Genomic DNA, 72,089 nt, shown 5'->3' with positions numbered 1-72,089 from the left:
TACTTCTAGCTATTGGATTTCACTCAAAACTCACCAAATGAATCCTCCCACCATATTATGATGTTGCCCAACTTTGGGGCTCGATCCGAAATCAATAGGTGTGAGAAATTGGACAATTCAAGTTCAACGGCAGTTCGTTCCTAATTGGAGTGGTTGGTGTATTCCATACATCTAGCGATTGGATTTCACTCAAAACTCGCCAAATGACTCCTCCCACCTTATTATGATGTTTTGTTGCGTCGATTCAGCGGCACCAAAATAGATTCAGCTGCATCCTCAACTTGTGATACTCGCAAGTGCACGAGCCGTTTGGTAGTATAGCATATGTAAGTGCGAGGTTGATCCCACGAGGATTGGTGATTGAATGATCCAATTCATTTCCCCTACATAAAACAGAAATGAAAAAGATTATAAATAAAACAAGAAAAAAGGAAATAACTCAAGCAGATAAGTTCCCAAGTTCAATTAGATTAACGGATTGATTCTAGCTAAAGTATGATTAAGCCATGGTGTTTGGTCATAACCTTGTGTTCCTAATTCCCTAATTTGATCATTTGTTGTCTAACCTAAAACTAAGCATTAGGAACCCATTAAGCATAGAAGAACAATTTAAACAACCAAGCATGTATCTAATCCCTGTTGTCGAATGTCCATACATACTCTTCTTATTCATAGTTCAATTCGAATTAAAGCATGGTGTCTACTCTTAATTCAAACCAAGATAGCTAACATGCAAGCCTAAATGGTGATCAATCATTCAAACTAGCCTATTAACTTATAAGCATAATGAATAAGAACAAAAACCATAATTGAAACTTGGAAACTAATTAAACTTGAAACTTAAGAAAGAATGTACATTACAATGAAAAGTAAAGTGAAACTAAGAAAAACTTAATCATAATTTCAGAATTTCATTACAACAATTGAAAACTTAGAAAGAGAAACTAAGAGAATTTGAGGGAGAGAAGGGAAGGGAGCTCTAGAGAAGTGTTTGAGAGCTCCCCCCCTTGGGGTGTGATTTGAAGCTTGAAGGCTTCTCTATTTATAGGGCTAAGAGGGAGGAACATCATGATGGATTCCCACACCATCCTTCATCTTTTGCTGCTGCACCTCAAGCATCTTCACATGGGTTCAAAGGTGATCAGTTGTGGCTGCCTTTGCTGCCAACCCATGTGGTTGCCTTTTGGTTGCCAACCCATGTGGTTGTCTTTTGGTTGCTGAAAAACGAGTTTTCTGAACCAGTCTTGGTGTAGGAAGGCCAGAGGTTTCAAAACGTATCCAATGGTGCTCAAATTTGGATATGTTATACTACACACCCATTGGAACAACTTCTAGGAAGAAAGTATTCCCATCGGAGCAGTAGAAGTGTGCGTTTTGGGCCTTGCAAGTTGGCAGCCGAACAGAGACTGGAATTGACTTCATTTCATTTCTTTGCTTTACATGCATGCACATGCTTTCTCTATAATAACTCCAGCATGTACCAACTTGCTCCTTTAGAATTTCATAGCTGGAATGCCTCCCCACTTCACTCATTATGTTGGATCCAAAGTCAGTTGCAGCATGGGTGAGGCACATGGCTTAAAGGAGGAGACAAGGCTCAAAGCTGGCAGCTGCAAATCCTCCTGAGCATGGTTCAGTGTTGGACGGGCTAAGGACTCCACATATGTTAAATTGGGCTGCATTTTGGATATGTTATACTAGACACCCAATTGAACAACTTCTGTGAAGAATGTCTCCTCATTCGAATTGTGCAGATTGCTGAAATGAGACCTGCAAGGTGACTTACGAAACTGGACTGACAAGAAGTGTGGCCCAACTTTGGTTTTGTCTTTAAGCTCTTGCTCTTTGCCAATCAGCCCTTAACATGCATGGATTGCATCAAATGTGATCTCTTGCTATCTTAACCTACAAAACACACAAATAGAGGTAAGTGACTCAAAATAAAGAGAAACTAAGCAAAATCACTAAGTAAAGAAAGCAAGCAAGTGTATGAAATTATGGACTTATCAAAACAGAAAATGGATTAAAAGCACAAGTTTAACTTAATAACATAACCAAATCATAAGCTAGAAGGGTACAAAATGATATACAATTATGAACCGATCATGTTGCCCAAGTTTTGGGCTCGATCTGAAATCAATAGGTGTTCCAAATTGGACAATTCAAGTCCAACGGCAGTTCGTTCCTAATTCGAGTGGTTGGTGTATTCCATACTTCTAGCGATTGGATTTCATTCAAAACTAACCAAATGACTCCTCCCACCATATTATGATGTTGCCCAAGTTTTGGGCTCGATCCGAAATCAATAGGTGTGAGAAATTGGACAATTCAAGTTCAACGGCGGTTCGTTCCTAATTGGAGTGGTTAGTGTATTCCATACTTATAGCGATTGGATTTCACTCAAAACTCACCTAATGACTCCTCCCACCGTATTATGATGTTACCCAAGTTTTGGGCTCGATCCGAAATCAATAGGTGTTCCAAATTGGACAATTCAAGTTCAACGGCAGTTCGTTCCTAATTGGAGTGATTGGTGTATTCCATACTTCTAGAGATTGGATTTCACTCAAAACTAACCAAATGACTCCTCCCACCATATTATGATGTTGCCCAAGTTTTGGGCTCGATCCGAAATCAATAGGCGTGAGAAATTGGACAATTCAAGTTCAACGGCAGTTCGTTCCTAATTGGAGTGGTTAGTGTATTCCATACTTCTAGTGATTGGATTTCACTCAAAACTCACCAAACGAATCCTCCCACCTTATTATGATGTTGCCCAAGATTTGGGCTCGATCCGAAATCAATAGGTGTTCCAAATTGGACAATTCAAGTTCAACGGCAGTTCGTTCCTAATTGGAGTGGTTGGTGTTTTCCATACTTCTAACGATTGGATGTCACTCATAACTCACCAAATGACTCCTCCCACCGTATTATGATGTTGCCCAAGTTTTGGGCTCAATCCGAAATCAATAGGTGTTCCAAATTGGACAATTCAAGTTCAACGGCAGTTCGTTCCTAATTGGAGTGGTTGGTGTATTCCATACTTCTAGCGATTGGATTTCACTCAAAACTAACCAAATGACTCCTTCCACCATATTATGATGTTGCCCAAGTTTTGGGCTCGATCCGAAATCAATAGGTGTGAGAAATTGGACAATTCAAGTTCAACGGCAGTTCGTTCCTAATTGGAGTGGTTAGTGTAGTCCATACTTCTAGCGATTGGATTTCACTCAAAACTCTCCAAATGACTCCTCCCACCATATTATGATGTTACCCTAGTTTTGGGCTCGATCCGAAATCAATAGGTGTTCCAAATTGGACAATTCAAGTTCAACGGCAGTTCGTTCCTAATTGGAGTGGTTGGTTTATTCCATACCTCTAGCGATTGGATTTCACTCAAAACTAACCAAATGACCCCTCCCACCATATTATGATGTTGCCCAAGTTTTGGGCTCGATCCGAAATCAATAGGTGTGAGAAATTGGACAATTCAAGTTCAACGGCAGTTCGTTCCTAATTGGAGTGGTTAGTGTAGTCCATACTTCTAGCGATTAGATTTCACTCAAAACTCTCCAAATGACTCCTCCCACCATATTATGATGTTGCCCAAGTTTTGGGCTCGATCCGAAATCAATAGGTGTTCCAAATTGGACAATTCAAGTTCAACGGCAGTTCGTTCCTAATTGGAGTGGTTGGTGTATTCCATACCTCTAGCGATTGGATTTCACTCAAAACTAACGAAATGACCCCTCCCACCATGTTATGATGTTGCCCAAGTTTTGGGCTCGATCCGAAATCAATAGGTGTGAGAAATTGGACAATTCAAGTTAACGGCAGTTCGTTCCTAATTGGAGTGGTTAGTGTAGTCCATACTTCTAGCGATTAGATTTCACTCAAAACTCTCCAAATGACTCCTCCCACTATATTATGATGTTGCCCAAGTTTTGGGCTCGATCCGAAATCAATAGGTGTTCCAAATTGGACAATTCAAGTTCAACGGCAGTTCGTTCCTAATTGGAGTGGTTGGTGTATTCCATACCTCTAGCGATTGGATTTCACTCAAAACTAACCAAATGACCCCTCCCACCATGTTATGATGTTGCCCAGGTTTTGGGCTCGATCCGAAATCAATAGGTGTGAGAAATTGGACAATTCAAGTTCAACGGCAGTTCGTTCCTAATTGGAGTGGTTGGTGTATTCCATACTTCTAGCGATTGGATTTCACTCAAAACTCACCAAATGACTCCTCCCACCGTATTATGATGTTGCCCAAGTTTTGGGCTCGATCCGAAATCAATAGGTGTTCCAAATTGGACAATTCAAGTTCAACGGCAGTTCGTTCCTAATTGGAGTGGTTGGTGTATTCCATACTTCTAGCGATTGGATTTCACTCAAAACTCACCAAATGACTCCTCCCACCATATTATGATGTTGCCCAAGTTTTGGGCTCGATCCGAAATCATTGGGTGTTCGAAATTGGACAATTCAAGTTCCACGGCAGTTCGTTTCTAATTGGAGTGGTTGGTGTATTCCATACTTCTAGCGATTGGATTTCATTCAAAACTCACCAAATGACTCCTCCCACCATATTATTTTGTTGCCCAAGTTTTGGGCTCGATCCGAAATCAATAGGTGTTCCAAATTGGACAATTCAAGTTCAACGGCAGTTCGTTCCTAATTGGAGTTGTTGGTGTTTTCCATACTTCTATCGATTGGATTTCATTCAAAACTAACGAAATGACTCCTTCCACCATATTATGATGTTGCCCAAGTTTTGGGCTCGATCCGAAGTCAATAGGTGTGAGAAATTGGACAATTCAAGTTCAACGGCAGTTCGTTCCTAATTGGAGTGGTTAGTGTATTCCATACTTACAGCGATTGGATTTCACTCAAAACTCACCTAATGACTCCTCCCACCGTATTATGATGTTACCCAAGTTTTGGGCTCGATCCGAAATCAATAGGTGTTCCAAATTGGACAATTCAAGTTCAACGGCAGTTCGTTCCTAATTGGAGTACTTGGTGTATGCCATACTTCTAGCGATTGGATTTCACTCAAAACTCACCAAATGACTCCTCCCACCACATTATGATGTTGCCCAAGTTTTGGGCTCGATCCGAAATCAATAGTTGTTCGAAATTGGACAATTCAAGTTCAACGGCAGTTCGTTCCTAATTGGAGTGGTTGGTGTATTCCATACTTCTAGCGATTGGATTTCACTCAAAACTCACCAAATGACTCCTCCCACCATATTACGATGTTGCCCAAGTTTTGGGCTCGATCCGAAATCCATAGGGGTGAGAAATTCGACAATTCAAGTTCAACGGCAGTTCGTTCCTAATTGGAGTGGTTGGTGTATTCCATACTTCTAGCGATTGGATTTCACTCAAAACTCACCAAATGACTCCTCCCACCATATTATGATGTTGCCCAGGTTTTGGGCTCGATCAGAAATCATTACGTGTGAGAAATTGGACAATTCAATTTCAACGGCAGTTCGTTCCTAATTGAAGTGGTTGGTGTATTCCATACTTCTATCGATTGGATTTCACTCAAAACTCACCAAATGATTTCTCCCACCATATTATGATGTTGCCCTAGTTTTGGGCTCGATCCGAAATCAATTGGTGTGAGAAATTGGACAATTCAAGTTCAACCGCAGTTCGTTCCTAATTGGAGTGGTTGGTGTATTCCATACTTCTAGCGATTGGATTTCACTCAAAACTCACCAAATGACTCCCACCATATTATGATGTGGCCCAAGTTTTGGGCTCGATCCGAAATCAATAGGTGTTCCAAATTGGACAATTCAAGTTCAACGGCAGTTCGTTCCTAATTGGAGTATTTGGTGTATGCCACACTTCTAGCGATTGGATTTCACTCAAAACTCACCAAATGACTCCTCCCACCATATTATGGTGTTGCAAAAGTTTTGGGCTCGATCCGAAATCAGTAGGTGTTCCAAATTGGACAATTCAAGTTCAACGGCAGTTCGTTCCCAATTGGAGTGGTTGGTGTATTCCATACTTCTAGCGATTGGATTTCACTCAAAACTCACCAAATGACTCCTCCCACCATATTATGATGTTGCCCAGGTTTTGGGCTCGATCAGAAATCAATACGTGTGAGAAATTGGACAATTCAATTTCAACGGCAGTTCGTTCCTAATTGAAGTGGTTGGTGTATTCCATACTTCTATCGATTGGATTTCACTCAAAACTCACCAAATGATTTCTCCCACCATATTATGATGTTGCCCTAGTTTTGGGCTCGATCCGAAACCAATTGGTGTGAGAAATTGGACAATTCAAGTTCAACGGCAGTTCGTTCCTAATTGGAGTGGTTGGTGTATTCCATACTTCTAGCGATTGGATTTCACTCAAAACTCACCAAATGACTCCCACCATATTATGATGTGGCCCAAGTTTTGGGCTCGATCCGAAATCAATAGGTGTTCCAAATTGGACAATTCAAGTTCAACGGCAGTTCGTTCCTAATTGGAGTATTTGGTGTATGCCATACTTCTAGCGATTGGATTTCACTCAAAACTCACCAAATGACTCCTCCCACCATATTATGGTGTTGCAAAAGTTTTGGGCTCGATCCGAAATCAATAGGTGTTCCAAATTGGACAATTCAAGTTCAACGGCAGTTCGTTCCCAATTGGAGTGGTTGGTGTATTCCATACTTCTAGCGATTGGATTTCACTCAAAACTCACCAAATGACTCCTCCCACCCTATTATGATGTTGCCCAAGTTTTGGGCTCGATCCGAAATCAATAGGCGTTCCAAATTGGACAATTCAAGTTCAACAGCAGTTCGTTCGTAATTGGAGTGGTTGGTGTATTCCATACTTCTAGCGATTGGATTTTACTCAAAACTCACCAAATGACTCCTCCCACCATATTATGATGTTGCCCTAGTTTTGGGCTCGATCGAAATCAATTGGTGTGAGAAATTGGACAATTCAAGTTCAACGGCAGTTCGTTCCTAATTGGAGTGGTTGGTGTATTCCATACTTCTAGCGATTGGATTTCACTCAAAACTCACCAAATGACTCCCACCATATTATGATGTGGCCCAAGGTTTGGGCTCGATCCGAAATCAATAGGTGTTCCAAATTGGACAATTCAAGTTCAACGACAGTTCGTTCCTAATTGGAGTGGTTGGTGTATTCCGTACTTCTAGCGATTGGATTTCAACCAAAACTCACCAAATGACTACTCCCACCATATTATGATGTTGCCCAAGTTTTGGGATCGATCCGAAATCAATTGGTGTTCGAAATTGGACAATTCAAGTTCAACGGCAGTTCGTTCCTAATTGGAGTGGTTGGTGTATTCCATACTTCTAGCGATTGGATTTCACTCAAAACTCACCAAATGACTCCTCCCACCATATTATGATGTTGCCCAAGTTTTGGGCTCGATCCGAAATCAATAGGTGTTCCAAATTGGACAATTCAAGTTCAACGGCAGTTCGTTCCTAATTGGAGTGGTTGGTGTATTCCATACTTCTAGCGATTGGATTTCACTCAAAACTCACCAAATGACTCCTCCCACCATATTACGATGTTGCCCAAGTTTTGGGCTCGATCCGAAATCCATAGGTGTGAGAAATTCGACAATTCAAGTTCAACGGCAGTTCGTTCCTAATTGGAGTGGTTGGTGTATTCCATACTTCTAGCGATTGGATTTCACTCAAAACTCACCAAATGACTCCTCCCACCATATTATGATGTTGCACTAGTTTTGGGCTCGATCCGAAATCAATTGGTGTGAGAAATTGGACAATTCAAGTTCAACGGCAGTTCGTTCCTAATTGGAGTGGTTGGTGTATTCCATACTTCTAGCGATTGGATTTCACTCAAAACTCACCAAATGACTCCCACCATATTATGATGTGGCCCAAGTTTTGGGCTCGATCCGAAATCAATAGGTGTTCCAAATTGGACAATTCAAGTTCAACGGCAGTTCGTTCCTAATTGGAGTATTTGGTGTATGCCATACTTCTAGCGATTGGATTTCACTCAAAACTCACCAAATGACTCCTCCCACCATATTACGATGTTGCCCAAGTTATGGGCTCGATCCGAAATCCATAGGTGTGAGAAATTCGACAATTCAAGTTCAACGGCAGTTCGTTCCTAATTGGAGTTGTTGGTGTATTCCATACTTCTAGCGATTGGATTTCACTCAAAACTCACCAAATGACTCCTCCCACCATATTACGATGTTGCCCAAGTTTTGGGCTCGATCCGAAATCCATAGGTGTGACAAATTCGACAATTCAAGTTCAACGGCAGTTCGTTCCTAATTGGAGTGGTTGGTGTATTCCATACTTCTAGCGATTGGATTTCACTCAAAACTCACCAAATGACTCCTCCCACCATATTATGATGTTGCCCTAGTTTTGGGCTCGATCCAAAATCAATTGGTGTGAGAAATTGGACAATTCAAGTTCAACGGCAGTTCGTTCCTAATTGGAGTGGTTGGTGTATTCCGTACTTCTAGCGATTGGATTTCACTCAAAACTCACCAAATGACTCCCACCATAATATGATGTGGCCCAAGTTTTGGGCTCGATCCGAAATCAATATGTGTTCCAAATTGGACAATTCAAGTTCAACGGCAGTTCGTTCCTAATTGGAGTGGTTGGTGTATTCCATACTTCTAGCGATTGGATTTCACTCAAAACTCAACAAATGACTACTCCCACCATATTATGATGTTGCCCAAGTTTTGGGCTCGATCCGAAATCAATAGGTGTGGGAAATTGGACAATTCAAGTTCAACGGCAGTTCGTTCCTAATTGGAGTGGTTGGTGTATTCCATTCTTCTAGGGATTGGATTTCACTCAAAACTCACCAAATGACTCCTCCCACCATATTATGATGGTGCCCAAGTTTTGGGATCGATCCGAAATCAATAGGTGTGAGAAATTGGTCAATTCAAGTTCAACGGCAGTTCATTCCTAATTGGAGTGGTTGTTGTATTCCATACTTCTAGGGATTGGATTTCACTCAAAACTCACCAAATGACTCCTCCCACCATATTATGATGTTGCCCAAGTTTTGGGCTCGATCCGGAATCAATAGGTGTTCGAAATTGGACAATTCAAGTTCAACGGCAGTTCATTCCTAATTGGTGTGGTTGGTGTATTCCATACTTCTAGCGATTGGATTTCACTCAAAACTCACCAAATGACTCCTCCCACCATATTATGATGTTGCCCTAGTTTTGGGCTCGATCCGAAATCAATAGGTGTGAGAAATTGGTCAATTCAATTTCAACGGCATTTCGTTCCTAATTGGAGTGGTTGGTGTATTCCATACTTCTAGCGATTGGATTTCACTCAAAACTCACCAAATGACTCCTCCCACCATATTATGATGTTGCCCAAGTTTGGGGCTCGATCCGAAATCAATAGGTGTGGGAAATTCGACAATTCAAGTTCAACGGCAGTTCGTTCCTAATTGGAGTGGTGGTGTATTCCATACTTCAAGCGATTGGATTTCACTCAAAACTCACCAAATGACTCCTCCCACCATGTTATGATGTTGCCCAAGTTTTGGGCTCGATCCGTAATCAATAGGTGTTCCAAATTGGACAATTCAAGTTCAACGGCAGTTCGTTCCTAATTGGAGTGGTTGGTGTATTCCATACTTCTAGCGATTGGATTTCACTCAAAACTCACCAAATGACTCCTCCCACCATATTATGATGTTGCCCAAGTTTTGGGCTCGATCCGAAATCAATAGGTGTGAGAATTTGGACAATGAGTTCAACGGCAGTTCGTTCCTAATTGGAGTGGTTAGTGTATTCCATACTTATAGCGATTGGATTTCACTCAAAACTAAACAAATGACTCCTCCCACCATATTATAATGTTGCCCTTGTTTTGGGCTCAATCCGAAATCAATTGGTGTGGGAAATTGGACAATTCAAGTTCAACGGCAGTTCGTTCCTAATTGGAGTGGTTGGTGTATTCCATACTTCTAGCGATTGGATTTCACTCAAAACTCACCAAATGACTCCTCCCACCATATTATGTTGTTGCCCAAGTTTTGGGCTTGATCCGAAATCAATAGGTGTGAGAATTTGGACAATGAGTTCAACGGCAGTTCGTTCCTAATTGGAGTGGTTAGTGTATTCCATACTTATAGCGATTGGATTTCAATCAAAACTAAACAAATGACTCCTCCCACCATATTATAATGTTGCCCTTGTTTTGGGCTCGATCCGAAATCAATAGGTGTGGGAAATTGGACAATTCAAGTTCAACGGCAGTTCGTTCCTAATTGGAGTGGTTGGTGTATTCCATACTTCTAGCGATTGGATTTCTCTCAAAACTAACCAAATGACTCCTCCCACTATATTATGATGTTGCCCAAGTTTTGGGCTCGATCCGAAATCAATAGGTGTTCCAAATTGGACAATTCAAGTTCAACGGCAGTTCGTTCCCAATTGGAGTGGTTGGTGTATTCCATACTTCTAGCGATTGGATTTCACTCAAAACTCACCAAATGACTCCTCCCACCATATTATGATGTTGCCCAAGTTTTGGGCTCGATCCGAAATCAATAGGTGTTCCAAATTGGACAATTCAAGTTCAACGGCGGTTCGTTCCTAATTGGAGTGGTTGGTGTATTCCATACTTCTAGCGATTGGATTTCACTCAAAACTCACCAAATGACTCCTCCCACGATATTATGATGTTGCCCTAGTTTTGGGCTCGATCCGAAATCAATTGGTGTGAGAAATTGGACAATTCAAGTTCAACGGCAGTTCGTTCCTAATTGGAGTGGTTGGTGTATGTTGTGTAGATACAGCTGCACCAAAATGGATTAAGCTGCATCCTCAACTTGTGATACTCGCAAGTGCACGAGCCGTTCGGTAGTGTAGCATATGTAAGTGCGAGGTCGATCCCTCGAGGATTGGTGATTGAATGATCCAATTCATTTCCCTACACAACATAGAAATGAAAAAGAAAGGAAATAAATACAACAAGAAAGAAAGAAAATAACTAACTCAAGCAGATAAGTTCCCAAGTTCAATTAGATTAATGGATTGATTCTAGCTAAAGTATGATTAAGCCAATGTGTGTGGTCATAACCTTGTGTTTCTAATTCCCTAATTTGATCATTTGTTGTCTAACCTAAAATTAAGCATTAGGAACCCATTGAGAATAGAAGAACAATTTAAACAACCAAGCATGTATCTAATCCCTGTTGTCGAATGTCCATACATACTCTTCCTATTCATAGTTCAATTCGAATTAAAGCATGGTGTATACTCTTAATTCAAACCAAGATAGCTAACATGCAAGCCTAAATGGTGATCTCAAAACTAGCATATTAACTTATAAGCATAATGAATAAGAACATGAACCATAATTGAAACTTGGAAACTAATCAAACTTGAAACTAAAGAAAAGAATTTACATAATGAAAAATAAATTACAACTAAGAAGCAAAAGGAAAGCTAGAATTGAAAACTAGAAAGCAAAATTAAGAGAATTTGAGGGAGAGAAGGGAAGGGAGCTCTAGAGAAGTGTTTGAGAGCTCCCCCCCTTGGGGTGTGTTTACAAGCTTAGAGAACCTCCCTATTTATAGGCCTAAGGAAGTGAAAAATCTGAATTCAATATGGCTAATGCATACAACACTTGTTTTGATAAAATCTGAAATGGTTGATGCACTTGTATTAGAAAATTTGAATTGGTTGATGCACTTCACCAATAAATCCCACCAGCAGCCCTAGCTCATCTTCATGTCACCATGACCAAGCTTCCAATCAGCTCAATAGCTCATGCCTAGCTCACCATGACCAAGCTTCCAACCAGAAACAATAGCTCATCCTGAGGTCAGCATGACCAGCAACTTCAAGGGCTTACGAATTGGGCTTCCCTTAAGAAAATTAAGACTTTAAGCACTCAAAATTGAAGTTCAGAATGTCTTCTTTCCATCCATATATCATTTGGGCCAATCCAAGGTCGGAGGAGGAAGTTAAGGCCAACACAAATTGCTAACTCATTTTGCGCGCTGATAAAATCCATCCTGAGCATGGCTCTGTGTTTGCTAGGTAACAGACTCCATATTTATCCAATGGGGCTGAATTTTGGATATGTTATAGTACACACCCATTGGAACAACTGTCATGAAGAATGCTGCCTCATCCGAGCTGTGTAGGTTGCTGAAACAAAGCTTGCAATATGACCTACGGAACTGGAATGGCAGGGGGCTGTAGCCAAAATGAGTTTGTCTTTTAAGCTCTTCATCCATTCATCCAAATTAGGCCTTAACATGCTTGAATTGCATGAATTATGCTCTCTTGCTCTATTTGCCTACAAAACACACAAAGGGAGGCAAATAACTTAGAAATCTAAGAAACTAAGCAAAAGAAGTAAGTAAATAGGGCATGTATATGTATGAAATTATGAGCTTAACAGTGTATTCCATACTTCTAGCGATTGGATTTCACTCAAAACTCACCAAATGACTCCCACCATATTATGATGTTGCCCAAGTTTTGGGCTCGATCCGAAATCAATAGGTGTTCCAAATTGGACAATTCAAGTTCAACGGCAGTTCGTTCCTAATTGGAGTGGTTGGTGTATTCCATACTTCTAGTGATTGGATTTCACTCAAAACTCACCAAATGACTCCTCCCACCATATTATGATGTTGCCCAAGTTTTGGGCTCGATCAAAAATCAATACGTGTGAGAAATTGGACAATTCAAGTTCAACGGCAGTTCGTTCCTAATTGGAGTGGTTGGTGTATTCCATACTTCTAGCGATTGGATTTCACTCAAAACTCACCAAATGACTACTCCCACCATATTATGATGTTGCCCAAGTTTTGGGATCGATCCGAAATCAATAGGTGTTCGAAATTGGACAATTGAAGTTCAACGGCAGTTCGTTCCTAATTGGAGTGGTTGGTGTATTCCATACTTCTAGCGATTGGATTTCACTCAAAACTCACCAAATGACTCCTCCCACCATATTATGATGTTGCCCAAGTTTTGGGCTCGATCAGAAATCAATACGTGTTCCAAATTGGACAATTCAATTTCAACGGCAGTTCGTTCCTAATTGGAGTGGTTGGTGTATTCCATACTTCTAGCGATTGGATTTCACTCAAAACTCACCAAATGACTCCTCCCACCATATTATGGTGTTGCCCAAGTTTTGGGCTTGATCTGAAATCAATAGGTGTTCCAAATTGGACAATTCAAGTTCAACGGCAGTTCGTTCCCAATTGGTGTATTCCATACTTCTAGCGTTTGGATTTCACTCAAAACTCACCAAATGACTCCTCCCACCATATTATTATGTTGCCCAAGTTTTGGGCTCGATCCGAAATTAATTGGTGTGAGAAATTGGACTATTTAAGTTCAACGGCAGTTCGTTCCTAATTGGAGTGGTTGGTGTATTCCATACTTCTAGCGATTGGATTTCACTCAAAACTCACCAAATGATTCCTCCCACCATATTATGATGTTGCCCAAGTTTTGGGCTCGATCCGAAATCAATAGGTATTCCAAATTGGACAATTCAAGTTCAACGGCAGTTCGTTCCTAATTGGAGTGGTTGGTGTATTCCATACTTCTAGCGATTGGATTTCACTCAAAACTCACCAAATGACTCCTCCCACCATATTATGATGTTGCCCAAGTTTGGGGCTCGATCCGAAATCAATAGGTGTGGGAAATTCGACAATTCAAGTTCAACGGCAGTTCGTTCCTAATTGGAGTGGTTGGTGTATTCCATACTTCTAGCGATTGGATTTCACTCAAAACTAACCAAATGATTCCTCCCACCATATTATGATGTTGCCCAAGTTTTGGGCTCGATCCGAAATCAATAGGTATTCCAAATTGGACAATTCAAGTTCAACGGCAGTTCGTTCCTAATTGGAGTGGTTGGTGTATTCCATACTTCTAGCGATTGGATTTCACTCAAAACTCACCAAATGATTCCTCCCACCATATTATGATGCTGCCCAAGTTTTGGGCTCGATCCGAAATCAATAGGTATTCCAAATTGGACAATTCAAGTTCAACAGCAGTTCGTTCCTAATTGGAGTGGTTGGTGTATTCCATACTTCTAGTGATTGGATTTCACTCAAAACTCACCAAATGACTCCTCCCACCATATTATGATGTTGCCCAAGTTTGGGGCTCGATCCGAAATCAATAGGTGCGGCAAATTCGACAATTCAAGTTCAACGGCAGTTCGTTCCTAATTGGAGTGGTTGGTGTATTCCATACTTTAAGCGATTGGATTTCACTCAAAACTCACCAAATGACTCCTCCCACCATGTTATGATGTTGCCCAGGTTTTGGGCTCGATCCGTAATCAATAGGTGTTCCAAATTGGACAATTCAAGTTCAACGGCAGTTCGTTCCTAATTGGAGTGGTCGGTGTATTCCATACTTCTAGCGATTGGATTTCCCTCAAAACTCACCAAATGACTCCTCCCACCATATTATGATGTTGCCCTAGTTTTGGGCTCGATCCGAAATCAATTGGTGTGAGAAATTGGACAATTCAAGTTCAACGGCAGTTCGTTCCTAATTGGAGTGGTTGGTGTATTCCATACTTCTAGCGATTGGATTTCACTCAAAACTCACCAAATGACTCCTCCCACCATATTATGGTGTTGCCCAAGTTTTGGGCTCGATCCGAAATCAATAGGTGTTCCAAATTGGACAATTCAAGTTCAACGGCAGTTCGTTCCCAATAGGTGTATTCCATACTTCTAGCGTTTGGATTTCACTCAAAACTCACCAAATGACTCCTCCCACCATATTATTATGTTGCCCAAGTTTTGGGCTCGATCCGAAATAAATTGGTGTGAGAAATTGGACTATTCAAGTTCAACGGCAGTTTGTTCCTAATTGGAGTGGTTGGTGTATTCCATACTTCTAGCGATTGGATTTCACTCAAAACTCACCAAATGACTCCTCCCACCATATTATGTTGTTGCCCAAGTTTTGGGCTCGATAAGAAATCAATAGGTGTTCCAAATTGGACAATTCAAGTTCAACGGCAGTTCGTTCCTAATTGGAATGGTTGGTGTATTCCATACTTCTAGCGATTGGATTTCACTCAAAACTCACCAAATGACTCCTCCCACCATATTATGATGTTGCCCACGTTTTCGGCTCGATTCGGAATCAATAGGTGTTCGAAATTGGACAATTCAAGTTCAACGGCAGTTCATTCCTAATTGGTGTGGTTGGTGTATTCCATACTTCTAGCGATTGGATTTCACTCAAAACTCACCAAATGACTCCTCCCACCATATTATGATGTTGCCCAAGTTTTGGGCTCCATCCGAAATTAATAGGTGTTCCAAATTGGACAATTCAAGTTCAACGGCAGTTCATTCCTAATTGGAGTGGTTGGTGTATTCCATACTTCTAGCGATTTGATTTCACTCAAAACTCACCAAATGACTCCTCCCACCATGTTATGATGTTGCCCAAGTTTGGGGCTCGATCCGAAATCAATAGGTGTGAGAAATTGGACAATTCAAGTTCAACGGCAGTTCGTTCGTAATTGGAGTGGTTGGTGTATTCCACACTTCTAGCGATTGGATTTCACTGAAACCGCCCCAAATGACTCCTCCCACCATATTATGATGTTGCCCAAGTTTTGGGCTCGATCCGAAATCAATTGGAGTGAGAAATTGGACAATTCAAGTTCAACGGCAGTTCGTTCCTAATTGGTGTGGTTGTTGTATTCCATACTTCTAGGGATTGGATTCTACTCAAAACTCACCAAACGACTCCTCCCACCATATTATGATGTTGGCCAAGTTTTGGGCTCGATCAGAAATCAATACGTGTGAGAAATTGGACAATTCAATTTCAACGGCAGTTCGTTCCTAATTGGAGTGGTTGGTGTATTCCATACTTCTAGCGATCAGATTTCACTCAAAACTCACCAAACGACTCCTCCCACCATATTACGGTGTTGCCCAAGTTTTGGGCAACATCCGAAATCAATAGGTGTTCCAAATCGGACAATTCAAGTTCAACGCAGTTCGTTCCTAACTGGAGTGGTTGGTGTATTCCATACTTCTAGCGATTGGCTTTCACTCAAAACTCACCAAATGACTACTCCCACCATATTATGATGTTGCCCAAGTTTTGGGATCGATCCGAAATCAATAGGTGTTCGAAATTGGATAATTCAAGTTCAACGGCAGTTCGTTCCTAATTGGAGTGGTTAGTGTATTCCATACTTCTAGCGATTGGATTTCACTCAAAATTCACCAAATGAATAATCCAACCATATTATGATGTTGCCCAAGTTTTGGGCTCGATCCGAAATCAATAGGTGTGGGAAATTGGACAATTCAAGTTCAACGGCAGTTCGTTCCTAATTGGAGTGGTTGGTGTTTCCTTACTTCTAGCGATTGGATTTCACTCAAAACTCCCCAAATGACTCCTCCCACCATATTATGATGTTGTCCAAGTTTTGGCCTCGATCCGAAATCAATAGGTGTTCGAAATTGGACAATTCAAGTTCAACGGCAGTTCGTTCCTAATTGGAGTGGTTGGTGTATTCCATACTTCTAGCGATTGGATTTCACTCAAAACTCACCAAATGACTCCTCCCACCATATTATGATGTTGCCCTAGTTTTGGGCTCGATCCGAAATCAATAGGTGTTCCAAATTGGACAATTCATGTTCAACGGCAGTTCGTTCCTAATTGGAGTAGTTGGTGTATTCCACACTTCTAGCGATTGGATTTCACTCAAAACTCACCAAATGACTCCTCCCACCATATTATGATGTTGCCCAAGTTTTGGGCTCCATCCGAAATTAATAGGTGTTCCAAATTGGACAATTCAAGTTCAACGGCAGTTCATTCCTAATTGGAGTGGTTGGTGTATTCCATACTTCTAGCGATTTGATTTCACTCAAAACTCACCAAATGACTCCTCCCACCATGTTATGATGTTGCCCAAGTTTGGGGCTCGATCCGAAATCAATAGGTGTGAGAAATTGGACAATTCAAGTTCAACGGCAGTTCGTTCGTAATTGGAGTGGTTGGTGTATTCCACACTTCTAGCGATTGGATTTCACTGAAACCGCCCCAAATGACTCCTCCCACCATATTATGATGTTGCCCAAGTTTTGGGCTCGATCCGAAATCAATTGGAGTGAGAAATTGGACAATTCAAGTTCAACGGCAGTTCGTTCCTAATTGGTGTGGTTGGTGTATTCCATACTTCTAGGGATTGGATTTCACTCAAAACTCACCAAACGACTCCTCCCACCATATTATTATGTTGGCCAAGTTTTGGGCTCGATCCGAAATCAATAGGTGTTCCAAATTGGACAATTCAAGTTCAGCGGCAGTTCGTTCCTAATTGGAGTGGTTGGTGTATTCCATACTTCTAGCGATTGGATTTCACTCAAAACTCACCAAATGACTCCTCCCACCATATTATGGTGTTGCCCAAGTTTTGGGCTCGATCCGAAATCAATCGGTGTTCCAAATTGGACAATTCAAGTTCAACGGCAGTTCGTTCCCAATTGGAGTGGTTGGTGTATTCCATACTTCTAGCGATTGGATTTCACTCAAAACTCACCAAATGAATAATCCCACAATATTATGATGTTGCCCAAGTTTTGGGCTCGATCTGAAATCAATAGGTGTGGGAAATTGGACAATTCAAGTTCAACGGCAGTTCGTTCCTAATTGGAGTGGTTGTTGTATTCCATACTTCTAGCGATTGGATTTCACTCAAAACTCCCCAAATGACTCCTCCCACCATATTATGATGTTGCCCAAGTTTTGGGCTCGATCCGAAATCAATAGGTGTTCCAAATTGGACAATTCAAGTTCAATGGCAGTTCGTTCCTAATTAGAGTGGTTGGTGTATTCCATACTTCTAGCGTTTGGATTTCACTCAAAACTCACCAAATGACTCCTCCCACCATATTATGATGTTGCCCTAATTTTGGGCTCGATCCGAAATCAATAGGTGTGAGAAATTGGACAATTCAAGTTCAACGGCAGTTCGTTCCTAATTGGAGTGGTTGGTGTATTCCATACTTCTAGCGTTTGGATTTCACTCTAAACTCACCAAATGACTCCTCCCACCATATTACGATGTTGCCCAAGTTTTGGGCTCGATCCGAAATCCATAGGTGTGAGAAATTCGACAATTCAAGTTCAACGGCAGTTCGTTCCTAATTGGAGTGGTTGGTGTATTCCATACTTCTAGCGATTGGATTTCACTCAAAACTCACCAAATGACTCCTCCCACCATATTATGATGTTGCCCTAGTTTTGGGCTCGATCCGAAATCAATAGGTGTTCCAAATTGGACAATTCATGTTCAACGGCAGTTCGTTCCTAATTGGAGTAGTTGGTGTATTCCACACTTCTAGCGATTGGATTTCACTCAAAACTCACCAAATGACTCCTCCCACCATATTATGATGTTGCCCAAGTTTTGGGCTCCATCCGAAATTAATAGGTGTTCCAAATTGGACAATTCAAGTTCAACGGCAGTTCGTTCCTAATTGGAGTGGTTGGTGTATTCCATACTTCTAGCGATTGGATTTCACTCAAAACTAACCAAATGACCCCTCCCACCATATTATGATGTTGCCCAAGTTTTGGGCTCGATCCGAAATCAATAGGTGTGAGAAATTGGACAATTCAAGTTCAACGGCAGTTCGTTCCTAATTGGAGTGGTTGGTGTATTCCATACTTCTAGCGTTTGGATTTCACTCTAAACTCACCAAATGACTCCTCCCACAATATTATGATGTTGCCCAAGTTTTGGGTTCGATCTGAAATCAATAGGTGTGGCAAATTGGACAATTCAAGTTCAACGGCAGTTCGTTCCTAATTGGAGTGGTTGGTGTATTCCATACTTCTAGCAATTGGATTTCACTCAAAAGTCACCAAATGACTCCTCGCACCATATAATGATGTTGCCCAAGTTTTGGGCTCGATCCGAAATCAATTGGTGTGAGAAATTGGACAATTCAATTTCAACGGCAGTTCGTTCCTAATTGGAGTGGTTGGTGTATTCCATACTTCTAGCGATTGGATTTCACTCAAAACTCACCAAATGACTCCTCCCGCCATATTATGATGTCCAAGTTTTTGGCTCGATCCGAAATCAATCGGTGTGAGAAATTGGACAATTCAAGTTCAACGGCAGTTCGTTCCTAATTGGAGTGGTTGGTGTATTCCATACTTCTAGCGATTGGATTTCACTCAAAACTCACCAAATGACTCCTCCCACCATGTTAAGATGTTGCCCAAGTTTTGGGCTCGATCCGAAATCAATTGGTGTGAGAAAGTGGACAATTCATGTTCAACGACAGTTCGTTCCTAATTGGAGTGGTTGGGGTATTCCATACTTCTAGCGATTGGATTTCACTCAAAACTCACCAAATGACTCCTCCCACCATATTATGTTGTTGCCCAAGTTTTGGGCTCGATCCGAAATCAGTAGGTGTTCCAAATTGGACAATTCAAGTTCAACGGCAGTTCGTTCCCAATTGGAGTGGTTGGTGTATTCCATACTTCTAGCGATTGGATTTCACTCAAAACTCTCCAAATGACTACTCCCACCATATTATGATGTTGCACAAGTTTGGGGTTCGATCCGAAATCAATAGGTGTGAGAAATTGGACAATTCAAGTTCAACGGCAGTTCGTTCCTAACGGGAGTGGTTGGTGTATTCCATACTTCTAGCGATTGGATTTCACTCAAAACTCACCAAATGACTCCTCCCACCATATTATGATGTTGCCCAAGTTTTGGGATCGATCCCAAATCAATAGGTGTGAGAAATTGGACAATTCAAGTTCAACGGCAGTTCGTTCCTAATTGGAGTGGTTGGTGTATTCCAAACTTCTACCGATTGGATTTCACTCAAAACTCACCAAATGACTCCTCCCACCATATTATGGTTTTGCCCAAGTTTTGGGCTCGATCCGAAATCAATAGGTGTTACAAATTGGACAATTCAGGTTCAACGGCAGTTCGTTCCTAATTGGAGTGGTTGGTGTATTCCATACTTCTAGCGGATGGATTTCACTCAAAACTGACCAAATGACTCCTCTCACCACATTATGATGTTGCCCAAGTTTTGGGCTCGATCCGAATTCAATAAGTGTGAGAAATTGGACAATTCAAGTTCAATGGCAGTTCGTTCCTAATTGGAGCGGTTGGTGTATTCCATACTTCTAGCGATTGGATTTCACTCAAAACTCATCAAATGACTCCTCCCACCGTATTATGATGTTCCCCAAGTTTGGGGCTTGATCCGAAATCAATAGGTGTGAGAAATTGGACAATTCATGTTCAACGGCAGTACGTTCCTAATTGGAGTGGTTGGTGTATTCCATATGATCGGTTCATAATTGTATATCATTTTGTACCCTTCTAGCTTATGATTTGGTTATGTTATTGAGTTAAACTTGTGCTTTTAATCCTTTTTCTGTTTTGATAAGTCCATAATTTCATACACTTGCTTGCCTTCTTTACTTAGTGATTTTGCTTAGTTTCTCTTTATTTTGAGTCACTTACCTCTATTTGTGTGTTTTGTAGGTTAAGATAGCAAGAGATCACATTTGATGCAATCCATGCATGTTAAGGGCTGATTGGCAAAGAGCAAGAGCTTAAAGACAAAACCAAAGTTGGGCCACACTTCTTGTCAGTCCAGTTTCGTAAGTCACCTTGCAGGTCTCATTTCAGCAATCGGCACAACTCGGATGAGGTGACATTCTTCATAGAAGTTGTTCAATTGGGTGTCTAGTATAACATATCCAAAGTGCAGCCCAATTGAACATATGTGGAGTCCTTAGCCCGTCCAACACTGAACCATGCTCAGGAGGATTTGCAGCTGCCAGCTTTGAGCCTTGTCTCCTCCTTTAAGCCATGTGCCTCACCCATGCTGCAACTGACTTTGGATCCAACATAATGAGTGAAGTGGGGAGGCATTCCAGCTATGAAATTCTAAAGGAGCAAGTTGGTACATGCTGGAGTTATTATAGAGAAAGCATGTGCATGCATGTAAAGCAAAGAAATGAAATGAAGTCAATTCCAGTCTCTGTTCGGCAGCCAACTTGCAAGGCGCAAAACGCACACTTCTACTACTCCGATGGGAATACTTTCTTCATAGACGTTGTTCCAATGGGTGTCTAGTATAACATATCCAAATTTGAGCTCCATTGGATACGTTTTAAAACCTCTGGCCTTCCTACACCAAGCCTGGTTCAGAAAACTCATTTTTCAGCAACCAAAAGGCAACCACATGGGTTGGCAGCAAAGGCAGCCACAACTGATCACCTTTGAACCCATGTGAAGATGCTTGAGGTGCAGCAGCAAAAGATGAAGTATGGTGTGGAAATCCATCATGATGTTCCTCCCTCTTAGCCGTATAAATAGAGAAGCCTTCAAGCTTCAAATCACACCCCAAGGGGGGGAGCTCTCAAACACTTCTCTAGAGCTCCCTTCCCTTCTCTCCCTCAAATTCTCTTAGTTTCCTTTCAAGTTGTCAATTGTTGTAACAAATTGATTTTACTAAATTTTCCTTCAAGTTTTCAAGTTCTACTTTAATTTTATCTGTAATGTACATTCTTATAATTTTCCTTCAATTATGGTTTTTGTTCTTATTCATTATGCTTATAAGTTAATATGCTAGTTTGAATGATTGATCACCATTTAGGCTTGCATGTTAGCTATCTTGGTTTGAATTAAGATTAGACACCATGCTTTAATTCGAATTGAACTATGAATAGGAAGAGTATGTATGGACATTCGACAACAGGGATTAGATACATACTGGGTTGTTTAAAATGTTCTCCTATGCTTAATGGGTTCCTAATGCTTAATTTTAGGTTAGACAACAAATGATCAAATTAGGGAATTAGGAACACAAGGTTTTGACCAAACACCATGGCTTAATCATACTTTAGCTAAAATCAATCCGTTAATCTAATTGAACTTGGGAACTTATCTACTTGAGTTATTTCTTTTTTTTCTTGTTTTATTTATTTTCTTTTTCATTTCTATTTTGTGTAGGGGAAACAAATTGGATCATTCAATCACCAATCCTCGTGGGATCGACCTTGCACTTACATATGCTATACTACCAAACGGCTCGTGCACTTGCGAGTATCACAAGTTAAGGATGCAGCTGAATCCATTTTGGTGCAGCTGAATCGACGCAACACCATACTTCTAGCGATTGGATTTCACTCAAAACTGACCAAATGACTCCTCCCACCATATTATGATGTTGCCCAAGTTTTGGGTTCGATCCGAAAACAATAGCTGTTCGAAATTGGACAATTCAAGTTCAACGGCAGTTCGTTCCTAATTGGAGTGGTTGGTGTATTCCATACTTCTAGCGATTGGATTTCATTCAAAACTCACCAAATGACTCGTCCCACCATATTATGATGTTACCCAAGTTTTCGGCTCGATCCGAAATCAATAGGAGTGAGAAATTAGACAATTCAATTTCAACGGCAGTTCGTTCCTAGTTGGAGTTGTTGGTTTATTCCATACTTCTAGCGATTGGATTTCACTCAAAACTCACCAAATGACTCCTCCCACCATATTATGATGTTGCCCAAGTTTTGGGCTCGATCCGAAATCAATAGGTGTGAGAAATTGGACAATTCAAGTTCAACGGCAGTTCGTTCCTAATTGGAGTGGTTGGTGTATTCCATACTTCTAGGGATTGGATTTCACTCAAAACTCACCAAATGACTCCTCCCACCATATTATGATGTTGCCCAAGTTTTGGGCTCGATCCGAAATCAATAGGTGTTCCAAATTGGACAATTCAAGTTCAACGGCAGTTCGTTCCTAATTGGAGTGGTTGGTGTATTCCATACTTCTAGCGATTGGATTTCACTCAAAAATCACCAAATGACTCCTCCCCACCATGTTATGATGTTGCCCAAGTTTTGGGCTCGATCCGAAATCAATAGGTGCGAGAAATTGGTCAATTCAATTTCAACGGCAGTTCGTTCCTAATTGGAGTGGTTGGTGTATTCCGAACTTCTAGCGATTGGATTTCACTCAAAACTCACCAAATGGCTCCTCCCACCATATTATGATGTTGCCCAAGGTTTGGGCTCGATCCGAAATCAATAGGTGTGAGAAAGTGGACAATTCAAGTTCAGCGGCAGTTCGTTCCTAGTTGGATTTGTTGGTGTATTCCATACTTCTAGCGATTGGATTTCACTTAAAACTCACCAAATGACTCCTCCCACCATATTCTGATGTTGCCCAAGTTTTGGGCTCGATCCGAAATCAATAGGTGTTCCAAATTGGACAATTCAAGTTCAACGGCAGTTCGTTCCTAATTGGTGTGGTTGGTGTATTCCATACTTCTAGCGATTGAATTTCACTCAAAACTCACCAAATGACTCCTCCCACCATATTCTGACGTTGCCCAAGTTTGGGGCTCGATCCGAAATCAATAGGTGTGAGAAATTGGACAATTCAACTTCAACGGCAGTTCGTTCCTAATTGGAGTGGTTGGGGAATTCCATACTTCTAGCGATTGGATTTCATTCAAAACTCACCAAATGACTCCTCCCACCATATTATGATGTTGCCCAAGTTTTGGGCTCGATCCGAAATCAATAGGAGTGAGAAATTGGACAATTCAATTTCAACGGCAGTTCGTTTCTAGTTGGAGTTGTTGGTGTATTCCATGCTTCTAGCGATTGGATTTCACTCAAAACTCACCAAATGACTCCTCCCACCATATTATGATGTTGCCCAAGTTTTGGGCTCGATCCGAAATCAATAGGTGTGAGAAATTGGACAATTCAAGTTCAACGGAAGTTCGTTCCTAATTGGAGTGGTTGGTGTATTCCATACTTCTAGCGATTTGATTTCACTCAGAACTCACCAAATGACTCCTCCCACCATATTATGATGTTGGCCAAGTTTTGGGCTCGATCCGAAATCAATAGGAGTGAGAAATTGGACAATTCAATTTCAACGGCAGTTCGTTCCTAGTTGGAGTTGTTGGTGTATTCCATACTTCTAGCGATTGGATTTCACTCAAAACTCACCAAATGACTCCTCCCACCATATTATGATGTTGCCCAAGTTTTGGGCTCGATCCGAAATCAATAGGTGTGAGAAATTGGACAATTCAAGTTCAACGGCAGTTCGTTCCTAATTGGAGTGGTTGGTGTATTCCAAACTTCTAGGGATTGGATTTCACTAAAAACTCACCAAATGACTCCTCCCACCATATTATGATGTTGCCCAAGTTTTGGGCTCGATCCGAAATTAATAGGTGTTCCAAATTGGACAATTCAAGTTCAACGGCAGTTCGTTCCTAATTGGAGTGGTTGGTGTATTCCATACTTCTAGCGATTGGATTTCACTCAAAACTCACCAAATAACTTCTCCCACCATATTATGATGTTGCCCAAGTTTGGGGCTCGATACGAAATCAATAGGTGTGAGAAATTGGACAATTCAAGTTCAACGGCAGTTCGTTCCTAATTGGAGTGGTTGGTGTATTCCATACTTCTAGCGATTGGATTTCACTCAAAACTCACCAAATGACTCCTCCCACCACATTATGATGTTGCCCAAGTTTTGGGCTCAATCCGTAATCAATAGGTGTTCGAAATTGGACAATTCAATTTCAACGGCAGTTCGTTCCTAATTGGAGTGGTTAGTGTATTCCGTGCTTCTAGCGATTGGATTTCACTCAAAACTAACCAAATGACTCCTCCCACCATATTATGATGTTGCCCAAGTTTTGGGCTCGATCCGAAATCAATAGGTGTGAGAAATTGGACAATTCAAGTTCAACGGAAGTTCGTTCCTAATTGGAGTGGTTGGTGTATTCCATACTTCTAGCAATTTGATTTCACTCAGAACTCACCAAATGACTCCTCCCACCATATTATGATGTTGCCCAAGTTTTGGGCTCGATCCGAAATCAATAGGAGTGAGAAATTGGACAATTCAATTTCAACGGCAGTTCGTTCCTAGTTGGAGTTGTTGGTGTATTCCATACTTCTAGCGATTGGATTTCACACAAAACTCACCAAATGAGTCCTCCCACCATATTATGATGTTGCCCAAGTTTTGGGCTCGATCCGAAATCAATAGGTGTGAGAAATTGGACAATTCAAGTTCAACGGCAGTTCGTTCCTAATTGGAGTGGTTGGTGTATTCCATACTTCTAGGGATTGGATTTCACTCAAAACTCACCAAATGACTCCTCCCACCATATTATGATGTTGCGCAAGTTTTGGGCTCGATCCGAAATCAATAGGTGTTCCAAATTGGACAATTCAAGTTCAGCGGCAGTTCGTTCCAAATTGGAGTGGTTGGTGTATTCCATACTTCTAGAGATTGGATTTCACTCAAAACTCACCAATTGACTCCTCCCACCATATTATGATGTTGCCCAAGTTTTGGGCTCGATCCGAAATCAATAGGTGTGAGAAATTGGAGAATTCAAGTTCAACGGCAGTTCGTTCCTAATTGGAGTGGTTGGTGTATTCCATACTTCTAGCGATTGGATTTCACTCAAAACTCACCAAATGACTCCTCTCACCATATTATGATGTTGCCCAAGTTTGGGGCTCGATCCGAAATCAATAGGTGTGAGAAATTGGACAATTCAAGTTCAACGGCAGTTCGTTCCTAATTGGAGTGGTTGGTGTATTCCATACTTCTAGCGATTGGATTTCACTCAAAACTCACCAAACAACTCCTCCCACCATATTATCATGTTGCCCAAGTTTTGGGCTCGATCCGGAATCAATAGGTGTTCGAAATTGGACAATTCAAGTTCAACGGCAGTTCATTCCTAATTGGTGTGGTTGGTGTATTCCATACTTCTAGCGATTGGATTTCACTCAAAACTCACCAACTGACTCCTCTCACCAAATTATGACGTTGCCCAAGTTTTGGGCTCGATCCGAAATCAATAGGTGTGAGAAATTGGACAATTCAAGTTGAACGGCAGTTCGTTCCTAATTGGAGTGGTTGCTGTATTCCATACTTCTAGCGATTGGATTTCACTCAAAACTCACCAAAGGACTCCACCCACCATATTATGATGTTGCCCAAGTTTTGGGCTCGATCCGAAATCAATAGGTCTTCCAAATTTCACAATTAGAGTTCAACGGCAGTTCGTTCCTAATTGGAGTGGTTGGTGTATTCCATAGTTCTAGCGATTGGATTTCACTCAAAACTAACCAAATGACTCCTCCCACCATATTATGATGTTGCCCAAGTTTTGGGCTCGATCCGAAATCAATAGGTGTTCCAAATTGGACAATTCAAGTTCAACGGCAGTTCGTTCCTAATTGGAGTGGTTGGTGTATTCCATACTTCTAGCGATTGGATTTCACTCAAAACTCACCAAAGGACTCCTCCCACCATATTATGATGTTGCCCAAGTTTTGGGCTCGATCTGAAATCAATAGCTGTTTGAAATTGGACAATTCAAGTTCAACGGCAGTTCGTTCCTAATTGGAGTGGTTGGTGTATTCCATACTTCTAGCGATTGGATTTCACTCAAAACTCACCAAATGACTCCTCCCACCATATTATGATGTTGCCCAAGTTTTGGGCTCGTTCCGACATTAATAGGTGTTCGAAATTGGACAATTCAAGTTCAACGGCAGTTCGTTCCTAATTGGAGTGGTTAGTGTATTCCATACTTATAGCGATTGGATTTCACTCAAAACTCACCAAATGACTCCTCCCACCATATTATGATGTTGTCCAAGTTTTGGGCTCGATCCGAAATCAATAGGTGTTCCGAATTGGACAATTCAAGTTCAACGGAAGTTCGTTCCAAATTGGAGTGGTTGGTGTATTCCAGACTTCTTGCGATTGGATTTCACTCAAAACTCACCAAATGACTCCTCCCACCATATTATGATGTTGCCCAAGTTTGGGGCTCGATCCGAAATCAATAGGTGTTCGAAATTGGACAATTCAATTTCAACGGCAGTTCATTCCTAATTGGAGTGGTTGGTGTTTTCCATACTTCTAGCGATTGGATTTCACTCAAAACTCACCAAATGAAACCTCCCACCATATTTTGATGTCGCCCAAGTTTTGGGCTCGATCCGAAATCAATAAGTCTTCCAAATTGGACAATTCAAGTTCAACGGCAGTTCGTTCCTAATTGGAGTGGGTGGTGTATTCCATACTTCTAGCGATTGGATTTCACTCAAAACTCACCAAAGGACTCCTCCCACTATATTATGATGTTGCCCAAGTTTGGGGCTCGATCTGAAATCAATAGGTGTGAGAAATTGGACAATTCAAGTTCAACGGCAGTTCGTTCCTAATTGGAGTGGTTGGTGTATTCCGTACTTCTAGTGATTGGATTTCACTCAAAACTAACCAAATGACTTCCCACCATATTATGATGTTGCCCACATTTTGGGATCGATCCGAAATCGATAGGTTTGTGAAATTGGACAATTGAAGTTCAACGGCAGTTCGTTCCTAATTGGAGTGGTTGGTGTATTCCAGACTTCTAGCGATTTTATTTCACTCAAAACTCACCAAATGACTCCTCCCACCATATTATGATGTTGCCCAAGTTTGGGGCTCGATCCGAAATCAATAGGTGTTCGAAATTGGACAATTCAGGTTCAACGGCTGTTCGTTCCTAATTGGAGTGGTTGGTGTATTCCATACTTCTAGCGATTGGATTTCACTCAAAACCCACCAAAGGACTCCTCCCACCACATTGTGATGTTGCCCAAGTTTTGGGCTCGATCCGAAATCAATAGGTGTTCGAAATTGGACAATTCAAGTTCAACGGCCGTTCGTTCCTAATTGGAGTGGTTGGTGTATTCCATACTTCTAGTGATTGGATTTCACTCAAAACTCACCAAATGACTCCTCCCACCATATTATGATGTTGCCCAAGTTTGGGGCTCGATCCGAAATCAATAGGTGTTCGAAATTGGACAATTCAAGTTCAACGGATGTTCGTTCCTAACTGGAGTGGTTGGTGTATTTCGTACTTCTAGCGATTGGATTTCACTCAAAACTCACCAAATGACTCCTCCCACCATATTATGATGCTGCCCAAGTTTGGGGATCGATCCGAAAACAATAGGTGTTCGAAATTGGACAATTCAAGTTCAACGGCAGTTCGTTCCTAATTGGAGTGGTTGGTGTATTCCATACTTCTAGCGATTGGATTTCACTCAAAACTCACCAAATGACTCCTCCCACCATATTATGATGTTGCCCAAGTTTGGGGCTCGATCCGAAATCAATAGGTGTTCGAAATTGGACAATTCAAGTTCAACAGCTGTTCGTTCCTAATTGGAGTGGTTGGTGTATTCCATACTTCTAGCGATTGGATTTCACTCAAAACTCACCAAAGGACTCCTCCCACCACATTATGATGTTGCCCAAGTTTTGGGCTCGATCCGAAATCAATAGGTGTTCGAAATTGGACAATTCAAGTTCAACGGCCATTCGTTCCTAATTGGAGTGGTTGGTGTATTCCATACTTCTAGCTATTGGATTTCACTCAAAACTCACCAAATGACTCGTCCCACCATATTATGATGTTGCCCAAGTTTTGGGCTCGATCCGAAATCAATAGGTGTTCAAAATTGGACAATTCGAGTTCAACGGCAGTTCGTTCCTAATTGGAGTGGTTGGTGTATTCCATACTTCTAGCGATTGGATTTCACTCAAAACTCACCAAATGACTCCACCCACCATATTATGATGTTGCCCAAGTTTGGGGCTCGATCCGAAATCAATAGGTGTTCGAAATTGGACAATTCAAGTTCAACGGCTGTTCGTTCCTAATTGGAGTGGTTGGTGTATTCCATACTTCTAGCGATTGAATTTCACTCAAAACTCACCAAAGGACTCCTCCCACCACATTATGATGTTGCCCAAGTTTTGGGCCCGATCCGAAATCAATAGGTGTTCGAAATTGTACAATTCAAGTTCAACGGCCGTTCGTTCCTAATTGGAGTGGTTGGTGTATTCCATACTTCTAGCTATTGGATTTCACTCAAAACTAACCAAATGACTTCCCACCGTATTATGATGTTGCCCAAGTTTTGGGCTCGATCCGAAATGAATAGGTGTGAGAAAGTGGACAATTCAAGTTCAACGGCAGTTCGTTCCTAATTGGAGTGGTTGGTGTATTCCATACTTCTAGCGTTTGGATTTCACTCAAAACTCCCCAAATGACACCTCCCACCATATTATGATGTTGCCCAAGTTTTGGGCTCGATACGAAATCAATAGGTGTGAGAAATTGGTAAATTCAATTTCAAAGGAAGTTCGTTCCAAATTGGAGTGGTTGGTGTATTCCATACTTCTGGCGATTGGATTTCACTCAAAACTCACCAAATGACTCCTCCCACCATATTATGATGTTGCCCAAGTTTTGGGCTCGATCCGAAATCAATAGGTGTGAGAAATTGGTCAAAACAATTTCAACGAAAGTTCGTTCCTAATTGGAGTGGTTGGTGTATTCCATACTTCTAGCGATTGGTTTCAATCAAAACTCACCAAATGACTCTTCCCACCATATTATGATATTGCACAAGTTTTGGGCTCGATCCGAAATCAATAGGTGTGAGAAATTGGACAATTCAAGTTCAACGGCAGTTCGTTCGTAATTGGAGTGGTTGGTGTATTCCATACTTCTGGCGATTGGATTTCACTCAAAACTCACCAAATGACTCCTCCAACCATATTATGATGTTGCCCAAGTTTTGGGCTCGATCCGAAATCAATGGGTGTGAAAAATTGTACAATTCAAGTTCAACGGCAGTTCGTTCCTAATTGGAGTCGTTGGTGTATTCCATACTTCTAGCGGTTGGATGTCACTAAAAACTCACCAAATGACTCCTCCCACCATATTATGGTGTTGCCCAAGTTTGGGGCTCGATCCGAAATCAATAGGTGTGAGAAATTGGACAATTCAAGTTCAACGGCAGTTCGTTCCTAATTGGAGTGGTTGGTGTATTCCATACTTCTAGGGATTGGATTTCACTCAAAACTCACCAAATGACTCCTCCCACCATATTATGATGTTGCCCAAGTTTTGGGCTCGATCCGAAATTAATAGGTGTGAGAAATTGGACAATTCAAGTTCAACGGCAGTTCGTTCCTAATTGGAGTGGTTGGTGTATTCCATACTTCTAGCGATTGGATTTCACTCAAAATTCACCACATGACTCCTCCCACCATATTATGATGTTGCCCAAGTTCTGGGCTCGATCCGAAATCAATAGGTCTTCCAAATTTGACAATTAGAGTTCAACGGCAGTTCGTTCCTAATTGGAGTGGTTGGTGTATTCCAAATGGAGATCGTGTTGATCCCATTCTTTTAGGACGACCATTCATGGCCACAACAAACACAATTATCAATATGAAAGATGGCACCCTCTCCATGACTGTGTTGGGTGAAACTGCTGAATTTAAAGTGTTTGATCCTCCATCTCAACCTTCTATCTCTCATGATACTTGTTTTTCAATTGATGTTGTGAATGATGAAGTTTCTTCTAAGAGTTTGCAGAAACAGCCCACTGATGCTATAGAAGTTGTCATTGCACAAGCAGAGGAAGAACAAGTTGAACCAAAGTTCCAAGAAGTGGTAGCTGCCCTAGAAGTGTTCCATCCATTTCCACCAATTTCTGGGTTACTACTTGAGCCCCTTGATCCATGCTCTACGAAAGTGGAACCATCCAATGGCATGTTCAAAGTTACACCCCTTGCACACTTGAAGAAAAAGAAAAGGAAAAGGAAGAGGAGAAGAAGTTGGGTGAACTATCTTGAGACGATTGATCCGAAACCCCCCAACTCATCATAATCTGATTGCATAATGTCTTGCCAAGACATTAACTAAGGCGATTCTTGGGAGGCAACCCATGTGTTCAAGAAGAAGGTGTTTGTTAGCGGTCGACCTAATCGCATCAGGGGGGAGCATTTCTATCCTTTCTCTTTACTTGTTTTGTTTTTATTTTAGTCATTTTAAGTTTCTGTTTCTTTTTATAAATAAATAAATAAATTTATATAAAAAAAAAAGATTTTTTTTCTTCATATAAGCTAACTCTTGGTAACCCCAATGAGCACCTACGTCAACACAGTGTCTAGGAGTTCTTTAGGCGACACCTTCGGTGTCTAAGAAGTTTGGGTTTTAAGCGGGACCATTGTGACCCCTCCAACCTTCCCGGATCCCCTGGCTGTGTTTTCTGAGGCCCTTAACTGGTCATCCGTGAGTTGCTTATATATTCGTTTTTTTTTTTTTTTTTTTTTTTTTTTTTTCTCTAAACCTTCTTCTTAACTTTTCCCTTTATCATTTGCTTGTTCTCAATCATCTTTTGTATGCTTTAACATTGAGGACAATGTTCAATTCAGGTCTGGGGGGAAGGTTTTTAATTTTAAATTTGTGTTTTCAATTTTCGTTCTCTTGTCACTAATTTTTTTTTTTTTAAGAATGTCATACAATCAATACTATGGAGCTGCTATTTGAAGTTTTCATATCAGAATTTTGCACTTCACAAAGCTTTTGCTCTTAGAATTCTGGTGGCTAAAGTACCATGCTCAAATTCTTGAAGGAAAATAGTGGAGACTACCCTAGTGAGCTATATCGAGCCTAATTGCTTTCTTGAGAGGGTTTAAAGTGTTCTATTTCTCATCCATACTTATTTTCTTCGATTCACTCTAATTGATCTCATCATTTCATTTTGATTGAATACTAAGGATGATTCTCTTTTGCAGATATCATATGCTTGCTCTCATTCATGAATGAACTCATTGAAGTGATGCTAGGCTATGTGTGTATAACCATTCTATGTGCTTTCTTTTCACCCTACCCATATGTGTGTTCCATTAGCCCTCTTGAAGCCAAACACTCAAAGTTTTTTTTCTTCTATCACCCTCATCATTTCCCTACCTTTGTATCTCAATCTGAGATACTTGACCTATTGTAGCCATACCCTATATCTTAGAAATATACCAAGGTGTGCCAAGATAAAGTTTAAAGCAAGGAAGTTGTTGCCGTGTACCTAAATGAAAATTGGTGTGAGTCTGTGCAATAAAGTTAAAGAAGTAGCAGATCAAATCAGCAAATAAGAAAGATAAAGAGAAAGTGTGTCGATTTGATCTAAGTGTGAAATATAAGGTCTATGCCAGGTGGTACCATGAAGTTTGCAGCCATGCCATTATAAATCAATGATACCTTGCAGATTAATGAAGCATGCAACCTTGGTGTGTTCTTAAGTTACTTGTTTTTCCTTCCAATTCTTCCATTTCCCCTAAACCTTAGGCTTTCATTACAACCTTGTGAAAGACCTAGCTGATCTTTGAGGATGTATTCATGTGTGATGGTAAGTATGTGTGTATCTCTATTCTTAGTATTTGATTCCTTTCATGAGATCTAACCCAATTTGTGCTTCTATTTCTTACACTCACTTATGATTTCTTGAGAGAATTAAACCATAGGTTCTGAGTGATTGAGTGTTTTCTGTGAGAATTAGAGTCAATGCATATTCTCTATTCAAGGTTTGAGTGTGCTTGCTTTGAAACCGTGTGCCTTTGAGCTATAGCTTCCACTTGTACACACTGATTGATCACATATCTTGGCAACTCTATGGTGTTGGAGGTATGACTAAAGTTTTCTTTCATTTTCATTAGTTGATTTCAAAGTTTATTTTTCTAACCACTTTGTTTTGTAGACTCAGTAAAGCGTTTGTGGGTATCGTATCTGTTAAACCCTCAGGAGACACAACTCCTCCTACTAGGGATGCTTAGAGGTTTAAAGGCTTGTTGCATACGCTCAATGCAATTGATTTACCTACGAAAGTGGTCTAGTTAACTTCTTGTTTTGTTTTTACCTTTGTTTTTCTTTTGTTTTGCTCGAGGACTAGCAAAATCTAGGTTTGGGGGTGTGTTAAGCTCATAATTTCATACATATACATGCCCAATTTACTTACTTCTTTTGCTTAGTTTCCTATAATTCTGAGTTATTTGCCTCTATTTGTGTGTTTTGTAGGCCAATAGAGTAAGAGAGCATAATTCATGCAATTCAAGCATGTTTAGGCCTGATTTGGATGAATGGAAGAAGAGCTTAAAGACAAACTCATTTTGGCTACAGCCCCCTGCCAGTCCAGTTCCGTAGGTCATATTGCAAGCTTTGTTTCAGCAACCTACACAGCTCGGATGAGGCAGAATTCTTCATGCAAGTTGTTCCAATGGGTGTGTACTATAACATATCCAAAATTCAGCCCCATTGGATAAATCTGGAGTCCGTTACCTAGCAAACACAGAACCATGCTCAGGATGGATTTTGTCAGCGAGCAAAACGAGTTAGCAATTTGTTTTGGCCTTAACTTCTTCATCCGAGCTTGGATTGGGCCAATACTTATGTGGTTGGATCAAACACATTCTGAACTTCACAATAGACATCTTAAAGTCATCATTTGATTCAGCCTAGCCCAATTCGTAAGCCCAAGAAGTTGCTGGTCATGCTGACATGAGGATGAGCTGGTTGGAAGCTTGGTCATGGTGAGCTAGGCATGAGCTATTGTAGCTGGTTGGAAGCTTGGTCATGGTGACATGAAGATGAGCTAGGGCTGCTGGTGGGATTTATTGGTGAAGTGCATCAACCAATTCAGATTTTATAATGCAAGTGTTGTATGCATTAGTGAAGTGCATCAACCAATTCATCTTTTATAATGCAAGTGTTGTATGCATTAGCCATATTGAATTCAGATTTATCACTCCCCTCTCCCTATAAATACCACATCCATTCCACATTCAAGACACAACAAATCCTGGGATTCACAACCCCACAATTCACTCCAGCCATCCTCAAACACTTCCATCATTTTCCCAAACTCAATTCACCAAAACAACTCCAGCAAACCTATCTTCCATTTTCCTACGAATTTCATCTTTCTTAGCCATCACCACTCACTCAAACTCATCCCAAATCACCTCCATATCCTTCATACTTCCGTCTAGACGTGAGAAAGCTCTTGGAGAAGCATTAGACGTGGAGAAGCACTTGGAGAAGTCTTGGACACCACAAGAACTTCAGAAAAGGGGTTTTTTCTACTCTTATTGCATTCATTATGTTTTCTCATTTCTGTTCAAGTCTCTTTTCCATCATGAGTAACTAAATCCATAGCTAGGGTTTCAATGTAACCTGACAAGATAATTTCATGTTTTAAGTTAATGATTAACCTTTGTTGATTACTTTTAATTTTCTGGTCTCATTCACTTGTTCTTAGTTGAATCTTTATGCATGTTTAAATAACTGGCCACTATGAACACATGCATGTTGGTTATCTAGTTCAAGTTTACATAAACACCATATGACTCTTGAACCGATTAGTGAATGCATTTAGGACAAACACCATGTTCAAATGTTTACTTGGTTCCTTTGTGTTCTTCTTAAGCTTAATGGATTCAGATTCATAGCTTAGACTAAACACCTTAGCTAAGTTGTGTTTTCTGAGTACTTGATTAAAACCAAACACCATATGGATAATCATACATAAGAAAGAACGAACTCCGGAAATTGTAATCAACTTAGGTGATTGTTAACTTGTAGCTTGAAATTGGATTGTCATGGTGAAGTTGAACCCCTAGTGTTTGAGAACATTTCACAACATTCAATTTGCCAACAGAAACTAGGGAATTGCACACACAACATGCAATTGCATTCACAGTTTGCGAAAACCAACTTTCTGATTGTCAATTACAGGAATGCATTTTTAGCTTATTTTCGTAGGTCAACTTCTTAGCTTTGGTAACTTGTTATTTTGCATTCCCTTTTAGTAGTTTTCATTCCAACAAACTCACTCTTGCTTTAAATTCTGTTTTAGACTTAACTTCCAAACTTCTTGAATTTGGTAACCTAAGTACATAACTAATTTTAACTTCTCAGTCCTCGTGGGTACGACCTCGTACTTGTCTTGCTATACTACTGATTGGCACGTACACTTGCGACTTAACATAATTAAACAACAACTCCTCCCACCATATTATGATGTTGCCCAAGTTTTGGGCTTGATCCGAAATCAATAGGTGTGAGAAATTGGACAATTCAAGTTCAACGGCAGTTCGTTCCTAATTGGAGTGGTTGGTGTATTCCATACTTCTAGCGATTGGATTTCTCTCAAAACTCACCAAATGACTCCTCCCCCCATATTATGGTGTTGCCCAAGTTTTGGGCTCGATCCGAAATCAATAGGTGTGAGAAATTGGACAATTCAAGTTCAACGGCAGTTCGTTCCTAATTGGAGTGGTTGGTGTATTCCATACTTCAAGCGATTGGATTTCACTCAAAACTAACCAAATGACTCCTCCCACCCTATTATGATGTTGCCCAAGTTTTGGGCTCGATCCGAAATCAATAGGTGTGATAAATTGGACAATTCAAGTTAAACGGCAGTTCGTTACTAATTGCAGTGGTTGGTGTATTCCATACTTCTAGCGATTGGATTTCACTCAAAACTCACCAAATGACTCCTCCCACCATATTATGATGTTGCCCAAGTTTTGGGCTCGATCCGAATTCAATAGGTCTTCCAAATTTGACAATTAGAGTTCAACGGCAGTTCGTTCCTAATTGGAGTGGTTGGTGTATTCCATACCTCTAGCGATTGGATTTCACTCAATACTAACCAAATGACTCCTCCAACCATATTATGATGTTGCCCAAGTTTTGGGCTCGATCCGAAATCAATAGGTGTGAGAAATTGGACAATTCAAGTTCAACGGCAGTTCGTTCCTAATTGGAGTGGTTGTTGTATTCCATACTTCTAGCGATTGGATTTCACTCAAAACTCACCAAACGACTCCTCTCACCAAATTATGATGTTGCCCAAGTTTTGGGCTCGATCCGAAATCAATAGGTGTGAGAAATTGGACAATTCAAGTTCAACGGCAGTTCGTTCCTAATTGCAGTGGTTGGTGTATTCCATACTTCTAGCGATTGGATTTCACTCAAAACTCACCAAATGACTCCTCCCACCATATTATGATGTTGCCCAAGTTTTGGGCTCGATCCGAAATCAATAGGTGTTCCAAATTGGACAATTCAAGTTCAACGGCAGTTCCTTCCTAATTGCAGTGCTTGGTGTATTCCATACTTCTAGCGATTAAATTTCACTCAAAACTCACCAATTGACTCCTCCCACCATATTATGATGTTGCCTGATCGGTTCATAATTGTATATCATTTTGTACCCTTCTAGCTTATGATTTGGTTATGTTTTTGAGTTAAACTTGTGCTTTTAATCCTTTTTGTGTTTATCTTTCAGTTCATTGAGCTTTAGGTAATAATGATGGCTTTAGAGAGCATAATTCATGCAATTCAAGCATGTTAAGGCCTAATTTGGATGAATGGATGAAGAGCTTAAAGACAAACTCATTTTGGCTACAGCCCCCTGCCAGTCCAGTTCCGTAGGTCATATTGCAAGCTTTGTTTCAACAACCTACATAGCTCGAATGAGGCCACATTCTTCATGAAAGTTGTTCCAATTGGTGTGTACTATAACATATCCAAAATTCAGCCCTATTGGATAAATCTGGAGTCCGTTACCTAGCAAACACAGAACCATGCTCAGGATGGATCTTATCAGCGCGGAAAATGAGTTACCAATTTGTTTTGGCCTTAACTTCCTCCTCCGACCTTGGATTGGCCCAAATAACATATGGCTGGAAAGAAGACATTCTGAACTTCAATTTCAAGTGCTTAAAGTCCTAATTTGATTAAGAGAAGCCCAAGTTGTAAGCCCTTGAAGTTGCTGGTCATGCTGACCTCAGCATGTGCTGGTTGGATGCTTGGTCATGGTGAGCTAGGTATGAGCTATCATTTCTGGTTGGAAGCTTGGTCATGGTGACATGAAGATGAGCTAGGGCTGCTGGTGGGATCTATTGGTGAAGTGCATCAACCATTTCAGATTTTATAAAACAAGTGTTGTATGCATTAGCCATATTGAATTCAGATTTTCACTTCCCCTAGGCCTATAAATAGGGAAGTTCTCTAAGCTTGTAAACACACCCCAAGGGGGGGAGCTCTCAAACACTTCTCTAGAGCTCCCTTCCCTTCTCTCCCTCAAATTCTCTTAGTTTTGCTTTCTAGTTCTCAATTCTAGCTTTCTTTAATGTTTTCTTAGTTGTAATTTATTTTTCTTTGTTATGTAAATTCTTTTCTTTAGTTTCAAGTTTGATTAGTTTCCAAGTTTCAATTATGATTTTTGTTCTTATTCATTATGCTTATAAGTTAATATGCTAGTTTGAATGATTGATCACCATTTAGGCTTGCATGTTAGCTATCTTGGTTTGAATTAAGAGTAGACACCATACTTTAATTCGAATTGAACTATGAATAGGAAGAGTATGTATGGACATTCGACAACAGGGATTAGATACATGCTTGGTTGTTTAAATTGTTCTTCTATGCTTAATGGGTTCCTAATGCTTAATTTTAGGTTAGACAACAAATGATCAAATTAGGGAATTAGGAACACAAGGTTATGACCAAACACCATGGCTTAATCATACTTTAGCTAGAATCAATCCATTAATCTAATTGAACTTGGGAACTTATCTGCTTGAGTTAGTTATTTCTTTCTTCCTTGTTTTATTTATTTCCTTTCTTTTTTCATTTCTGTTTTGTGTAGGGAAACTAAATTGGATCATTCAATCACCAATCCCTGTGGAATCGACCTCGCACTTACATACGCTAAACTACCAACGGTTCGTGCACTTGCGAGTATCACAAGTTGAGGATGCAGCTTAATCCATTTTGGTGAAGCTGTATCTACACAACAAGTTTTTGGCGCCGTTGCCGGGGAAATCTGGAGTCCGTTACAGAGCAAACACAGAACCATGCTCAGGATGGATCTTATCAGCGCGGAAAATGAGTTACCAATTTGTTTTGGCCTTAACTTCCTCCTCCGACCTTGGATTGGCCCAAATAACATATGGCTGGAAAGAAGACATTCTGAACTTCAATTTCAAGTGCTTAAAGTCCTAATTTGATTAAGAGAAGCCCAAGTTGTAAGCCCTTGAAGTTGCTGGTCATGCTGACCTCAGCATGTGCTGGTTGGATGCTTGGTCATGGTGAGCTAGGTATGAGCTATCATTTCTGGTTGGAAGCTTGGTCATGGTGACATGAAGATGAGCTAGGGCTGCTGGTGGGATCTATTGGTGAAGTGCATCAACCATTTCAGATTTTATAAAACAAGTGTTGTATGCATTAGCCATATTGAATTCAGATTTTCACTTCCCCTAGGCCTATAAATAGGGAAGTTCTCTAAGCTTGTAAAAACACCCCAAGGGGGGGAGCTCTCAAACACTTCTCTAGAGCTCCCTTCCCTTCTCTCCCTCAAATTCTCTTAGTTTTGCTTTCTAGTTCTCAATTCTAGCTTTCTTTAATGTTTTCTTAGTTGTAATTTATTTTTCTTTGTTATGTAAATTCTTTTCTTTAGTTTCAAGTTTGATTAGTTTCCAAGTTTCAATTATGATTTTTGTTCTTATTCATTATGCTTATAAGTTAATATGCTAGTTTGAATGATTGATCACCATTTAGGCTTGCATGTTAGCTATCTTGGTTTGAATTAAGAGTAGACACCATACTTTAATTCGACCTTCCCTTCTCTCCCTCAAATTCTCTTAGTTTTGCTTTCTAGTTCTCAATTCTAGCTTTCTTTAATGTTTTCTTAGTTGTAATTTATTTTTCTTTGTTATGTAAATTCTTTTCTTTAGTTTCAAGTTTGATTAGTTTCCAAGTTTCAATTATGATTTTTGTTCTTATTCATTATGCTTATAAGTTAATATGCTAGTTTGAATGATTGATCACCATTTAGGCTTGCATGTTAGCTATCTTGGTTTGAATTAAGAGTAGACACCATACTTTAATTCGAATTGAACTATGAATAGGAAGAGTATGTATGGACATTCGACAACAGGGATTAGATACATGCTTGGTTGTTTAAATTGTTCTTCTATGCTTAATGGGTTCCTAATGCTTAATTTTAGGTTAGACAACAAATACACAAAACAGAAATGAAAAAGAAAGGAAATAAATAAAACAAGGAAGAAATAACTCAAGCAAATAAGTTCCCAAGTTCAATTAGATTAACGGATTGATTCTAGCTAAAGTATGATTAAGCCATGGTGTTTGGTCATAACCTTGTGTTCCTAATTCCCTAATTTGATCATTTGTTGTCTAACCTAAAATTAAGCATTAGGAACCCATTAAGCATAGAAGAACAATTTAAACAACCAAGCATGTATCTAATCCCTGTTGTCGAATGTCCATACATACTCTTCCTATTCATAGTTCAATTCGAATTAAAGCATGGTGTATACTCTTAATTCAAACCAAGATAGCTAACATGCAAGCCTAAATGGTGATCAATCATTCAAACTAGCATATTAGCTTATAAGCATAATGAATAAGAACAAAAACCATAATTGAAACTTGGAAACTAATTCAACTTGAAAACTTAAGGAAAGAATTTACATTACAAAGAAAAATAAATTACAACTAAGAAGAAAAAGGAAAGCTAGAATTGAGAACTAGAAAGCAAAATTAAGAGAATTTGAGGGAGAGAAGGGAAGGGAGCTCTAGAGAAGTGTTTGAGAGCTCCCCCCCTTGGGGTGTGTTTACAAGCTTGGGAAACCTCACTATATATAGGCCTAAGAGCACTTCCGTCAATACAGTGTCTAGGAGTTCTTTAGGCGACACCTTCGGTGTCTAAGAAGTTTGGGTTTTAAGCGGGACCATTGTGACCCCTCCAACCTTCCCGGATCCCCTGGCTGTGTTTTCTGAGGCCCTTAACTGGTCATCCGTGAGTTGCTTATATATTCTTTTTTTTTTTTCTTTCTAAACCTTCTTCTTAACTTTTCCCCTTATCATTTACATGTTCTCAATCATCTTTACTTTGCTTTAACATTGAGGACAATGCTTCATTTAAGTTTGGGGGTGCTGGAAAGTTTTTTAGTTTGTGTGTTTGTGTTTGAAAACGTAGGCTTCTTCATTGCTACAAATTTTTTTCTGCTACTGTTTTGAAAGTTTGGTCCGCGCTGTGTTCTTCATTTTTTCATGCTGAATCCAACGACATAAAGAACGTTAAATTTGACCAAGTGGTTTGAAAGTTACATGTCAAAACAGATTATATGTTGAAATTGAGCAAAACAGCAATTTGAAACCTCACGTTTTTCTTTTCTGTTTCTTTTCTTTGAGTCATTTTCAGTTTTCCTTCCCACACCAATGATAAATCATGAGTCTAACTTCTAATATGGCTCTTAGGAATTTGATAAGCATTGTGTTAGGTCTGAATCTTATTCTTTTGCTAGCTAAGTCTCACATAATTATGCTTGAGCTTTCTATGCACTTTAGCCATGATTATACAACTCTTGCATGTCTTACCCAATTGTATGCATTTTTGCTTGTGTGATTCACTGGAATGTTAAGTTATAACTAAGATATGATTTAGGCCATCTTTGTTAAGCCTATTTCTTTTTCCTCCATCAACCCATACAATACATATTCCATTGTAAACCCTTTTGTGCCCAAACACTTAGCCATTTCTTTCTATCACCTTATCATCCATTAAACATCCTACCATCTAGGGGACATGTAGAGTATGATTGTATTTCAGATTGTAATGTATTCAAGGCAATAAATGAGCTATTAAAAAAAAAAAATTCAAAGAAAAAGAGAAAAGAAGTGTGGCCAATGTAGTCACGACCCTAGGGTGATATAAGGAGAAATCAAGGTGATCTAGGGTAAAGAGCCGCAAAATTGGGCCAAATATTATACAAAGTATGTAAATGTCAAAATCAAATTGTGAAGTGATTCAATTGCAAAATCTGGTGTTGTGAGCTTTTCAATTTATGTGCCTTACATTTCAAATGTCCATGATCTTGTTTATATGACATGCTCTACTTTGTTCCTTAGACTTTGTGCTTCATTATCCATTACTTTTCTAACCATTACATTACATCCATGAGTAAAGTCCTATTGATTTTGGTTTAGCTTGGCAAACTTGTGTTCATTCTTGCAGGAATTCATATTGTTGTTTGAGAAGCATGAGTTGTATCTTCATGGCTACTTCACACACACACCTTGAGCATGATTTTTGTGAGATTGTGGTAGCACTTGAATAATGTTTAGAACTTCCTTAGTGCTTGTTTTGTTCCTTGTTGAGCCATGTCTATGAAGTTTAACATTTTTGTCCGGTTGGAAGGTTAACGTTTTTGTTTTTTTTTGTTTTTTTTGTTTTTCTTAAGAACTAACAAATCTTTTAAGTTTTCTAATTACTTTGTTTTACAGAGTCAGTAAAACGTTTGTGGGTATCGTATCTGTTAAACCCTCAGGAGACACAACTCCTCCTACTAGGGATGCCTAGAGGTTTAAAGGCTTGTTGCATACGCTCAATGCAATCGAGTTACCTACGAAAGTGGTCTAGTTAACTTCTTATTTTGTTTTGTTTTTCTTCGTTTTCCTTTTGTTTTGCTTGAGGACTAGCAAAATCTAGGTTTGGGGGTATTTGATCGGTTCATAATTGTATATCATTTTGTACCCTTCTAGCTTATGATTTGGTTATGTTTTTGAGTTAAACTTGTGCTTTTAATCCTTTTTGTGTTTATCTTTCAGTTCATTGAGCTTTAGGTAATAATGATGGCTTTAGAGAGCATAATTCATGCAATTCAAGCATGTTAAGGCCTAATTTGGATGAATGGATGAAGAGCTTAAAGACAAACTCATTTTGGCTACAGCCCCCTGCCAGTCCAGTTCCGTAGGTCATATTGCAAGCTTTGTTTCAACAACCTACATAGCTCGAATGAGGCCACATTCTTCATGAAAGTTGTTCCAATTGGTGTGTACTATAACATATCCAAAATTCAGCCCTATTGGATAAATCTGGAGTCCGTTACCTAGCAAACACAGAACCATGCTCAGGATGGATCTTATCAGCGCGGAAAATGAGTTACCAATTTGTTTTGGCCTTAACTTCCTCCTCCGACCTTGGATTGGCCCAAATAACATATGGCTGGAAAGAAGACATTCTGAACTTCAATTTCAAGTGCTTAAAGTCCTAATTTGATTAAGAGAAGCCCAAGTTGTAAGCCCTTGAAGTTGCTGGTCATGCTGACCTCAGCATGTGCTGGTTGGATGCTTGGTCATGGTGAGCTAGGTATGAGCTATCATTTCTGGTTGGAAGCTTGGTCATGGTGACATGAAGATGAGCTAGGGCTGCTGGTGGGATCTATTGGTGAAGTGCATCAACCATTTCAGATTTTATAAAACAAGTGTTGTATGCATTAGCCATATTGAATTCAGATTTTCACTTCCCCTAGGCCTATAAATAGGGAAGTTCTCTAAGCTTGTAAACACACCCCAAGGGGGGGAGCTCTCAAACACTTCTCTAGAGCTCCCTTCCCTTCTCTCCCTCAAATTCTCTTAGTTTTGCTTTCTAGTTCTCAATTCTAGCTTTCTTTAATGTTTTCTTAGTTGTAATTTATTTTTCTTTGTTATGTAAATTCTTTTCTTTAGTTTCAAGTTTGATTAGTTTCCAAGTTTCAATTATGATTTTTGTTCTTATTCATTATGCTTATAAGTTAATATGCTAGTTTGAATGATTGATCACCATTTAGGCTTGCATGTTAGCTATCTTGGTTTGAATTAAGAGTAGACACCATACTTTAATTCGAATTGAACTATGAATAGGAAGAGTATGTATGGACATTCGACAACAGGGATTAGATACATGCTTGGTTGTTTAAATTGTTCTTCTATGCTTAATGGGTTCCTAATGCTTAATTTTAGGTTAGACAACAAATGATCAAATTAGGGAATTAGGAACACAAGGTTATGACCAAACACCATGGCTTAATCATACTTTAGCTAGAATCAATCCATTAATCTAATTGAACTTGGGAACTTATCTGCTTGAGTTAGTTATTTCTTTCTTCCTTGTTTTATTTATTTCCTTTCTTTTTTCATTTCTGTTTTGTGTAGGGAAACTAAATTGGATCATTCAATCACCAATCCCTGTGGAATCGACCTCGCACTTACATACGCTAAACTACCAACGGTTCGTGCACTTGCGAGTATCACAAGTTGAGGATGCAGCTTAATCCATTTTGGTGAAGCTGTATCTACACAACATTGCCCAAGTTTTGGGCTCGATCCGAAATCAATAGGTGTGAAAAATGATGACCATGTAGAGCTGCTGCAGATTCTACAAGTGCGAGACAATAGAGGCAAGCCATGATGAAGATGAAGAAGAAGAAGATGAAGAAAAAGAAAAAGTGGTGTTTTTTTTTAATTTTACTTGAATGTGTTTTTTTTTTTTTTTTTTTTTTTTTTTTTTTTTTTTTTTTTTTTGTGATGTAGAGTTTGGAGTGAAAATAAAAATGTGTTTTAACACTCAGAAATAAACTAACTAACCATACCACGTAAATAAAATACATAAACTAACTTAACAAAACAAAAACAAAAATAAAGACTCAACAGAAAAGATAACAAAGAAAATATAAAAAAAAAACTTAATTTAAAAAAACACAAATATACAAGCAACTCACGGATGACCAGTTAAGGGCCTCAGAAAACACAGCCAGGGGATCCGGGAAGGTTGGAGGGGTCACAATGGTCCCGCTTAAAACCCAAACTTCTTAGACACCGAAGGTGTCGCCTATAGAACTCCTAGACACTGTATTGACGGAAGTGCTCACTGGGGTTACCAAAAGTTAGCTTATATGAAAAATCTTTTCTTTTTTAAATTTTTAAGATAAAAAACAAAAACAAATTAAGATAAAATGAAACAACAAACCATAAATGAAAATGAACTAAGTACTCTAAACAAACTCAAACAAACGAAATAAATTGTTGTACTAAAAGAAACAAACCAAGAAACCAAAGAAAAACACAAACAGCACTTTCTATCACCTATTTATCACAATTACGGAAATAAACAGAAATCAAAGAAGAGAAAGGATTGAAATGCTTCCCCTTGAAGCGATTAGGTCGAGCATGGATGCACTTGGAGGTCGCAACTTCTCCCATTGCTCCATACTTCCCATTCTTATGATTGAGGTTGCCATCTCTCTCCATTTTTATTAAGCTGTCATAAATTGCTAAAACAAACACACAAACTTGAAATGGAATTAAAAGGATTAGGAATGAACAATAGAGAACTAAGTAGACTTTAAACATTATAAATAAAAAGTAGGAAAACCAAATAGAATCAAGCAATGTTACCGATCCCCGGAAACGGCGCCAAAAACTTGTTGCTTCGATTCAGCTGCACCAAAATGGATTCAGCTGCATCCTCAACTTGTGATACTCGCAAGTGCACGAGCCGTTTCGTAGTATAGCATATGTAAGTGCGAGGTCGATCCCACGAGGATTGGTGATTGAATGATCCAATTCGTTTCCCTTACACAAAACAGAAATGAAAAAGAAAATAAATAAAACAAGAAAAAAAAGAAATAACTCAAGCAAATAAGTTCCCAAGTTCAATTAGATTAACGGATTGATTCTAGCTAAAGTATGATTAAGCCATGGTGTTTGGTCAAAACCTTGTGTTCCTAATTCCCTAATTTGATCATTTGTTGTCTAACCTAAAATTAAGCATTAGGAACCCATTAAGCATAGAAGAACATTTTAAACAACCAAGTATGTATCTAATCCCTGTTGTCGAATGTCCATACATACTCTTCCTATCCATAGTTCAATTCGAATTAAAGCATGGTGTTTACTCTTAATTCAAACCAAGATAGCTAACATGCAAGCCTAAATGGTGATCAATCATTCAAACTAGCATATTAACTTATAAGCATAATGAATAAGAACAAAAACCATAATTGAAACTTGGAAACTAATTAAACTTGAATACTTAAGAAAGAATGTACATTACAAATAAAAGTAAAGTGGAACTAAGAAAACTTGAAGGAAAATTTAGTAAACTCATTTTGTTACAACAATTGACAACTTGAAAGGAAACTAAGAGAATTTGAGGGAGAGAAGGGAAGGGAGCTCTAGAGAAGTGTTTGAGAGCTCCCCCCCTTGGGGTGTGTTTTGAAGCTTGAAGGCTTCTCTATTTATAGGGCTAAGAGGGAGGAACAACATGATGAAATCCAACACCACCATTCCTCTTTTAATACAACCCATAACTCACACTTCATCTTGTCTATGTTAGTGTGGTTGGAATCAATCTCATCCCATACTTCTTTTGCTGCACCTCAAGCATCTTCACATGGGTTCAAAGGTGATCAGTTGTGGCTGCCTTTGCTGCCAACCCATGTGGTTGCCTTTTGGTTGCTAAAAACGAGTTTTCTGAACCAGTCTTGGTGTAGGAAGACCAGAGGTTTCAAAACATATCCAATGGTGCTCAAATTTGGATATGTTATTCTAGACACCCATTGGAACAACTTCTATGAAGAAATTATTCCCATCGGAGCAGTAGAAGTGTGCGTTTTGGGCCTTGCAAGTTGGCAGCCGAACAGAGACTGGAATTGACTTCATTTCATTTCTTTGCTTTACATGCATGCACATGCTTTCTCTATAATAACTCCAGCATGTACCAACTTGCTCCTTTAGAATTTCACAGCTGGAATGCCTCCCCACTTCACTCATTATGTTGGATCCAAAGTCAGTTGCAGCATGGGTGAGGCACATGGCTTAAAGGAGGAGACAAGGCTCAAAGCTGGCAGCTGCAAATCCTCCTGAGCATGGTTCAGTGTTGGACGGGCTAAGGACTCCACATATGTTCAATTGGGCTGCATTTTGGATATGTTATACTAGACACCCAATTGAACAACTTCTATGAAGAATGTCTCCTCATCCGAGTTGTGCAGATTGCTGAAATGAGACCTGCAAGGTGACTTACGAAACTGGACTGACAAGAAGTATGGCCCAACTTTGGTTTTGTCTTTAAGCTCTTGCTCTTTGCCAATCAGCCCTTAACATGCATGGATTGCATCAAATGTGATCTCTTGCTATCTTAACCTACAAAACACACAAATAGAGGTAAGTGACTCAAAATAAAGAGAAACTAAGCAAAATCACTAAGTAAAGAAGGCAAGCAAGTGTATGAAATTACGGACTTATCAAAACAGAAAATGGATTAAAAGCACAAGTTTAACTCAATAACATAACCAAATAATAAGCTAGAAGGGTACAAAATGATATACAATTATGAACCGATCATGTATTCCATACTTCTAGCGATTGGATTTCACGCAAAACTCACAAAATGACTCCTCCCACCATATTATGATGTTGCCCAAGTTTTGGGCTCGATCCGAAATCAATAGGTGTGAGAAATTGGACAATTCAAGTTCAACGGAAGTTTGTTCCTAATTGGAGTGGTTGGTGTATTCCATACTTCTTGCGATTGGATTTCACTCAAAACTCACCAAATGACGCCTCCAACCATATAACGATGTTGCCCAAGTTTGGGGCTCGATCCGAAATCAATAGGTGTGAGAAATTGGACAATTCAAGTTCAACGGCAGTTCGTTCCTAATTGCAGTGGTTGGTGTATTCCATACTTCTAGCGATTGGATTTCACTCAAAACTCACCAAATGACTCCTCCCACCTTATTATGATGTTGCCCAAGTTTTGGGCTCGATCCGAAATCAATAGGTGTGAGAAATTGGACAATTCAAGTTCAACGGCAGTTCGTTCCTAATTGGAGTGGTTGGTGTATTCCATACTTCTAGCGATTGGATTTCACTCAAAACGCACCAAATGACTCCTCCCACCATATTATGATGTTGCCCAAGTTTTGGGCTCGATACGAAATCAATAGGTGTTCCAAATTGGACAATTCAAGTTCAACGGCAGTTCGTTCCTAATTGGGGTGGTTGGTGTATTCCATAATTCTAGCAATTGGATTTCGCTCAAAACTAACCAAATGACTCGTCCCGCCATATTATGATGTTGCCCAAGTTTTTGGCTCGATCCGAATTCAATAGGTGTGAGAAATTGGACAATTCAAGTTCAGCATCAGTTCATTCCTAATTGGAGTGGTTGGTGTATTCCACACTTGTAGCGATTGGATTTCACTCAAAACTCACCTAATGACTCCTCCCACCGTATTATGATGTTACCCAAGTTTGGGGCTCGATCCGAAATCAATAGGTGTTCCAAATTGGACAATTCAAGTTCAACGGCAGTTCGTTCCTAATTGGTGTGGTTGGTGTATTCCATACTTCTAGCGATTGGATTTCACCCAAAACTCACCAAATGAGTCCTCCCACCATATTATGATGTTGCCCCAGTTTGGGGCTCGATCCAAAATCAATAGGTGTGAGAAATTGGACAATTCAAGTTCAACGGAATTTCGTTCCCTATTGGAGTGGTTGGTGTATTCCATACTTCTAGCGATTGGATTTCACTCAAAACTCACCAATTGACTCCTCCCACCATATTATGTTGTTGCCCAAGTTTTGGGTTCGATCCGAAATCAATAGGTGTTCCAAATTGGACAATTGAAGTTCAACGGCAGTTCATTCCTAAATGCAGTGGTTGGTGTATTCCATATTTCTAGCGATTGGATTTTACTCAAAACTCACCAATTGACTCCAACCACCATATTATGCTGTTGCCCAAGTTTTGGGCTCGATCCGAAATCAATAGTTGTGAGAAATTGTACAATTCAAGTTCAACGGCAGTTCGTTCCTAATTGGAGTGGTTGGTGTATTCCATACTTCTAGCGATTGGATTTCACTAAAAACTCACCAAATGACTCCTCCCACCATATTATGATGTTGCCCAAGTTTTGGGCTCGATCCGAAATCAATAGGTGTGAGAAATTGGACAATTCAGGTTCAACGGCAGTTCGTTCCTAATTGGAGTGGTTGGTGTATTCCACACTTCTAGCGATTGGATTTCACTCAAAACTCACCAAATGACTCCTCCCACCATATTATGATGTTGCCCAAGTTTTTGGCGCGATCCGAAATCAATAGGTGTGAGAAATTGGACAATTCAAGTTCAACGGCAGTTCGTTCCTAATTGGAGTGGTTGGTGTATTCCATAATTCTAGCGATTGGATTTCACGCAAAACTCACAAAATGACTCCTCCCACCATATTATGATGTTGCCCAAGTTTTGGGCTCGATCCGAAATCAATAGGTGTGAGAAATTGGACAATTCAAGTTCAACGGAAGTTCGTTCCTAATTGGAGTGGTTGGTGTAATCCATACTTCTTGCGATTGGATTTCACTCAAAACTCACCAAATGATTCCTCCAACCATATTATGATGTTGCCCAAGTTTGGGGCTCGATCCAAATTCAATAGGTGTGAGAAATTGGACAATTCAAGTTCAACGGAATTTCGTTCCTTATTGGAGTGGTTTGTGTATTCCATACTTCTAGCGATTGGATTTCACTCAAAACTCACCAATTGACTCCTCCCACCATATTATGTTGTTGCATAAGTTTTGGGTTCGATCCGAAATCAATAGGTGTTCCAAATTGGACAATTCAAGTTCAACGGCAGTTCGTTCCTAATTGCAGTGGTTGGTGTATTCCATACTTCAAGCGATTGGATTTCACTCAAAACTCACCAAATGACTCCTCCCACCATATTATGATGTTGCCCAAGTTTTGGGCTCGATCCGAAATCAATAGGTGTGAGAAATTGGACAATTCAAGTTCAACGGCAGTTCGTTCCAAATTGGAGTGGTTGGTGTATTCCATACCTCTAGAGATTGGATTTCACTCAAAACTCTCTAATTGACTCCTCCCACCATATTATGATATTGCCCAAGTTTTGGGCACGATCCGAAATCAATAGGTGTTCCAAATTGGACAATTCAAGTTCAACGGCAGTTCGTTCCTAATTGGTGTGGTTGGTGTATTCCATACTTCTAGCGATTGGATTTCACGCAAAACTCACCAAATGACTCCTCCCACCATATTATGATGTTGCCCAAGTTTTGGGCTCGATCCGAAATCAATAGGTATGAGAAATTGGACAATTCAAGTTCAACGGTAGTTCGTTCCTAATTGGAGTGGTTAGTGTATTCCATACTTCTAGCGATTGGATTTCACTCAAAACTCACCAAATGACTCCTCCAACCATATTATGATGTTGCCCAAGTTTTGGGCTCGATCCGAAATCAATTGGTGTGAGAAATTGGACAATTCATGTTCAACGGCAGTTCGTTCCTAATTGGAGTGGTTAGTGTATTCCACACTTCTAGCGATTGGATTTCACTCAAAACTCACCAAATGACTCCTCCCACCATATTATGATGTTGCCCAAGTTTTGGGCTCGATCCGAAATCAATAGGTCTTCCAAATTTGACAATTAGAGTTCAACGGCAGTTCGTTCCTAATTGGACTGGTTGGTGTATTCCATACTTCTAGAGATTGGATTTCACTCAAAACTCACCAAATGACTCATCCCACCATATTATGTTGTTGCCCAAGTTTTGGGCTCGATCCGAAATCAATAGGTGTGAGAAATTGGACAATTCAAGTTCAACGGCAGTTCGTTCCTAATTGGAGTACTTGGTGTATTCCATCCTTCTAGCGATTGGATTTCACGCAAAACTCACCAAATGACTCCTCCCACCATATTATGTTGTTGCCCAAGTTTTGGGCTCGATCCGAAATCAATAGGTGTTCCAAATTGGACAATTCAAGTTCAACGGCAGTTCGTTCCTAATTAGAGTCGTTGGTGTATTCCATACTTCTAGCGATTGGATTTCACTCAAAACTAACCAAATGAATCCCCCCACCATATTATGATGTTGCCCAAGTTTTGGACTCGATCCGAAATCAATAGGTCTTCCAAATTTGACAATTAGAGTTCAACGGCAGTTCGTTCCTAATTGGAGTGGTTGGTGTATTCCAGACTTCTAGCGATTGGATTTCACTCAAAACTAACCAAATGACTATTCCACAATATTATGATGTGGCCCAAGTTTAGGGCTCGATCCGAAATCAATAGGTGTGAGAAATTGGACAATTCAAGTTCAACAGCAGTTCATTCCTAATTGGAGTGGTTGCTGTATTCCATACTTCAAGCGATTGGATTTCACTCAAAACTCACCAAATGACTCCTCCCACCATATTCTGATGTGGCCCAAGTTTTGGGCTCGATCCGAAATCAATAGGTCTTCCAAATTTGACAATTAGAGTTCAACGGCAGTTCGTTCCTAATTGGAGTGGTTGGTGTATTCCAGATTTCTAGCGATTGGATTTCACTCAAAACTAACCAAATGACTCCTCCCACAATATTATGATATGGCCCAAGTTTTGGGCTCGATCCGAAATCAATAGGTGTGAGAAATTGGACAATTCAAGTTCAACGGCAGTTCGTTCCAAATTGGAGTGGTTGCTGTATTCCATACATCGAGCGATTGGATTTCACTCAAAACTCACCAAATGACTCCTCCCACCATATTATGATGTTGCCCAAGTTTGGGGCTCGATCCGAAATCAATAGGTGTGAGAAATTGGACAATTCAAGTTCAACGGCAGTTCGTTCCTAATTGGAGTGGTTGGTGTATTCCATACTTCTAGCGATTGGATTTCTCTCAAAACTCACCAAATGACTCCTCCCACCATATTATGATGTTGCCCAAGTTTTGGGCTCGATCAGAAATCAATAGGTGTGAGAAATTGGACAATTCAAGTTCAACGGCAGTTCGTTCCTAATTGGAGTGGTTGGTGTATTCCATACTTCTAGCGATTGGATTTCACTCAAAACTCACCAAATGACTCCTCCCACCACATTATGATGTTGCCCAAGTTTTGGGCTCGATCCGAAATCAAAAGGTGTTCCAAATTGGACAATTCAAGTTCAACGGCAGTTCGTTCCTAATTGCAGTGGTTGGTGTATTCCATACTTCAAGCGATTGGATTTCACTCAAAACTCACCAAATGACTCCTCCCACCATATTATGATGTTGCCCAAGTTTTGGGCTCGATCCGAAATCAATAGGTGTGAGAAATTGGACAATTCAAGTTCAACGGCAGTTCGTTCCAAATTGGAGTGGTTGGTGTATTCCATACCTCTAGAGATTGGATTTCACTCAAAACTCTCTAATTGACTCCTCCCACCATATTATGATATTGCCCAAGTTTTGGGCTCGATCCGAAATCAATAGGTGTTCCAAATTGGACAATTCAAGTTCAACGGCAGTTCGTTCCTAATTGGTGTGGTTGGTGTATTCCATACTTCTAGGGATTGGATTTCACGCAAAACTCACCAAATGACTCCTCCCACCATATTATGATGTTGCCCAAGTTTTGGGCTCGATCCGAAATCAATAGGTATGAGAAATTGGACAATTCAAGTTCAACGGTAGTTCGTTCCTAATTGGAGTGGTTAGTGTATTCCATACTTCTAGCGATTGGATTTCACTCAAAACTCACCAAATGACTCCTCCAACCATATTATGATGTTGCCCAAGTTTTGGGCTCGATCCGAAATCAATTGGTGTGAGAAATTGGACAATTCATGTTCAACGGCAGTTCGTTCCTAATTGGAGTGGTTAGTGTATTCCACACTTCTAGCGATTGGATTTCACTCAAAACTCACCAAATGACTCCTCCCACCATATTATGATGTTGCCCAAGTTTTGGGCTCGATCCGAAATCAATAGGTCTTCCAAATTTGACAATTAGAGTTCAACGGCAGTTCGTTCCTAATTGGACTGGTTGGTGTATTCCATACTTCTAGAGATTCGATTTCACTCAAAACTCACCAAATGACTCATCCCACCATATTATGTTGTTGCCCAAGTTTTGGGCTCGATCCGAAATCAATAGGTGTGAGAAATTGGACAATTCAAGTTCAACGGCAGTTCGTTCCTAATTGGAGTACTTGGTGTATTCCATCCTTCTAGCGATTGGATTTCACGCAAAACTCACCAAATGACTCCTCCCACCATATTATGATGTTGCCCAAGTTTTGGGCTCGATCCGAAATCAATAGGTGCGAGAAATTGGACAATTCAAGTGTAATGGCAGTTCGTTCCTAATTGGAGTGGTTGGTGTATTCCATACTTCTAGCAATTGGATTTCACGCAAAACTCACCAAATGACTCCTCCCACCATATTATGATGTTGCCCAAGTTTTGGGCTCGATCCGAAATCAATAGGTATGAGAAATTGGACAATTCAAGTTCAACGGTAGTTCGTTCCTAATTGGAGTGGTTAGTGTATTCCATACTTCTAGCGATTGGATTTCACTCAAAACTCACCAAATGACTCCTCCCACCATATTATGATGTTGCCCAAGTTTTGGGCTCGATCCGAAATCAATAGGTGTTCGAAATTGGACAATTCATGTTCTACGGCAGTTCGTTCCTAATTGGAGTGGTTGGTGTATTCCATACTTCTAGCGATTGGATTTCACTCAAAACTAACCAAATGACTCCTCCCACCATATTATGATGTTGCCGAAGTTTTGGGATCGATCCGAAATCAATAGGTGTTCCAAATTGGACAATTCAAGTTCAACGGCAAGTGGTTCCTAATTGGAGTGGTTGGTGTATTCCATACTTCAAGCGATTGGATTTCACTCAAAACTCACCAAATGACTCCTCCCACCATATTATGATGTTGCCCAAGTTTTGGGCTCGATCCGAAATCAATAGGTGTTCCAAATTGGACAATTCAAGTTCAACGGCAAGTCGTTCCTAATTGGAGTGGTTGGTGTATTCCATACTTCTAGCGATTGGATTTTACTCAAAACTCACCAAATGACACCTCCCGCCATATTATGATGTTGCCCAACTTTTGGGCTCGATCCGAAATCAATAGTTATGAGAAATTGGACAATTCAAGTTCAACGGCAGTTCGTTCCTAATTGGAGTCGTTGGTGTATTCCATACTTCTAGCGATTGGATTTCACTCAAAACTAACCAAATGAATCCCCCCACCATATTATGGTTTTTCCCAAGTTTTGGACTCGATCCGAAATCAATAGGTCTTCCAAATTTGACAATTAGAGTTCAACGGCAGTTCGTTCCTAATTGGAGTGGTTGGTGTATTCCAGACTTCTAGCGATTGGATTTCACTCAAAACTAACCAAATGACTCCTCCCACAATATTATGATGTGGCCCAAGTTTAGGGCTCGATCCGAAATCAATAGGTGTGAGAAATTGGACAATTCAAGTTCAACAGCAGTTCATTCCTAATTGGAGTGGTTGCTGTATTCCATACTTCAAGCGATTGGATTTCACGCAAAACTCACCAAATGACTCCTCCCACCATATTATGATGTTGCCCAAGTTTTGGGCTCGATCCGAAATCAATAGGTGTTCGAAATTGGACAATTCATGTTCTACGGCAGTTCGTTCCTAATTGGAGTGGTTGGTGTATTCCAGATTTCTAGCGATTGGATTTCACTCAAAACTAACCAAATGACTCCTCCCACAATATTATGATATGGCCCAAGTTTTGGGCTCGATCCGAAATCAATAGGTGTGAGAAATTGGACAATTCAAGTTCAACGGCAGTTCGTTCCAAATTGGAGTGGTTGCTGTATTCCATACTTCGAGCGATTGGATTTCACTCAAAACTCACCAAATGACTCCTCCCACCATATTATGATGTTGCCCAAGTTTGGGGCTCGATCCGAAATCAATAGGTGTGAGAAATTGGACAATTCAAGTTCAACGGCAGTTCGTTCCTAATTGGAGTGGTTGGTGTATTCCATACTTCTAGCGATTGGATTTCTCTCAAAACTCACCAAATGACTCCTCCCACCATATTATGATGTTGCCCAAGTTTTGGGCTCGATCAGAAATCAATAGGTGTGAGAAATTGGACAATTCAAGTTCAACGGCAATTCGTTCCTAATTGGAGTGGTTGGTGTATTCCAGACTTCTAGCGATTGGATTTCACTCAAAACTAACCAAATGACTCCTCCCACAATATTATGATGTGGCCCAAGTTTTGGGCTCGATCCGAAATCAATAGGTGTGAGAAATTGGACAATTCAAGTTCAACGGCAGTTCGTTCCAAATTGGAGTGGTTGCTGTATTCCATACTTCGAGCGATTGGATTTCACTCAAAACTCACCAAATGACTCCTCCCACCATATTATGATGTTGCCCAAGTTTGGGGCTCGATCCGAAATCAATAGGTGTGAGAAATTGGACAATTGAAGTTCAACGGCAGTTCGTTCCTAATTGGAGTGGTTGGTGTATTCCATACTTCTAGCGATTGGATTTCTCTCAAAACTCACCAAATGACTCCTCCCACCATATTATGATGTTGCCCAAGTTTTGGGCTCGATCAGAAATCAATAGGTGTGAGAAATTGGACAATTCAAGTTCAACGGCAGTTCGTTCCTAATTGGAGTGGTTGGTGTATTCCATACTTCTAGCGATTGGATTTCACTCAAAACTCACCAAATGACTCCTCCCACCACATTATGATGTTGCCCAAGTTTTGGGCTCGATCCGAAATCAAAAGGTGTTCCAAATTGGACAATTCAAGTTCAACGGCAGTTCGTTCCTAATTGGAGTGGTTGGCGTATTCCATACTTCTAGCGATTGGATTTCACTCAAAACTAACCAAATGACTCCTCCCACCATATTATGATGTTGCCCAAGTTTTGGGCTCGATCCGAAATCAATAGGTGTGAGAAATTGGACAATTCAAGTTCAACGGCAGTTCGTTCCTAATTGGAGTGGTTGGTGTATTCCATACTTCTAGCGATTGGATTTCACTCAAAACTCACCAAATGACTCCTCCCGCCATATTATGATGTTGCCCAAGTTTTGGCCTCGTTCCGAAATCAATAGGTGTGAGAAATTGGACAATTCAAGTTCAACGGTAGTTCGTTCCTAATTGGAGTGGTTGGTGTATTCCACTCTTCTAGCGATTGGATTTCACTCAAAACTCACCAAATGACTCCTTCCAACATATTATGATGTTGCCCAAGTTTTGGGCTCGATCCGAAATCAATAGGTGTGAGAAATTGGACAATCCAAGTTCAATGGCAGTTCGTTCCTAATTGGAGTGGTTGGTGTATTCCATACTTCTAGCGATTGGATTTCACTAAAAACTCACCAAATGACTCCTCCCACCACATTATGATGTTTCCCAAGTTTTGGGCTCGATCCGAAATCAATAGGTGTTCCAAATTGGACAATTCAAGTTCAACGGCAGTTCGTTCCTAATTGGAGTGGTTGGTGTATTCCATACTTCTAGCGATTGGATTTCACTTAAAACTAACCAAATGAATCCTCCCACCATGTTATGATGTTGCCCAGGTTTGGGGCTCGATCCGAAATCAATAGGTGTGAGAAATTGGACAATTCAAGTTCAACGGCAGTTCGTTCCTAATTGGAGTGGTTGGTGTATTCCATACTTCTAAGGATTGGATTTCACTCAAAACTCACCAAATGACTCCTCCCACCATATTATGATGTTGCACAAGTTTGGGGCTCGATCCGAAATCAATAGGTGTTCCAAATTGGACAATTCAAGTTCAACGTCAGTTCGTTCCTAACTGGAGTTGTTGGTCTATTCCATACTTCTACCGATTGGATTTCACTCATAACTCACCAAATGACTCCTCCCACCACATTATGATGTTTCCCAAGTTTTGGGCTCGATACGAAATCAATAGGTGTGAGAAATTGGACAATTCAAGTTCAACGGCAGTTTGTTCCTAATTGGAGTGGTTGGTGTATTCCACACTTCTAGCGATTGGATTTCACTCAAAACTCACCAAATGACTCCTCCCGCCATATTATGATGTTGCCCAAGTTTTGGCCTCGTTCCGAAATCAATAGGTGTGAGAAATTGGACAATTCAAGTTCAACGGCAGTTCGTTCCTAATTGGAGTGGTTGGTGTATTCCATACTTCTAGCGATTGGATTTCACTTAAAACTAACCAAATGAATCCTCCCACCATGTTATGATGTTGCCCAGGTTTGGGGCTCGATCCGAAATCAATAGGTGTGAGAAATTGGACAATTCAAGTTCAACGGCAGTTCGTTCCTAATTGGAGTGGTTGGTGTATTCCATACTTCTAAGGATTGGATTTCACTCAAAACTCACCAAATGACTCCTCCCACCATATTATGATGTTGCACAAGTTTGGGGCTCGATCCGAAATCAATAGGTGTTCCAAATTGGACAATTCAAGTTCAACGTCAGTTCGTTCCTAACTGGAGTGGTTGGTCTATTCCATACTTCTACCGATTGGATTTCACTCAAAACTCACCAAATGACTCCTCCCACCACATTATGATGTTTCCCAAGTTTTGGGCTCGATCCGAAATCAATAGGTGTGAGAAATTGGACAATTCAAGTTCAACGGCAGTTTGTTCCTAATTGGAGTGCTTGGTGTATTCCACACTTCTAGCGATTGGATTTCACTCAAAACTCACCAAATGACTCCTCCCACCATATTATGATGTTGCCCAGGTTTGGGGCTCGATCCGAAATCAATAGGTGTGAGAAATTGGACAATTCAAGTTCAACGGCAATTCGTTCCTAATTGGAGTGGTTGGTGTATTCCATACTTCTAGCGATTGGATTTCACTCAAAACTCACCAAATGACTCCTCCCACCATATTATGATGTTGCCCAAGTTCTGGGCTCGATCCGAAATCAATAGGTGTGAGAAATTGGACAATTGAAGTTCAACGGCAGTTCGTTCCTCATTGGAGTGGTTGCTTTATTTGTGTACTCAGGAGAGAAGGTTGATCGAGCCCATATGAGAACTACGGTTGATCGCGTTCAGTGTACTCATTCACTAATGAGCACCCACATACTTGTATTAGTGTCAACTACACAAATGGTTTGAGACTAACCATCCTCCCAATTGAGCATACATAATATGTGCTAATCTTGACGGTTTATCAATGCCCATTTGATAACCTATGATTAGGAACATTTTGGGATGCTACAGTTAGAGATTAAAGGTCTCCCGAATCTAATCTTCTTTAGATTACTTTATCTCTTATTTAGCATACCCGGGACATTTGTTTCTTTACACGATGTAAAAGATAACAAATAAGTTTGCCCTTTATATATCATATACGAAATGTATTCTAAGGAGATTACATCAAATGTATTGGCTCTTAGGGCACATTTCTAACAATCTCCCACTTGCACTAGAGCCACATAGCCATGTATCTCATACCCATTATCTCTGTATGTCTATCCAGTTGTGACTGTGACATAGGCTTAGTGCGTGGATCTGTTACGTTGTTTGCAGATGCCCCATCTAATGGTAACATTTTTCTATGTGTTTGGATCTTTGATGAGACCTAGGTTCCTTGGCTTGAGCTATCGCCCCATTGTCATCACACAGTAAAGGTACTTGTGACATTATGGTTAGAACCTCATTTAGTTCGGTAATGAACCTTTTTATCCAAACAGATTTTATTGTAGCTTCTAAAGCGACAATGTAATCAACTTTAGTTGTTCTCCAACAACTACGTGTTCATTCAAAATGAAGACGTACCCTTAGGTGGATTTGCAATAATTGATAATAGATATATTACCCAAATCAGTAAATGCTTCCACTTGCTACTATGATGTTTCTCTCATATGAGGAACATGTCCTTAGTCCTTCTTAAGTATTTAAGAACATACTTGACTGCTCCCAATTGATCCAATCATGGGCTTGATTTATATCTTCTAGTTATACTCGTATAACCGATATCATGTCTCGTACATGCTATGACATATATGAGAATCCCAATTGCATATGCATAAGAGATTTTTACTCATCTACTGTATCTCATAATGAGTTTTTGGACACATGCTCTTAGAAAAGTGAAGTCCATGTCATACTGGAAGTAAACTTTTCTTAGACTGTTCCATATGAAATCTCCTTAGCATCTTATCAACATACAAGGATTGAGATAATCCAATTATTCTCTTAGATCTATCAGGATAAATCTTTATCTCAAGTATGTAAGATGCTTCTTTAAAATCTTTCATTAAGAATGATTTTAATGAGTCACAGCTTCACTGAAGATATCATTCCTATATCGTTTCCGATAAGTAGTATGTCATCTACATACATCACTAGGAATGCTACCAAACTCCCACTGACCTTTTGTACACTCATTAGTCATCCATGTTTTTGTACGAAGTCAAATGTTTTGACAACTTCATCAAATAGGATGTTTCAACTCCAAGAACCTTGCATCAACCCATAAATGGATCTATGTAGCTTGCATACCTTATGCTTATCAACTTTAGAAATGAAGCCTTCAGGTCGATCTATATATAGTTCTTCCTGAAGGTGGCCATTCAGAAAAGCCGCCTTCACATCCATTTTGACAAATCCCATAATCATGGTATGCAGCTATTGCAAGCCAAATCCGAATAGACTTTGTCATAGTGACAGGAGAGAAGGTTTCTTCATAGTTAATCCCTTCTCTTTGCTTGTAGCACTTTGCTACTAGCCTTGCTTTGTAGGTTTCTACTATCCCATCTGAGCCTATCTTCCTCTTAAAGATCCATTTATTCCCTATTGGTACAATACCAGGAGGAGGATCAACTAGAGTCTAGACTTTGTTGGTATACGTAGAATCCATTTTGGATTTCATGGTTCCAAGCCATTTCTATGAGTCAATGTCTGACATTGTCTCATTGTAGTTCGAAGGGTCTTCGATATCCTTACAATCACTTAGGAGATTCAACTCTCCTTTGTTGTCATGAAGGAAACCATAATACCTTTTAGGCATTCTGCTAACCCTTCTTGAACTACGTGGAGTCTGTGTTACAACAAGTTTGTGGATCTGGGATTGCACTTAGTTCAGTGTTGATTTCTAGCTCATTGGACAATTCCTTGAGTTCTATCTCATGTCCCCCTTTTCCCATCAAGAGTGTATTCCCTTTTAGGAAGGTAGCTGACCTTGTGACAAACAACTCTTGCTTGTCGATGTGATAGAAGTGATATCCCATAGTTTCCTTTTGGATACCCTATAAATCTACACTTCACTAACCTTGCATTTAGTTTATCCGCATATTGCCTTTACATATGCTGGACAACCCCAAATCTTGATCTAATCAAGACTTGGTTTCTTCCCAAAACACATTTCAAATGGAGTTTGTGGAATGGATTTGGAAGGCACTCTATTTAGCAAATGAATTGCAGTTTCAAGTGCATATCCCTAAAAGGATATAGGTAAATTAGTACAGCTCATGGAACTCATTTTAGAAACTCCATTATGTTGTGGAATTCCTGGTGGAGTTCATCGTGATAAGATGCCGTGTTCCTTGAGGTAATCAAGAAACTATGTGCTTAAGTATTCACATCCTAGATCGAATCTAAGGATTTTAATACTCTTGCTTGTTTGGTTTTCAACTTCATTTCTGAATTCCTGAAACTTTTCAAAATTCATATTTATGCTTCATTAAGTATAAATACCCTAACCATGAATGATCATCGGTAAAGGTAATGAAGTATGAATAACCGCCATCTGTGTTTGTATACAAAAATCCACAAACATCTTAGTGAATTAATCCCAACAGTTCTGTAACTCTTTCTCCTTTACCAGTGAAAGGAGACTTGGTCATTTTACCATGTAGACAAGATTCACAAGTAGGCATATGAACATGATCAAATGATCCAAAAGGTTCCATCTTTTGCCATCCGGTGAATTCTATCTTGGCTAATGCCTCCAAGTTTAAGGTGTCACAATTTAGTTGATGTATCCACATCTCTAGGCCTCTCAGGTCTAGTTGCATCTTTATCCATATACAGTTAATGCTACCATTCATTTCTTAAATGAAAAGAGACCATCAATCAAAATTGCATAAGCAACGATATGATTGATATGTGAAATAGAACAAAGAATTTTGTCAAACAAAACATTAACTCCATCTCTTAAAATATAGAGACGGATATTAAGTTCTTTACACATCCAGAAATGAAATAACAATTATTTCAAATTCAGGTCTTCTTCAGAGGGTAGTCTGAGATGTTAGGTGCCTATTGCATTGGCAACTACATTAGTGCTACTTCCCACAGTCAGCACCATTTCTCATTTTCCAAGTCTTCTACTCCCACTAGTCCATGCACACAATTGCATATATGTTGACTAGCTCCTGAATCAACTATTCAGTTTAGAAGCTTTAACTTTAATTACTAATTTTAGAACAAGAGAGTGACCTTCCGAAGGTTTTTCTCTTGAGGCTTGCAAGGCATCTCTTGCAATTTCTCTTCCAATGTCCATCCTTGCCTTAGTGAAAACAAGTACCTTTAAGTTACTTGTCTTTCTTTTGTATTCTTTCTTCCTTGGGTTTTTAGAAAACTTTTCTTCTTCTTTCCTTTATCCTTACCTTTTGTTTGGATTTGGAAGAAGAAGAACCCTTCTAAAATTGCAACTATCCTTTTAACCCTTTATCTTTTGAGATATTCATTTAAGCTACTATAGCCATATTGAGTAGCTCATATAGGGTATCATTCATCTTTCCCATATTATAGTTCATAACATATTGGGATTAACTAATGATAGAGATGAAAGAAAGAATCTTGTTGAACTTCAACATCAAAGAAAAATCCATATTTTCCAATATCTTATGTAATGATATTACATTGAGATCATGTTGATTAACCGGGAACCCACTTACCATTCTTGTCACAACAAGTTCACATATGGTATTGTAAGCTAGGAGTAGCTTCACCTTTTCATGGATGCCAACATGTAACTTTTACCTCGGTTGTCATCTGACACATGCTTCTTATAAGCCTTTGTCTCCTCCTCAATGGCATATGGACCAAGAGGGGTATGTGGTGGGGTTTTCTTATACACAACTAATTTCATCCAATTATAGGACAAGTTGGTGTTTGTGCATCAAACCGGATAGTTCGTGTCATCTTGGACGTTTGAGTCAAGTATCTTTGAGATTGGGTTTGTGATGGTTAATTTGAAATTCTGCAAAACGTAAATAGATTTTAATTTAGATTAATCTTCTACCAAGGACTTAGGGTCTTTAAGTCATGATGGTAGCTCCCACTATTTTTGGCAAATTTCATATCCCTCCTGAAATCCGAGAGTTTCCGTTGAAACTCTTAGTGGGGATGGGAGTCTCACTTTCACATAGTTTTCCTCAACCTAACAGTTTGTTGGATTGCTATGATACTAATGAGAGGATACTCTTATCCAATCACATCATTAATGTGAATACCCATCACTATGGCCTCTAGAGAACTAGACCTCAACCTAACAGTTTGTTGGTTTCGTTCGTCTTAGTTAAGTTATTCCCACCATGCTTGTGGGTATAGGGTTTCAAGTATGACCTCAACCTAACAGTTTGTTGGCCACACTCGTTATCTATCCGCACTACATCAAGTATGTGTAATAGGCTTCCCTTGGATGGTTACAAGTACTGGATGTTGCCTCACTGAGGTCCAACAAGGTGTAAATGTGCCACCCAATAAGAGACTACCACGGTGGAAGGCCACAAAATAGCATTCGAAGTGCCATTTCGCTTATCAACTTAATATTGCTTTGAGGGTAGTTAAATTGGTCTCATTTTAATCCAATTTTAATCCTGTTAAAATTACCTATCTAATCTCATTAAATGGTTCCCAGTGCAATATATTAGTAGCACATAATACTCCCACTAAATGTTTTAGAAACCATTTGCTTGAGATAGTGGGAATACATGATACTACTAATTGATTAATTATCATCATTACCGAACATTCCAATTGCATTGGGCTTATAGGATGATTATGGACTTTCTTGTTGATCCAACACGAGCCACCATGTTGGATCATGGTCTTGGAAGGTGATTCATTTTAATTACGCGCGCATAAAAATAAATTAGGCATGAAAGCCATTTCATTATTACATAGCCAAATAAATTAGGCATGAAAGCCATTTCATTATTACATAGCCAATCAAAATCGAATACATATCCAATAAGCGGCCAATCACATAGCTCAATTGTTTGGTCTAAGTCCATAACCATCCTTTAATTATTTAAACGCTTTAAACAATTAAACTAGCAATGTAAATACATGCTCTTGGGTTGCATACATATATATGGGTTTAATTCAAGTGGTAACTATATTCAAATAAAATAAATTTACCATGGAGTGAAAACATTTTACTACAATAGTAAATGTAATTGTAGAAACCTTTTAGGCATAGTTACATTTATCATATATTGCAACTAGGTCTAAAACTATTCAACAATTAATAATGGATCCAAAGTTGATCCACTAGGGTGTGGGGTTAAAGCATGCATTTGTATAATACAAAGTGGTGATCATAATTTTTTCAACTAAGTGAATAATCATGAATGTGACTAGGTAGGCCAACCACACTCACCAAAGTAATCAAAATTAATTTTAGTGTGGTAGGTAAAGAATTAGTGATATGAATAAATTGATCAACTTTTGCATTTTATATCAAATCACTAACATTTATACCTAGAAAGCCCCACACACTCACCAAAGTAATCTTATTAATTTTAGTGTGGTGGGTAAATGTTTATTGAGTGGAAACATTTTTGAAAAACTTTTAATTTTATAATAAAACACCATCATCAACTTTTGACCTATTTTGGTGGAAAATTCCACTAAACAAAATCATCAAGATTAGCCACCTAACTTATGGATCAAAAAGATCCCATAACAAGAACATCAAGAACACCAAGAACATGCATATGAACTTATATGAATGTTCATGCTATTTCCGGAAAAATCCATATTCCATTTTAACCATCTCATGCTCTTAATATCATATATTTCATGAAGTTAAAATCATGGGAGTTTTAATGCAACTATGCTCTAATATTCATATACATATATGAACACAAAGAGAGCATCAATCATCAAAACACAAATCCGGAAATCCAAAATCCCAAACAACCCCTTTCACTCCATTTGATTTTTATTCAATCATATCAAAATAAATCAAGTATAACTATTATACTTTTAAATGAATTCACAACCCATATATGCATCTCTAAACCCCAAAAACATATCAAGTTCATGACCTATGGCTCTGATACCAATTGTAGGATTTTCAAAACATTTTTTCAAAGTTCATTTGAATATTAAACATGCATTTAATCAAATTAATCGCAGCGGAAGTCTAAGGTGGTTGTTTAAATTCAAAAACAAAACTTCTTCCAAGTATCTTAAGCCATGAACATTGATATGTTTTTCATAAATGAAAATTCAAGAGAAAGGATAAGATCTAATTACCCTTGAAGCAATTATATGAACCAATTTGTGTTTGGTCTTCTCTTGATGATTTCCTCTTTGTTGATCTCCTCTTTGATCTTTGCTCCTTAATCTTTCTCCTCCATGTGAGCCACAAAAGTATATGGCCTCTAAGTCTCCACACCAATGGAACCTTGAGATGAGAAGAAGTATCTTGAGAATACTTGGATGCTAGTGCAAGATTCTCAAGATTGGTTTCAATCTAAACCACTTTGAAAAATGAAAGTATTTCACTCTTGAAAACTCTCCTTTTTCTCTCTTTGATCTCCCAAACCTATTTTGTTGATGTTGGATTGTGTTTGTGTGTTAATGAGCTTATGGAAACAATTCCCATACACATTCACTTAACCATTTTCGGCCAAATCCCATTGGGCTTCCAAAATTGGGCCTTATGACACTTAAACCATAATTTATAGGTGTCTTAAGCCCTTGGGCTTGATACCCAACCATTTGGACTTCCCTCTAACTATTATCGAGGCCCAAATACGTTTTTACACGTAGTAAATCATCCACATCAAATCAATCAAATTGATTTCCTCATTCTCATTTGTATTACTCAAAGTTAACCATTTAAGGTGTGCGATCCATTAGGTTCTAATTAGCAAGGAAGTGGGAAAATATTAGAACTCTTTCTAACCAACTGGAATTAAAACCCCTTTTTAATTCTTCCTTTATTTGGATCGATCACAATCAATCCTAGGACTTCCACAAGCCAAGAGTGACATCTAGCAATATATCAAGGCTACCCAAGCTAACCAGAATAGATGAAGAACCTATTCAGTTGGAATTGCAATGCAATACGATCCTTCTCTTATACAATGTTTCAAATCATATTATTAGGGTACGGATTGTTTATGTCAAACCCCTAATATGATTTATAACCTCATGTGATTCAAAACAACATGATTAAGAACAACTTTCTAAATCAAGCTCAAAATACTTTGGCCAAAGATTTACTGAATCACATCTTGAAACATTCTCCTTCTTTATCGAAAGTAGAGATTCCTTATTGTACATTCACATGCCCCTATGATGAATTAAGAGATCCCAACAACACTTAAGACAAATCTTTTACGGCTTGCCTTTAAGAGCTATCAAAGATCAATAACGCATCACAGGACAACCATGATGCCTCAGGTCTAAGGACTAATTTGCATTATTGCAACTATGAGTTCTCATTTGACATATAGATAAATACTCCATATGAGAACTACGGTTGATCGCGTTCAGTGTACTCATTCACTAATGAGCACCCACATACTTGTATTAGTGTCAACTACACAAATGGTTTGAGACTAACCATCCTCCCAATTGAGCATACATAATATGTGCTAATCTTGACGGTTTATCAATGCCCATTTGATAACCTATGATTAGGAACATTTTGGGATGCTACAGTTAGAGATTAAAGGTCTCCCGAATCTAATCTTCTTTAGATTACTTTATCTCTTATTTAGCATACCCGGGACATTTGTTTCTTTACACGATGTAAAAGATAACAAATAAGTTTGCCCTTTATATATCATATACGAAATGTATTCTAAGGAGATTACATCAAATGTATTGGCTCTTAGGGCACATTTCTAACAATCTCCCACTTGCACTAGAGCCACATAGCCATGTATCTCATACCCATTATCTCTGTATGTCTATCCAGTTGTGACTGTGACATAGGCTTAGTGCGTGGATCTGTTACGTTGTTTGCAGATGCCCCATCTAATGGTAACATTTTTCTATGTGTTTGGATCTTTGATGAGACCTAGGTTCCTTGGCTTGAGCTATCGCCCCATTGTCATCACACAGTAAAGGTACTTGTGACATTATGGTTAGAACCTCATTTAGTTCGGTAATGAACCTTTTTATCCAAACAGATTTTATTGTAGCTTCTAAAGCGACAATGTAATCAACTTTAGTTGTTCTCCAACAACTACGTGTTCATTCAAAATGAAGACGTACCCTTAGGTGGATTTGCAATAATTGATAATAGATATATTACCCAAATCAGTAAATGCTTCCACTTGCTACTATGATGTTTCTCTCATATGAGGAACATGTCCTTAGTCCTTCTTAAGTATTTAAGAACATACTTGACTGCTCCCAATTGATCCAATCATGGGCTTGATTTATATCTTCTAGTTATACTCGTATAACCGATATCATGTCTCGTACATGCTATGACATATATGAGAATCCCAATTGCATATGCATAAGAGATTTTTACTCATCTACTGTATCTCATAATGAGTTTTTGGACACATGCTCTTAGAAAAGTGAAGTCCATGTCATACTGGAAGTAAACTTTTCTTAGACTGTTCCATATGAAATCTCCTTAGCATCTTATCAACATACAAGGATTGAGATAATCCAATTATTCTCTTAGATCTATCAGGATAAATCTTTATCTCAAGTATGTAAGATGCTTCTTTAAAATCTTTCATTAAGAATGATTTTAATGAGTCACAGCTTCACTGAAGATATCATTCCTATATCGTTTCCGATAAGTAGTATGTCATCTACATACATCACTAGGAATGCTACCAAACTCCCACTGACCTTTTGTACACTCATTAGTCATCCATGTTTTTGTACGAAGTCAAATGTTTTGACAACTTCATCAAATAGGATGTTTCAACTCCAAGAACCTTGCATCAACCCATAAATGGATCTATGTAGCTTGCATACCTTATGCTTATCAACTTTAGAAATGAAGCCTTCAGGTCGATCTATATATAGTTCTTCCTGAAGGTGGCCATTCAGAAAAGCCGCCTTCACATCCATTTTGACAAATCCCATAATCATGGTATGCAGCTATTGCAAGCCAAATCCGAATAGACTTTGTCATAGTGACAGGAGAGAAGGTTTCTTCATAGTTAATCCCTTCTCTTTGCTTGTAGCACTTTGCTACTAGCCTTGCTTTGTAGGTTTCTACTATCCCATCTGAGCCTATCTTCCTCTTAAAGATCCATTTATTCCCTATTGGTACAATACCAGGAGGAGGATCAACTAGAGTCTAGACTTTGTTGGTATACGTAGAATCCATTTTGGATTTCATGGTTCCAAGCCATTTCTATGAGTCAATGTCTGACATTGTCTCATTGTAGTTCGAAGGGTCTTCGATATCCTTACAATCACTTAGGAGATTCAACTCTCCTTTGTTGTCATGAAGGAAACCATAATACCTTTTAGGCATTCTGCTAACCCTTCTTGAACTACGTGGAGTCTGTGTTACAACAAGTTTGTGGATCTGGGATTGCACTTAGTTCAGTGTTGATTTCTAGCTCATTGGACAATTCCTTGAGTTCTATCTCATGTCCCCCTTTTCCCATCAAGAGTGTATTCCCTTTTAGGAAGGTAGCTGACCTTGTGACAAACAACTCTTGCTCGTCGATGTGATAGAAGTGATATCCCATAGTTTCCTTTTGGATACCCTATAAATCTACACTTCACTAACCTTGCATTTAGTTTATCCGCATATTGCCTTTACATATGCTGGACAACCCCAAATCTTGATCTAATCAAGACTTGGTTTCTTCCCAAAACACATTTCAAATGGAGTTTGTGGAATGGATTTGGAAGGCACTCTATTTAGCAAATGAATTGCAGTTTCAAGTGCATATCCCTAAAAGGATATAGGTAAATTAGTACAGCTCATGGAACTCATTTTAGAAACTCCATTATGTTGTGGAATTCCTGGTGGAGTTCATCGTGATAAGATGCCGTGTTCCTTGAGGTAATCAAGAAACTATGTGCTTAAGTATTCACATCCTAGATCGAATCTAAGGATTTTAATACTCTTGCTTGTTTGGTTTTCAACTTCATTTCTGAATTCCTGAAACTTTTCAAAATTCATATTTATGCTTCATTAAGTATAAATACCCTAACCATGAATGATCATCGGTAAAGGTAATGAAGTATGAATAACCGCCATCTGTGTTTGTATACAAAAATCCACAAACATCTTAGTGAATTAATCCCAACAGTTCTGTAACTCTTTCTCCTTTACCAGTGAAAGGAGACTTGGTCATTTTACCATGTAGACAAGATTCACAAGTAGGCATATGAACATGATCAAATGATCCAAAAGGTTCCATCTTTTGCCATCCGGTGAATTCTATCTTGGCTAATGCCTCCAAGTTTAAGGTGTCACAATTTAGTTGATGTATCCACATCTCTAGGCCTCTCAGGTCTAGTTGCATCTTTATCCATATACAGTTAATGCTACCATTCATTTCTTAAATGAAAAGAGACCATCAATCAAAATTGCATAAGCAACGATATGATTGATATGTGAAATAGAACAAAGAATTTTGTCAAACAAAACATTAACTCCATCTCTTAAAATATAGAGACGGATATTAAGTTCTTTACACATCCAGAAATGAAATAACAATTATTTCAAATTCAGGTCTTCTTCAGAGGGTAGTCTGAGATGTTAGGTGCCTATTGCATTGGCAACTACATTAGTGCTACTTCCCACAGTCAGCACCATTTCTCATTTTCCAAGTCTTCTACTCCCACTAGTCCATGCACACAATTGCATATATGTTGACTAGCTCCTGAATCAACTATTCAGTTTAGAAGCTTTAACTTTAATTACTAATTTTAGAACAAGAGAGTGACCTTCCGAAGGTTTTTCTCTTGAGGCTTGCAAGGCATCTCTTGCAATTTCTCTTCCAATGTCCATCCTTGCCTTAGTGAAAACAAGTACCTTTAAGTTACTTGTCTTTCTTTTGTATTCTTTCTTCCTTGGGTTTTTAGAAAACTTTTCTTCTTCTTTCCTTTATCCTTACCTTTTGTTTGGATTTGGAAGAAGAAGAACCCTTCTAAAATTGCAACTATCCTTTTAACCCTTTATCTTTTGAGATATTCATTTAAGCTACTATAGCCATATTGAGTAGCTCATATAGGGTATCATTCATCTTTCCCATATTATAGTTCATAACATATTGGGATTAACTAATGATAGAGATGAAAGAAAGAATCTTGTTGAACTTCAACATCAAAGAAAAATCCATATTTTCCAATATCTTATGTAATGATATTACATTGAGATCATGTTGATTAACCGGGAACCCACTTACCATTCTTGTCACAACAAGTTCACATATGGTATTGTAAGCTAGGAGTAGCTTCACCTTTTCATGGATGCCAACATGTAACTTTTACCTCGGTTGTCATCTGACACATGCTTCTTATAAGCCTTTGTCTCCTCCTCAATGGCATATGGACCAAGAGGGGTATGTGGTGGGGTTTTCTTATACACAACTAATTTCATCCAATTATAGGACAAGTTGGTGTTTGTGCATCAAACCGGATAGTTCGTGTCATCTTGGACGTTTGAGTCAAGTATCTTTGAGATTGGGTTTGTGATGGTTAATTTGAAATTCTGCAAAACGTAAATAGATTTTAATTTAGATTAATCTTCTACCAAGGACTTAGGGTCTTTAAGTCATGATGGTAGCTCCCACTATTTTTGGCAAATTTCATATCCCTCCTGAAATCCGAGAGTTTCCGTTGAAACTCTTAGTGGGGATGGGAGTCTCACTTTCACATAGTTTTCCTCAACCTAACAGTTTGTTGGATTGCTATGATACTAATGAGAGGATACTCTTATCCAATCACATCATTAATGTGAATACCCATCACTATGGCCTCTAGAGAACTAGACCTCAACCTAACAGTTTGTTGGTTTCGTTCGTCTTAGTTAAGTTATTCCCACCATGCTTGTGGGTATAGGGTTTCAAGTATGACCTCAACCTAACAGTTTGTTGGCCACACTCGTTATCTATCCGCACTACATCAAGTATGTGTAATAGGCTTCCCTTGGATGGTTACAAGTACTGGATGTTGCCTCACTGAGGTCCAACAAGGTGTAAATGTGCCACCCAATAAGAGACTACCACGGTGGAAGGCCACAAAATAGCATTCGAAGTGCCATTTCGCTTATCAACTTAATATTGCTTTGAGGGTAGTTAAATTGGTCTCATTTTAATCCAATTTTAATCCTGTTAAAATTACCTATCTAATCTCATTAAATGGTTCCCAGTGCAATATATTAGTAGCACATAATACTCCCACTAAATGTTTTAGAAACCATTTGCTTGAGATAGTGGGAATACATGATACTACTAATTGATTAATTATCATCATTACCGAACATTCCAATTGCATTGGGCTTATAGGATGATTATGGACTTTCTTGTTGATCCAACACGAGCCACCATGTTGGATCATGGTCTTGGAAGGTGATTCATTTTAATTACGCGCGCATAAAAATAAATTAGGCATGAAAGCCATTTCATTATTACATAGCCAAATAAATTAGGCATGAAAGCCATTTCATTATTACATAGCCAATCAAAATCGAATACATATCCAATAAGCGGCCAATCACATAGCTCAATTGTTTGGTCTAAGTCCATAACCATCCTTTAATTATTTAAACGCTTTAAACAATTAAACTAGCAATGTAAATACATGCTCTTGGGTTGCATACATATATATGGGTTTAATTCAAGTGGTAACTATATTCAAATAAAATAAATTTACCATGGAGTGAAAACATTTTACTACAATAGTAAATGTAATTGTAGAAACCTTTTAGGCATAGTTACATTTATCATATATTGCAACTAGGTCTAAAACTATTCAACAATTAATAATGGATCCAAAGTTGATCCACTAGGGTGTGGGGTTAAAGCATGCATTTGTATAATACAAAGTGGTGATCATAATTTTTTCAACTAAGTGAATAATCATGAATGTGACTAGGTAGGCCAACCACACTCACCAAAGTAATCAAAATTAATTTTAGTGTGGTAGGTAAAGAATTAGTGATATGAATAAATTGATCAACTTTTGCATTTTATATCAAATCACTAACATTTATACCTAGAAAGCCCCACACACTCACCAAAGTAATCTTATTAATTTTAGTGTGGTGGGTAAATGTTTATTGAGTGGAAACATTTTTGAAAAACTTTTAATTTTATAATAAAACACCATCATCAACTTTTGACCTATTTTGGTGGAAAATTCCACTAAACAAAATCATCAAGATTAGCCACCTAACTTATGGATCAAAAAGATCCCATAACAAGAACATCAAGAACACCAAGAACATGCATATGAACTTATATGAATGTTCATGCTATTTCCGGAAAAATCCATATTCCATTTTAACCATCTCATGCTCTTAATATCATATATTTCATGAAGTTAAAATCATGGGAGTTTTAATGCAACTATGCTCTAATATTCATATACATATATGAACACAAAGAGAGCATCAATCATCAAAACACAAATCCGGAAATCCAAAATCCCAAACAACCCCTTTCACTCCATTTGATTTTTATTCAATCATATCAAAATAAATCAAGTATAACTATTATACTTTTAAATGAATTCACAACCCATATATGCATCTCTAAACCCCAAAAACATATCAAGTTCATGACCTATGGCTCTGATACCAATTGTAGGATTTTCAAAACATTTTTTCAAAGTTCATTTGAATATTAAACATGCATTTAATCAAATTAATCGCAGCGGAAGTCTAAGGTGGTTGTTTAAATTCAAAAACAAAACTTCTTCCAAGTATCTTAAGCCATGAACATTGATATGTTTTTCATAAATGAAAATTCAAGAGAAAGGATAAGATCTAATTACCCTTGAAGCAATTATATGAACCAATTTGTGTTTGGTCTTCTCTTGATGATTTCCTCTTTGTTGATCTCCTCTTTGATCTTTGCTCCTTAATCTTTCTCCTCCATGTGAGCCACAAAAGTATATGGCCTCTAAGTCTCCACACCAATGGAACCTTGAGATGAGAAGAAGTATCTTGAGAATACTTGGATGCTAGTGCAAGATTCTCAAGATTGGTTTCAATCTAAACCACTTTGAAAAATGAAAGTATTTCACTCTTGAAAACTCTCCTTTTTCTCTCTTTGATCTCCCAAACCTATTTTGTTGATGTTGGATTGTGTTTGTGTGTTAATGAGCTTATGGAAACAATTCCCATACACATTCACTTAACCATTTTCGGCCAAATCCCATTGGGCTTCCAAAATTGGGCCTTATGACACTTAAACCATAATTTATAGGTGTCTTAAGCCCTTGGGCTTGATACCCAACCATTTGGACTTCCCTCTAACTATTATCGAGGCCCAAATACGTTTTTACACGTAGTAAATCATCCACATCAAATCAATCAAATTGATTTCCTCATTCTCATTTGTATTACTCAAAGTTAACCATTTAAGGTGTGCGATCCATTAGGTTCTAATTAGCAAGGAAGTGGGAAAATATTAGAACTCTTTCTAACCAACTGGAATTAAAACCCCTTTTTAATTCTTCCTTTATTTGGATCGATCACAATCAATCCTAGGACTTCCACAAGCCAAGAGTGACATCTAGCAATATATCAAGGCTACCCAAGCTAACCAGAATAGATGAAGAACCTATTCAGTTGGAATTGCAATGCAATACGATCCTTCTCTTATACAATGTTTCAAATCATATTATTAGGGTACGGATTGTTTATGTCAAACCCCTAATATGATTTATAACCTCATGTGATTCAAAACAACATGATTAAGAACAACTTTCTAAATCAAGCTCAAAATACTTTGGCCAAAGATTTACTGAATCACATCTTGAAACATTCTCCTTCTTTATCGAAAGTAGAGATTCCTTATTGTACATTCACATGCCCCTATGATGAATTAAGAGATCCCAACAACACTTAAGACAAATCTTTTACGGCTTGCCTTTAAGAGCTATCAAAGATCAATAACGCATCACAGGACAACCATGATGCCTCAGGTCTAAGGACTAATTTGCATTATTGCAACTATGAGTTCT

The sequence above is a fragment of the Prunus avium genome, chromosome 2 (genome assembly GCF_965620075.1).
Source record: "Prunus avium chromosome 2, drPruAviu1.hap1.1, whole genome shotgun sequence".
In the NCBI taxonomy this organism is placed as follows: domain Eukaryota; kingdom Viridiplantae; phylum Streptophyta; class Magnoliopsida; order Rosales; family Rosaceae; genus Prunus; species Prunus avium.
The sequence above is the reverse complement of the archived record's forward strand: the minus strand, read 5'-3'. Positions refer to the sequence as shown.